The sequence below is a fragment of the Sciurus vulgaris genome (assembly GCF_902686455.1).
Source record: "Sciurus vulgaris genome assembly, chromosome: 12".
Classification (NCBI taxonomy): domain Eukaryota; kingdom Metazoa; phylum Chordata; class Mammalia; order Rodentia; family Sciuridae; genus Sciurus; species Sciurus vulgaris.
Window position 1 is genome coordinate 15,454,166 of NC_136473.1, and position 72,089 is coordinate 15,526,254.

At 38.7% G+C, this 72,089-nt stretch overlaps 2 long non-coding RNA genes across 3 annotated transcripts; one reads left to right on the plus strand and one right to left on the minus strand.

The window, feature by feature from the left end:
- Positions 1-11,243: 11,243 nt before the first annotated feature.
- LOC306642081 lies at positions 11,244-25,922 on the minus strand. 2 transcript variants are annotated; one of them, XR_013758371.1, is made up of 3 exons: positions 25,426-25,922; positions 14,219-14,360; positions 11,244-12,049 (listed from the first exon to the last, which is right to left on the minus strand). It is a non-coding gene; the product is annotated as an uncharacterized lncRNA (long non-coding RNA). The 2 variants fall into 2 exon arrangements; XR_013758370.1 differs by lacking the exon at positions 14,219-14,360.
- Positions 25,923-33,456: 7,534 nt separating this feature from the next.
- Positions 33,457-42,591, plus strand: LOC306641103. The gene is made up of 3 exons (XR_013758027.1): positions 33,457-33,647; positions 36,002-36,048; positions 42,155-42,591. It is a non-coding gene; the product is annotated as an uncharacterized lncRNA (long non-coding RNA).
- The last annotated feature ends 29,498 nt before the right edge of the window (positions 42,592-72,089 follow it).

The window sequence follows — 72,089 nt, forward strand, 5'->3', positions numbered from 1 at the left end:
GGGAAAACAAACACACACAAATTTAGCACTTCTCACTTGCTTAGCTCTTTATTTCAAGGACCAGAGGTTTTAGGATCTGAATTATTGATGTGGATTATCTCAGCATTTCCTTTCGATTTCTATATGAAGATAACTCAAATTATGATCAACAGTCATTTTTGGCTTCAAGATAATAAACATCCCTTAACAACTTAAAAAAAAATTGAAGATGCCCTTTTCACTTTGACCATATAGATGGAGAAATTGTAAATAACAGATCCTTGACACTCTTCAGAAATAAAATGTGATGAAGAGTTCAGTTGTCTGATTAAATTCTCCCAATAAAATCTCACCTCGTCTCTTCTTACCCCTGGGAGAAGGGCCGCATGCACAATGGACATTATTTTTCTTTTGAACATACTCGTATCTTGTCAAGATGTCATCAATACAAATACTTTGACGTTTTTAGTGCAACGATTGGGAAGCAGGTTGAATTTTTCAATCCTCCCAGCCAATATAAGTCAGTCTGTGATACTTAATTTCTATTTGAGATCCTTCGTTTCTATTATAAACAGATCCCACGGTGGGAGATAAATTTCATGGTAACAGTTTGGACTTTTTTATGAACCACCTGCAAGTTTTCTGCAAACAACATGTTTTATGGGAGCTCAAGGCAATGTTCACCCATCAAGACCTGACAGTAAGGGGAGGATGGATGAGGCCTTATCTCAGGCACACACGTAACCTTTCCTGTCCCCTGGCCTGACCTCCCTCTGCACTCATTTATGAAAATGATTCATCTTTAAAGAGCTTCCTCGCTCTGCCTGCAGGCTGTAGATCTTTTTGCACTGGACTTGTGTAGGCTGAGGTTATAAACTTCGGTGTGTGAGCCATTTGGAGGGGCTTAATTTCGAATATTGGAAAAAGAAAAGTGCACAATAGGTGTTCTTCTTTAAAGGAACAGTCTCATCCTGGGACTTCCATCTACAGAAGGGTGTTCCTGTGGGGTTTCATTGACAAGCGTCATTGAGATTCATCTTGTATTCATTTTGCTAAAGCCGTGCTGTATTTAGCACACTTCAGTAGAGGCCAGCAGGTAGTGCTAGCACTGGGCTGGGGTCATCACACCTGGGTCTGCCTAGGTGGAGAAAGAGACTGTGCGGTGCATGTTTCTTGTCCATACAGGACACAGCAAAAGGCATGAGGTGTGACTGGACTGTGGGAATCATGAGGTTCCTTTGGAACAGGTCTTTGAACAGAAATGCCATCAAAGGTAAGGAGTAGGAACTAGAACTGGAGAGAATACAGTTCTCAACTAGAGTAGAAAGTTGAGGAAAGAGAGGAGAAAACATGAATCGGTTCATTTGTTTGGGCTGAGTTCCAGCAATACCAAAGCAAGCTTTCAATCCAAAGGTCTTAGGGATTTCATATCCTGTGGGGCATACCAAGGAAGTGTTTGTGTGTGAGATTTGGAGTTAAGAAAGAGAAAGGATTAGAGAAAATCTTGATAGAATGGTTTTTGAAATTCAAATATTTGTGCCAAACAATTTAAATAGGAATGAGATATTCTAGGTAGGCAGGCATTTTTTTTTTTTTTTTGTAAAAGGTCAGAGATTAATTTTTCACCTACAGTCTCTCTTGACTATCAATGTTGCTACTGCAGCATCAAAGCAGATGTGATCAACTTGTGAATAATTGGGCACAACTGTGTTTCGATAAAACTTTATTTATAATGACATGAGGGGGCCTGGATTAGGCCCACAGGTGGGACTTTAACAACTGCTTGTTCAAATGGCTGTTCTAACATCAAACCTCAAATAAGCTTGGACCTGTTTCCATGTTCCTAGATTGAGACAGCAATAATTTGAGTCACACTTTGTAGCAAAAGAGTAGTAAAAATGAGTTCAATGAAAGCTAATGTCCTGAAAGATGTTAATTAATTGGGATTCATTGGAAACCCTGAGAAAGCTTTCCATGGTTAAATAAATTTGGTAAATATGGACAGGGCTTCGTGGAACTTTTTGTTTTTTAAAATGTATTGAGAATCTCAAAGGGAAGATATAGAAGGCAATATTTACAAGCCTGTTTGTTCCTACTACCTATTTTGTACTGTACCCTCTTTGGGACATTCTGATTCCTTGGAAGAATATGTGACAATCCTCCAGGTGGATTCTCCAAAAGCCACTAGAATAAAATTTTTCCTGTCTCCATTAGTCAGTTTTCTGTCACTATAATGAAATAACTGAGACAATTAATTTATAAAGATAAAAGACTCAGTGTTTGGAGGTTCTAGTCCAAGATCAGGTGAACCTATTGCTTTGGGCCTCTGGTAGTTGTGCTGAATTCTAATAATGGAGAGCACAAGGTAGAGGAAACTGCTCACCTTGGAGTCAGGAAGCAAAAGAGAGGAGGAAGAGGAAGAGACTGGGGTTCCAGAATCCCCTTTAGGACAGCCCTGCAGTGATCTAAGAACCTCCCACAAGGAGGACCACCCAGTGGTCCACAGCACTTCTGCACAGTTGCACCTTGGAGACTAAGTCCTCAGCACAAGAACCTCTGGGGGACACTTATCCAAACTATGGTAGCCTCCTATTCTGGTAAAGATTTTCCTATGCCATTGCCCCCCCTTCCCCAATAGGTGTTTAGTGACATGCTCCATTGATTCTTTAAATAACTGATAACTGCAAAATGGCAGCTGGAGAAATTACTTTACTCCATATTAGCTCTTTAAAAATTTTGCTTATTAGAGGTAATCACAAAAATCCCTTTAGAGACAGACTTGCCTTCTTGAATCCCTGAAACTATCAATCCTATTTCTAGTAAGTATGTCCTAAAGTCATACCTTAAAGTGAATTTGCTTATGCTCATGGATAGCAGCCATCAAATCTGGTGGCTTTGGCAATTCACAAAAGATGACAGTTGTTCTCTGGAGTGTTGAGTAATTTAGTTTGTCTCTATTGAGTACCCTCCATGTTCAAGGCACAGAGTCATAAAATGAATGTAATGAATAAGGTACTGCTCTGTCTTGGAGGAGATTAAAATCATATAGGGCTTAAAGGAGTAGAGCAGTGTAGTGGTTTTCAAACTGGGCACTCTCGGGAGTCTCCTAAGGAGTGAGAGATGGTCGTCTGTGAGGTCTCTAGATCTCCCTTCCCTGTTTCAATCAGAACAGCTCTGATGTTATCTATTTTATCTAGAAAAATAATAGGCACTGGCGTCAGAATGACACATCTCTTCTATCTGCTATGGTGCTGCTTAATCTTTCTGAGCCTGTTTCCTTATCTATGGAAGATAGATAACACCTATGCTTCACAGATTTGCTCTGAAGGTGTAATGAATGAATGCATATGAAGTACCCAGACCAGTTCCTGGCACATAGCAATACCTCAATAAAGGACAGTAATGACATGGAGCATAACATGATACCACTCACAAGAAAACTACAAAGTACCTTGTGTTTCATCTTATAGTAGATGGACTGAAAATATTTGCTGAAAAAAAATTAAGTCATGCAAAATAAAAGAGTGAGAGAAGGGATTGGTGACATCTGAGTGGGGGCGGGGGACTCAAAAAGCCTTGTAAGAACGGGAACATTTGAGCTGCCCTTTTACTCCAGATCCTAAGGACAGCCAGGAGTCTCTCACAACCAGGTGACTTGAGTGTAAGGATGACAGAAGAAGCCTGGACCACTCAGATCCTCCAAATCTTTGGGAGGTCATCCTTAGACCATTAGAGTGGTCAGGTTCTGTTACGGAAAGATCTTCTTTTTGGTAGGGATCCAGAAAGAAGGAAGGGGAAGGAAGGGGGAGAAGAAGACTGGAAAGAGAAAAAGAAGTCGTAGTTCTAATACATATCACCAGCTCTATGGAAGACCTTTCTAATTCCACCGAAATTTTCTTTCTAAGCAAGAGCAGCTATTTTCTCAGATTCTCTACTCCATTAACATAAGTAGATCTATAATTATATTTTATAGCCATCAAACCTCTTCTTGATAAGTTTGGCTAAAATGTAAATTATGACTTGAAATAATTTTGAAGTAGGGACTAAGTTAATCCCAAATCCTCAATGCCCTTGTGGATGACTGTTTGAATGGACTGATTGTGCTCATCATAGGCATGGGAATAAATTTCTGGGTGCAACTGCATCTGAAGGGGCAGGTGGACAAAGGCAAAGCTAGTGAATGAAGGGTGATGTCAGTCTGTAGGTTCAGAGTAGAGGCGCAGCAATCCCTAGCATCTGTTGTTGTTTCTTTAACTGAGAAATACAGAAGGTGTTTTGAGATGTTTTTCTTTCTAATATTTACTCACATGAAGTATACTTTCTGGTCTCCAATACTGACACAGTGGATTTGATGAATCATTATTGCTCTTTTCCTATGATTTCCTCTATGAAAATAATAGTATTATTGCAATATTGTGAATTAAAAAAAAATCACAATTTCAACTGGAATTTTGTGGGGTTGTACTTCTATTTCCTTTTTAATCTCCTGGACCAATGACCTCCCATCTTTTCCCTGTTATGACTGGAAGCTTCTAAGGCTATTTCATGTGTATACACAAAATAGTCCTTTTGTATCCTGTCCTTGGAGCCAGAAAAATTTATAAGAAGTTTCCATTCAGCTTCCGTCTGTCCTGGGACTGGGCGCCTCTTGTTTGCTGGGTCTCCATCCAGTTCTACTGTGGTGTTCTGTGGCTGGGTTCCGCCATGTTGTGGGTTACATGGAAATGGCTTCACCAAGGCCATCCAGGAAATGATGCCATTTCTTTGCCAGCACAGATCTACTGTGTCCTGGAAGCTTCAGGCTATTATAGAAAGCCTGTTTCCTCTTGGGGTGTTACATTCCATAGGTTGACTCTGAGCATCCCAGGAATGAGGCTTATAGACACACACAAGTACCACCCCTGAGCTGTGTCAGACTCTTGCTTTTGCAACTGGGCTTGGAGTGTTTCTTCATGGTGATTCTGCTCTCTCCAAGAAAAAAAATATCCTTCAGCAGAATTTTCTATTTTTTCCATTTATTAATTCCCTTGTTGCACCCAGGCATGTGATTGAATGATAGGTTTAGCTTTAGCCCAATCTATGCGTTCACTCTATATAAAGATGAAGGAACTAATAATCGCAACATCACTAGTGGTCTTGCTTTCTGTTAGATTTCTTTATAAATTAGGGAATGGAAAGGCAAATATTAGTTATTTCTAGGTTCAAAAATAGCTATTTTAGTCTTAAGTGAGAGATAGCAAAAGACTTTCCAGTAAATCTCTATGCCTTCTGTCAGGAAATGAGAATTGCATGTCAATTATCTGTCATTTCCTTGAAAGATTTCTGAAAGCTTTATTAATAGCAACCACTGATGTCTCCTACAACACCCTCAAAATCAGGTAATGGACTGTGAACCAAATCATGTAGTTAGAGGAAGTCCGCAGGCATCGGTACGAAGCGAGGGATCCTTGGAAGGATTTTATCTCACTGTCTTGTTACGAATATGTGAGCTGCTGCTATTAGACAGGAATTGCTGAGTGTTAAATATTATTAATTTTGAAGAAAACATCAGACTGAGTGTACACTCTAGCATTATCTTATCTGTGTTAACTAGGAACAATCTGGAAGCATGGGGGCATTCCCAGGCAAGCAGTAATGAGGAGGGGGAGAGAGAAGCAGGCAATGCTCCGTGGCCTGAGAGGTCCGGGTGTGTCAAAAGTGACTTCTGTCCACTTCACCTTTTGGTCTACGATCCATCTCCTGCAAAGCCAATGAGAGAGAGAGAGAGAGAGAGAGAGAGAGAGAGAGAGAGAAAGAGAGAATATGAATGTGAATTCTGGGTTTAATGGTCTCTCCATTCATTCTTTAGGATGCTCAATTTATTTTTTCTTGGTATCAGAGATTGAACCCGGGGGTGCTTAACCACTGAGTCATATCCACAGCCCCCCTTTTATTTTATTTTGAGAAAGGGTCTCACTAAGTTACTTAGGGCCTTGCTAAGTTGCTGAGGCTGGCTTCGAATGTAAATTACGATCCTCCTGCCTCAGCCTCCTGAGCTGCTGGGGTTACAGATGTTTTCCACTGTGCCTGGCAGAATGCTTTACTTTTTAACCAAATCAAGATATTAGCTAGGCCACTAACATTATCACCAGTCTTTATTTCATTGAATAATTTGTAATTCAAGGAAAAAAATAAAATATTTCATAGCAGAGTTGTCCTATATCTACTAACTGGTTTGGGTAGAAGAAAAGGTTCTTACCTAAAGAATCAATAAGTACAATTTTAGAGATGTTTGAAATGTTAAGATCAACCCTGGTAAGGAGGGTTTTGTCTGCTGACCTATCCAGAATCATCTGAACATGCTCCAAACATCTCCTGTTGAGATAGTTAATTGTTAAGGTGATCTGAACCAGGATGATTTCATTTTGTATTGACACACTTTCAAAATTACAAAACCTATTTCTGTCTCAAAAAAGAATTCCTCTTGCTAGTCAAGATCACCAAAGTCGACTTTTGGTTCCCATGACGTGGAAGCTCAGGGGGACAAGGCAGGCAGCTGCTGGGAACCATCACTCACTCTCTTTCCTGGTGAACTGTCGTGCCGTTCTGAGAACATGACCCATCGGTCCCTGCAACAGAGGGCCAGATAACCAAGTCATGCTCAGCTGATTGGCTTGCAGATAATTGATGAACTTTACAACACTACCAGCCCACAGGTCTTCTGAGACTAAAACAGTCAGAGTTTGAGATAATAAGATGACTTGATGACGTGCAACATGGTCATGGTTTTCCTTGGCCCACACAGGGACAGAGGTGATTTCCCTGTCGTCATTGGCATCCTCTCTGGGTGTCTCCTCTTAGTAGCATATGCTACTACCACAGAAATGATTAGAGAGCTTCGCCATGCCAGAGACACAGTCAGTGTCCAATGAATGTCAGGGAAGGAGGCCAGAGTGATCACCAGGGTTCAACAGCACCTTGCTATCAACCCGAAGACATGTCCTGATTACGTAAGATGAAAAATGTGGTCATTACAGAGGATTCATCTTGAAGGTTTTGTACTCCTTGTTGTGACCCATGAACATTGCCAATAAGCACCTCCAAAAGCTAAGGATGTGAGTGACTTGTTGGCGACTGTTGCAGATTAGCATGTAGCTGGCTGTTGAAGGAAAGAACAGGCTGGGGACAAAGGGTTAGGTGATGTGCATCCATTTGTTTTTCCAGAATGGGGGAGAATACAGAATTAGGTGACAATTTTTTTTTTTTTTTTCCTTCAGGGCTATGTTCAGATAGAGAGATAGTATAATGGGGATCATGGGAAGGAGACTTTTCAATTCATCCTCTAGTTAGAGAAACTGTCAATAGAATATTGCAGAAGTGAGCTTCAAGGGATGTGCTGTTCGGATTTCCTTATCTTGGGCAATGATGATGTTGATAATGGTAGTCATAATAATATTAGTATAAGAGTTAATATTTATTGAGCATTTACAATGTGCTTGGGAGCTGTGATAATTGCTTGAGGTGTATCATTTAATTTAATGCCTACAACAGTCAACCTGTCAGGTAACTACTTTATTACAGTGACAAAGCTGTGGCTTAGAGTTAAGTAAACTGCCCAAGGCCACGCAGCCTGTAAAATGTGGAGATTTGAACTAGATTTGAGAGTTAAGCTGTGTGGCATTAGGTGATCAAGAGGAAGGATGGACAGTCATTTTCAGATTGAAATAAATACAATGTGAAAATGGCAGAATAATAACATTGTGGTTTATATTTCTCCTCAAGTGTCCTTGTTTTAATTTCCTTCAAACCTTTAGATCAAGGGTCAGCAAACTAGTCTGTGGACCAGATCTGGCCTGCCATTTGTCTTCATATGCACTGTGAGCTAAGATGGGTTTGTATGTTTTTAAATGGTTGGAAAAAAAAAATCAAAAGAATATTTTTGTAGATAGGTGAAAAGAGGACATAGATCTGAAATTTGAACTCCAGTGTTTATAAATAAAGTTTTATTGGAACACAGAAAAGTCCACTCATTTAAGTATTGTCTACAGGTGCTTTTGATGTACAATGGCAGAGTGGAGTAGTTGTGACAGGAACCACATGCTGTGCTAAGCCTGAAACATTTGCATGTGACTCCTTATGGAGGAATCTTACCAATCCCTGTTCCCCATTTTTGACAGGAAGTAGCCAAGAGAAAAAGCTTTGAGGTCAGATTTCCGGGTGTGTTTTCTGTCTCCTTCACTTGCTATTAAGTGTGGGTAGAGTTGTTAACTTTCTACAATTCTGTTTCCACATCTGTAAAATGGTGATAACAACATCAAACTCCAAGAATTGTAGTAAAGATACCGAATGAGGTAATCCAGGTAAGGAGTCTGGAACGATGCCTGGCACACGCTGTTAACTACAATTGCTCTTATCGTGCAGAGTTTTGCCTCTAGTGAACATCTTGCACCTCCATCACTGATTAGTTCAATGAAGGAAGGGGGCTCTCTTCTTCACCTACATTGCCTCTTCCCTTATTAGAACTGGAACAATTTCTTTGGGTCCTCTTGCCTCAGGTGAGGAGCAGGCAAGGCACAGGTAACAAATGCACACGCCCTTCTCCTCTGTCCTCATTATCGTTGGCCTTGGGCTCCTGTGGATGGGGTTAACTACTTGGGTGGGTGTGGGAAAATGCCGTGAACTTGGAGACTGAAGCAAGATCTGGGAAATGGGTTCATGACCCCTAAAGGCTGGATTGCTTAGGACACTTGCCTTGGGTGTACACATAGTACTGAAGGAAATGGGTATCTTGTGAGTGAGTAGAATAAGGCAGTTGTTTCCATGAGGTGACTTTATGGGGCTCTGTCACCAGCGAGACCATGACAATTCTACTGACTGTCATTCCACCTCCAAGGATTCATTACTGCACCAATATGAAGGGGGCAGAGGTGGAGTGGGGGAATTGGACACCAGGAAAAGACACCAAAATCCAGCTTCGCCTAGTTGGGTGTGTTGCAGGGGACAACTCCAATTATGATGTCAGCCCAGCATGAGTAGAGTGTGACCTGCGATGGCAGCAATAAAGCTGATTTCTTCCTTCTTAGAGTCACTGAGACAGGATCCTTCTAGAATTTTGTGGCTCTGACCCAAATGCAAGGTAAAATCCTGGTGCAACTATTTCAATACCAATGAACCAGCCACAGTAATAGGACCTACTTGTGATCACAAAGCAATAAAGAATCATTCTAACTGGTTCCTCAAAACTCGCTGACACGTGTCCCATGCTTTACTCCATCTTCTCTTCTGTTTTTCTTTGTTTTGCTTCTTGGGGAAACTTCATGGGAATGGAATCGCCAGGGTTAGGTTTACAGGTTGTAACTTCCAATGCAGTCACCGACCTTCAACATGACTTGGGATTTCCGAGTTGTTCAGTTCATCTCCCCTTAAACTTTAAGGAGAAAAGGGATGTATTCAGAGGCACTGTGGTTAAAGGCATGGATTCCAGGTTCAAATCCAGTTTACTCAATCCATATCTTCATGATCTTAAATCAATACATAACCCTTTCTGTGTCTCTGTGAAACAGACATGTTGGTAGTATCAATCTTGTAAAGTTGTTGAGAGGATGAAATGAGCTAGCTACTTTAGATGGAAAGTTTGGAATGGGAAATCTTATCAGGTTGTTTACTAGGGTTGCTACTATTACCTCCAAGGAGGTAATTCTGCTTAGTATTGAATATATTATAATGAATCCCACAGCTGTCCTCTAAGAGAGGAATCAGTTCGATAGATGAAATCATGGCTCCATGACCTTGAATGACTTGCTTAACGTCACACCACTGATAAGCAAGAGGGCAGGGATGCAAACCCAGTCTCCTTCACTGCCCAGCCCTTGACTTTCTGTGAGTTCCCCGTTCTCAGAATCATTGACTCTCGACTTGGACTTGGTCCAACCGTGCAGGTTATGTTAATTTTTTGAATCATTTTTAAGGTATCCCTCTCCCCCTTGACTGTTTTCATGTAAAGTATTTGCCTTACATTCTTCTTATTAAGAAGTCAAAGGACATAGGTGGTTTAAGATCAAGCCACATGGCTAGGACCAGGTGTGAGCGCTCTTCTACCACCAGGCACTTGATAAAAGGGCGGTGGCCATTTTCCTCCTTATCTGTCCTGTGAGTGCCAAGCAAATGAACCTTATATAAGCTTGTAACCCAGGGAGAGTGTGTGGCCGTGTGGAACATGTGACAGTGTGTTGGCAGAGGTGGGAGTGGAAAAGGGGAGCATATTTAATTGTTACCAGAGGGAAAGTTGGGCTGGGTGGAGGTGGAGGATGAATCACCTGGATCTTTGACTCAAGTGGCTTAATGAGTTTCTACAACGCCTTCTGATAAAGTTTGGCCAAGGAGACTGTATCTTGCCCAGGGTGTGACTACCCCAAGTCTCCATGGCTGTGCAGAAGCAGCGACTATCCTTTTGCAAAATGATGATTCAAGGATTGAAGAGTAAAGGAGAAAGGCTCACCTTGACTGGATTTCTGTTCAGGATTCCACATGGCACAGGCTTTGGAGGATTAACCAATCAAGAAAAGAATATTGAAGGCTAAACTATGTTCAAAGAGTGGGACAACATGGCCAGACCCAAAGGGTCAGAAAATGAATCCAAATAGGGGAACCAAACCTTCATAGAAAATTATTGAAACCAAGCAATAAAACAGGGGTGTGGGCAGTAAGAGAACTGCCTTTCTGTGAAAACGACGGAGTTGACAAACGTCTGTGAGTTCCCAGCAAGACATTTTAAATCACTGTGTGTCCTGCTGTCCTTGTGACCACCTCTTTAGAATCTTGAGCTTGGGAGGTTTAACCTTTCTTCCATGTTTGGGAGTCAACATCTTTTTTTCTCTTAAAAATATATTGTATCCCAGCGGCTTTGGAGGCTGAGGCAGGAGGATGATGAGTTCAAAGCCAGCCTCAGCAATGGCGAGACACTAACCAACTCAGTGAGACCCTGTCTCTAAATAAAATACAAAATAGGACTGGGGATGTGGCTCCGTGGTTGAGTGCCCCTGAGTTCAATCCCCAGTGCCATCCCCCACCCCAAATATATTGTAATCATGACCCTCTGAGCTTTAGGACACATTTTTAAAAGTAAAGTGACTGGATTAAAGTTTCAGTACTTTCATGCCCCTGGTACATACACAAGTTGCTTTCTACAAGGGGTGACCATGTTCACCAGTAGCACATAATGACCAGAGTGCTTGTTTAAGATAAATCTGTCTCAATTCCAGGTGTCGTTTTTATAAAAATAAGAATAAAAGAAAGAAAAAATTTATTTTGCAAAACAAAGCGTTTTTCACATTTAGTATTTGTTTTTCTGAGTAGCAGTTAAGCCCAAGTTATCCTTCTGTGACTGATGGGTATTTGTATTCTTTCATTTATGATTTGGTTTTTCTGGCCATTTGCCTGTTTTCCATTACACGTTGTACACTGTTCTATTGTAGCACTGGAAGAAAAAGATCTATAGAGCTCTTCTTCTATGCTAGAGGCTCCGTACTGATTCTCTCTCCTAATAATGCCATAAGTAGGCACTGTTGCCTGCACCATTTTAGAGATCATGAGGGAGAAGAAGGAAAATAATTGTGTAGGGTCAATAATACGTAAAGGATGTGGACAAGATGCAAATTCCAGCACCTTGGTTCTTTGTGTTTCATCTACCACTTGTTAAGGTCAGGTGTGTTGAGGTACATTAATAGTTCAATCACTTTTTAGGTGTGCAGATCTGTGCACTTTAACAATGTACTGTAATCAAGATATAGAAGATTTCCATCACCCACCCATATTTATCAGCTTCACTATTACTAACATATTACTAAAGTTAGATTAAAAGGCATTTTTGAGGGGCTAGGGATATAGCTCAGTGGGAGAGTATTTGCCTAGCATGTGTGAGGTCCCAAGTTCAATCCTTAGTACTGAAAAGAAAAAAAAAAAAAAGAAATTTCTTCATGGCAGTTGTAGTTAATCAAGTAATGCTGATATTATGTAGATAGTGATGCTGGACCAAAGGGACAATTGGAACGCATGCCACATCAGATGATACTGTGATCGGGGACCCAGTAATCTGTAGAAAATCAAAAGAAAATGGAAGCAATTTAAAAATTTCAGTTTGATCATACAGATACACCCCCCCCCCCACATACACATATATACAACTTTCAATATTTTGTTTATACATTTCCCTTTCAATAGCTGGACATTTTTATAAGTTGTTTAAATGAATTAAATAAATATGGATTTTTTTTAATCCAAAAAATAAACACAGAAGACAATAGGGATAAAGGGAGTCTACTTTCTTTGAAAGATTTCATGCTTGGCTCGAGATTCCAGCTTCTGGATTCTGTTGGATTCCAGCTCTCCCCTGCGCTTGGAAGACTGTGCTAGTTTGGCAAGTGTCTGCCCACTCAGATTTCTGCTGTTGGGAAGTACAGGGATGATATCACCTCGGAAAATCTGTGCTAAGGGCACAGGCTGTGTGAAAGGGAAACTGAAATATTTGGAGCTCTGACTCCGTCCCCTCTGTCCCTTTTTTAAATGTGTTAGAGAGATTGTCCTCTGATGGTAAGTCAATTTTTATTCTCCTGGGAGGACAGGAGATGAATCACTTGTCTTGGTTATGAGTACACCCTGAATAAAGCAGGTAGAACTCATGCGGTCCTTCAGCTGACAGATGAAAAAAGCCGTGTTGAAGTAACTGTCCCGTAAAAAAGAAAGAGCCTGAAAGCAGGAAGAAAGTACAGCTGAAGACCTTGGTTGGCACATTCAGCTTAGCACATTCCACCCCGGCTCCCTGCTGGATGGACATGTAAGCAAGAGGGCCCTGGGTATGTGAGAGTGAAGAGGCACAGGGGCAGAGGAACCGTGATTCACAGGAGTTGTGACAACTGGGTGGGATGATGGCACAGCACCCCCCACACAGCCTTTAGTAAGCACCACCTGCCTGCTGGCGAGGTAGAAGTCCAGGGTGATGGGAGGGTCAAGAGTGGACTGCCCACCCGTGGAGTTCAGAGTTGACATTAGGAGACACCATGCACCTTATTTATCTATGACATTTTTAAAAATGCTAAATGATACACATTCATTTTATAAATACATCCAAAATGAGTACAGAGAAAAGATGGGCCATCCCAGTCTCATTTAGGAAGATTTCCTGAAGTGGACATGATACATGATATCTGACACAGCAGAAGAGGCAGAATATTCTAGGATGAGGAAGTTCATGTATGGAGCAAAGAAAGGTAGATTTGTATTTCCTGAGAGTGTGTTATGTGCTAGGCACCTTGGAGCCAGGGCAACTGAGACAAGCTGGTTTTAAAAAAAAAAGTTGCTGTTTTGAAGGATGTTTCAAGCTAACAGGTGCATAGATCAGTAGAAGGCAATTACTATTTTTTAAAAATGTCATGTGTTCTTTTTAGTAGAATGTATTTTAGTATATTATACATACATGGAGTATAACTTATTCTAATTAGGAGCCTATTCTTGGGGTTGTACATGATGTGGAGTTACCCTGGGTGCCTGTTCAAATACAAGGCTAGGAAAGTTATGTCTAATTAATTCTACCATTCTTCCTATCCCCCTCCCCCTCCCTTCCCTTCGTTTCCCTTTGTCTAATCCAATGGGCTTTTATTCTTCCCCTCCCTACCCTCTCTTGTTGTAGGTTAGCATCCACAAATCTGAAGAAACATGTTTTGGCCTTTGTTTTGTGGGGATTGGCTCATTTCACTTAGCATGGTATTCTCCAGTTCCATCTATTTACCTGCAAATGTCATAATTCCATTCTTCTTTATGGCCAAGTAATATTTCATTGTGTATATATACCACATTTTCTTTATCCATTCATCTACTGAAAGACATCTAGCTTGGTTCCATAGCATGGCTATTGAGAATTGAGCTGCTATAAATGTTGATGTGTACGTGTCACTGTAGTATGCATATTTTAGTCCTTTGGGAATATGCTGAGGAGTAGAAGGAAATTGTAAGAGCGTGGGAGAATGTTCATCTGGATGGGAGTTTGGATGTATGGTTGACTTCACATCTCCCTTGTAGGGGAAATGGAGCATCAATGAAAGATTCTAAGCCAGGGACCAGTAGGATTAAATTTGCACCCTACAGGGATTTCTCCACTTTACAGAATGGACAGTGAATTGGAGGAAGAAGAACACAAAGTGGGGAGTATAGTTGGAAGATTGTTGGAGAAATCCAAGCAACTGAGTGCCAAATTGGATCACTTTACTAGGAGATACAGGGATAATGCATGCACTGGTGAGAGGGAAAGGGGGCAGAATTCTCAGGAAGTAGTAAGGCTTGAGGAAGAGCGAGATTGGGAATGATTGCCCGGTTTCCTTCTGGCAATTGGATGGATGGTCAGGTGCGTCCTGAGAGATGGAAAGAATGGCAGGTTTCAGGATGGGATGGAAGTGGGGAGAGGAAACAAGGTCAGTTCTGTTTTTTCATACCTTGAGAATCTTATGGGACATTCAGATACAGATATTTCATCTGAGGTTAGCAACACAGAAATGGTGAAGATTTGAGTTTATGAACACATGGCACAGGTGTGAAAAATCTTTGAAGAGATCTGAGCCAAAGGATGGATTCAGGGATGTTCTTTATGCTAATACAGGAAGTCGGAACCAAGACTGATGGATGCTTTTGGTATGATGTGTTCTATGTGTCCACAAGAATCAGAACTTCAATGGTGCTTGAATTAAAGTTCAGAAAGGAGATCATGGCAGAGTGCAACGGAGCTCTCTAGAGCTAGAACAGGGTAGGCATTGCAATTTGGTACTCTCACCAATTTTACTTGTAACTGTTTGTTTTTAGGGAATATCAAACTTTCATTGTAAGGTGAGGCTAATAATCTGATCTGTACTATTACTTAAAATTAATTATAATATATCTTACAACTATCACCAATCTTGATCATTTTAGAAGTCGTTAGAATTTCTTATTTTTTTGGTACTGGGGGATTGAACCCAGGGGTGCTTTATCACTAGGCCACATCCCCAGTACTTTTTATTTTTTATTTTGAGACAGGGTCTCCCTAAATTGCTGAGGCTGGGCTTGAAGCTGCAATCCTCCTGCCTCAGCCTCCTGAGCTGCTGGGATTACAGGCATGCAGCACTGCACTGGGCTATGTATAGGATTTCTAAGAGCAATGTTTCTTTTGCCTAATTATGATCCTTCATACTTTTTAGATAGTAACCTTTGTACAAACACTTTCAAAGACATTACATCATTGAACTCTCATGGTAATCTAGTGAAGTGGGTAGGAGAGTCATTGTTTTTCTTTCCATTTTACAGATGCAAAACTGAAGGTGAAATGACTTGTCCAAGTCACTGTCTAGTAAGTGGCAGATTCACAAATCCATTCAAGTATCCGGGCATGGATATGATTATAATTTTTACAACCTTTCCATAGCAGTCCATTATTTTATCCTTGGGTTAAGGCTAAAGAATTTAACTAGATCAGTTAAACTATGCAAATAAGCTAACATATTAGATGTCAGCCACATGTCAGGCCTTGTGTGAGGTATGGGAGTGACATAAATATACCACACCTTTGGGACCTGAAAGTCTCCAGGAGGTGTATAAAATAGAAATGCATGGTCAAGTAAAAAAATAGTCATAGAGAGACAAAGTGATAGCAATAATCCAAGAATATCATATAATGTGTACAATGGAAACCAGTACTCTAGGGATTCAGAAAAGAAGTCCCATGCAAAATCTTCATAGAATAGGTACAACTTGAATTTAGTCTAGGAAATGGCCAGTACATGGAGGGACAAAGACAGAAGAGAAGGCCAACATATGCTCAGCATACACTGCTTGCCGAGTTGGCAGGAAGGGATTGTGCATGCAATGTTATAATGTCAAAAATTCTGTACAGGCAGAGTAGGAAGATTTTGTAGAGCTAGTAAAGTATTTTTAAATCTAAATTATTTTTATCAGATTAGTTAAAAAAAATCAGAGATGGTTAATTCAGTGAAAATTTTCTGAAACTTCACTTCTCTGATTAATTTGTTAAAAATCAGATCCCTTTTGGTTCACTCTCCTGATCATAGTTTTAGAAGACACCTGGCAGAGATCAACTGTATTTAAGTAATACATATTTAAATGGAATTTGCATCTTATTTTCTACTGAATTATTATGGTTCTCGAAAAGCAATTTCCTGGGATCCTTTGGACAATTTTTTCTCTGCTGATGGAGACACAATCTTCAGACTACTCTTGGGACTTCCTTGAGAATTTCCTTGAGGTTAGGGCTCATCACATTTAAGATCCAGGGCAAACATATTGAAAAGGCAACTTTCTCCAACAAAGGAAAGCAAATGTCAAAAGTCAACAAAGTCAGACAGCATGGCAGGTTTTGGCTTGCCATTCAGGAAGATCATAACATGCGACTTATAGAGCAACTTGTTTCAATTGCATATACATACGCACACACCTATAGTTAAGGAAGTTGAACTTGAGGCTACTTTAAATCTTATCAAAACCACTATCAGGAAAAGATGACAAAAAATACTGTATGTTTACCGATAGCTCTAGTCTCTAATGTCTGACAAATTATATAACCAGTAGACAACTTTGGATTATCTCTTGGAGATATCAGTGATGTTACAACACTGGAGATGGCTTAGCCTGAGCAGTGACAGGAAGCGAAAAGCCTCTGTACTTACAGATGATTACCTAATGCTCAAGGTGCGCCAGAACCTTCTAATCGGGATGAGAGTTCTGAGCAGCAAGAAAGGAAACGAATCATCCACACTCACACATTTCTGAGCATCAGGAAGAGTTTTGTGGGGCTCCTAAGAGACAGCTCTGTGACTCTCAGAGAGAAAAGCTTTTCCCAGCTTAACAAAGTTTTTATTATCACCTCGTGAAATGGAGTCAGGTGCAATTTTGCAAATAAGCCAAAAGAGACAACCCTGTGCTGATCTTTCTGATTTCATGGAAAAGATAATTTCCACTTCTCTTCAGAAGGACAGATTTCATTCTGCTCCAGCATGAGGTGAAATTCAATCCTGTAGAGTAGCTAAATTGGGGGTTTGGGCCTTTATAACATTACCCCCATTCTTTCCTTTGATTAGAAAAATCGTTTTTCAAAAACAGATTTGTGTCCTATGATACAGGGTGCTAAAAAGGTTTTGACTTGGTTTCTATAAATAATCTTTTGACTGTAACTGACAAGCAGTAATTATGAATGAAAACAGTTATTTTTTGATATCTCGATAACATAGTGGATCTTTACTGGCTTTGGGGATAGCTTTTAGCATATTTTCATCATATATAACACTGTACCTTTGGAATCTAGGCTCTAGAATTTTGGTAGTTGGCTCTGTTTGCTCTCAGAAGTCAGTCACTACACCTCCAAAGGTACAGTTAGCTCAGATACAACAAGACTTTGGTGCCAGGCAAAAACAATAAAGCAAAGACACACATCCTGGGCTTGTTTGCAACCCATGAACTAGTTTTATTCATTTAAACATAATTCATTAGTGGCAGAGGTGTTCAAAAGCAGGTTCATCTGTTTTTAGCCTTATCTTTCACCAGTATACCTTGCTTTTAATTTTATTTGATATAGTTCTTCTGTATCAAGTGGGTCTGTCCATCTGTTTTTGCTTTTTAGGAAAATTAAATCTGTCCACATTCCAAATTGATTTCTCTTAATAAAAGTTGATTTTTAAAGAATGCTCATCTCTTTTTTTATATATTTTGTATAAAAATTCAGGTTAAGAAAAATTCAGGACATTAAAAATGCCAATGCCTCTTAAATTACTCAGTAGTGAGTTTTAGCTTCTCAGCACCTCTTCTCCTGTGCTCTTTCATAAAGAACATAGTCCTGTAGGCATTTACCTCTCTGTCAGATGACTAAGGTGCATATCCTTCATTCCCCACTACAGGAATAGATAATGCTTCATCTAAAGCAATAGGTGCAGGCATTTCTGTCTCTTCTGGTTGGGCTAGGGATGGGTGGATGATATGAATTGACCCAACAGATAAATGAGGGACTCTCTGCAGGTGTGTGTGAGGGAAGAACAGAGAACTTGTATCTCCCACTGCCATTGACAGACATCTGGTGACCACTTCGAAAACTGACCTTAAGATGAAATTGATGCTTGAAGAGACATAGAGGAAAAAAGTCTTGGTTGACATTATTGTGCTGTCGACCATGTTGAGCCTAGACTCCTCCTTCCACATTCTGGACTTGAGTTATATGAGAGAGTAAATTTCCTTGTTATTTAAGCCAAATTGTGATGGACTTTCTAATACCTGCTGCTGAAAACAGGATCGCAGGTGTTCTAATAGTGCTAGAAGGCAGTGAGGAAGGGTGTGTTCCTTCCTTGTCTCTTGTCTGTCTCTTGTCCAGGGGAACTGTGCAGCACAGTTGAGTGGCCCCACAGACAGAGCCTGGATTTCAGTCCTAGCTTGATGAATTTACAGGCTGTGTGACACTAGAAAATCCACTTGCTACAACCAGCTTTCTTCTTTCTGTTTTGAATGGACACAACAATACCTTCAGGCAACCTTACAATGTTTCTCTAAGAATGAAAAAAGATAAGTGGGTGAAACTGCTTTAGAGACTACATGCCTAATATAAGGTATTTTAAGTGTTAATTACTCACTTCTAGAGTCAGGTTCTTTAAATATATTCCTGCATACATCCTTCCAAAAAATCTTGCCATGAATGGTGGTCTGTCTAACCTACAAATGGAGGAACTGGGCCTCAGAAAGCTTACAAAATGCGCCCAAGGTCACACAGAGGGTAAATGATAGAAGGGGAATTCTCATTTGTACCTATCTTACTCCACATCTATACTTCACCCATGATGGATTCAATGTGTGCGATGAGCTATGTTTGAGAAGACATGTCAAAATCCTACATGCAATTAAAACAGGCACCAGGAATTGCTAATGCAACTTCAGCTCCTCCTCTGAACTGGCACTCTGCTTGGCTCCCATGATCTCATTTACTCTCCTCGACAGCTCAGGGAGTGAGGTGCAATTATTCACACTTTATAGATGGGAGAATGATGTGCAGAGAAGCTACAGTGTTTTATCCAAAGTTGCTTAGCTGGCAAGTGGCTGAGGCAGGATCCAACCTTATTCTAGGTCCACTTACATCCTAATTCCTGAGCACATCAACTTTGAGTTGGAAAAGAAGCCAGGTGATGCAAAGGCCAAGAAAAGAGGTCGCTAGTGTTGAGACATAAACATGCAGGCGCTTGAGGTCCAGCTTATCCAGGTAGGCAATGCTGTAGAGTCTGTGCGGGCTACCTGGCTTGATTTTCTCTAGCCCCATGTCCATCTCTCTGTTGGGAGACAAGAACCATTCTTGAGAGCTCTACATTCTGCATGGTGCCCAGGGGATCAGGCCAGGAGAGACCTAGGTAGACCAGCACAGCTGGACAGTCTTGAATAATAGTCAGTGTGGTTTTGTAATAAGGAAACTGATCAGAAAACCGATAGTTAAATGCTTATATGATTTTATAGAAATTGTCTTCCTATTGGTCCACTGCCTTGAGCCATTTACTAAATGTAATTAAACATTTTTAATGACTTGGAGTCATGGCCATGCACATGGACTTTATACTGTGATAACAATTATTTACTGTCTCTTTCCCTAATCTCAGACTGTTGGCAATCACTCTTGCTCACCAAGTGTTTTCCTTCCAACATGCTTTTTCTTTTTTAATTCGGGCATTTAATTTGCTGTAGTCCAAGAAATCAGATAAACATGGTAGTTAGAACTGCATGTAAAATAGGAATCAATAAGGCCTCAGTGTGGTGGATGAGCTTTTGCAAGTAGGAGCTGACCAGGGCTCTTTCTGGCTGCAGAGGTTTCAGGATCTTGGGGTATTAGCCACATTGCACAGGATGGAGTTTTCCTGAAGAGAAAATTTATTAGGTCACAAAGTCTAACCCTCTCATCCTCTCAGTGAGGAAACTGTGACTCAGAGCTAATAACAAGGGCTAATATTTATTGAGTACTTATTATGGTTCAAACAATACTGTATGCAGATCATCTCATTATCTCATTCCCCCTCACCACAGCTCTGTGGATGAGAAAGTATTATTATCCTCGTTTTACAGATGAAGACACTGAGGTGCAAGAAGGTTAAGTCGCCCAAAGTTACACGGTTATTAAGTGGTGGAGAAATCATTCAAATAGCACGGGCTGACTGAGAAGGGCCCTCGCAAGCATGGTGGATGTTGATGAGAAGTGACTTGCCTGAGTCTGATCAGGAAACCAGTGGAGGTTAAAGATGTGAATTCAGGACATCTGATTACCAGCTCAGGCTTTGTCAACTATGCCTTCATGGGTATATCCTCTGTAACTTCTTTCTCTTTCTTTCTCATCTGGTTTACAAACTTTTCCAAAGTTATCCTTCAAATCCCCCATTCTTTCCTCTCTCATCACACTGGCTTATAATAATTTTTAATACTGGAGGATAGAAGGAAGGTATGGGAATTTGGACTGTTTAGGATTCCTCTGTTTTGCAGAATTATCTCAAGGGTAATGATTAGTGAACAGTTAAGAAGACAAAGATCTGGAAGGAACATGCTGAGTCCTAGTTTCCTAAGGAGAGATCAAAATCATGCAGTTTTTCATTAAACTGCTAAATTCAAATATTTTGAAGAGGCTATTCCTATTCAAAAGTCTATGGGCATCTAATTTAAGACATTTCAGTCTTTTCCAAAACTTTGTGATTAGAGGCCTCTGAAGGTATCATTTTATTCCATCATATTTCAAAAAGTCAAGGTAGTGTTGGTACCACAAACAAAGGTGGTTTGCAGGAGTTATCCTAAGTACCTGCTGGCTTGCTGTGTCAAGTTAAATCCGATTTGTAAAGTAAGAGGCATGGGCCAAAGATCTCAACTAACACCTCGCCAAAGAAGATATACAGATGGCACATAAGCATATGAAAGGATGTTCCACATCACATGTTATCAAGGAAATGCAAATCGAAACACCAGTGAGAAACTGCTACACAACTATTAGAGTGGATAAAACTTCAAACACTGACAGTATGAAATGCTGAGGGTGATGTGAAGCCACGGGAACTCTCACTTACTGGAATGCAAAATGGTGCAGGTACTTTGGAAGACAATTTGGCAGTTTCCTCCAAAATTAAACACACTCTTACCATAGGGTCCAGCATTCATGCTTCTTGAGTTTACCCAAAGAAATGGAGAACTTATGTCCACATGAAAACTTGTACAAGGATGCTAATAGCTGTTTGATTCATAAGTGCCATGACTTAAAAGCAACCAAGATGTCATTCAGTAGGTGAATGTATAAGTTGTGGCACATCCAGAGATTATAATATTATTCAAGGCTGAAAAAATGAACTATCAAGTTATGAAAAGACATAGAACCTTAAATGCATATTACTGAGTATACGAAGGCAGTCTAAAGAAGCTATATATGATGTGATTTCTACCATACGACAGTCTAGAAAAGACAAAACTGTGGAGATAGAAAAAAGATCAATGGAGGCCAGTGGTGGAGGAGAGAGGGAGATGAGCAGAGAAGTCACAAGGAAATTTTATGGCAGTGAAAATATTTTACATGAAACTGCAATGGTGGATACATGTTGTTGTACATCTGTCCAAATCTATAGAATGTACACTATCAAGGGTAAACCTCAATATAAACTGTGGACTCTGGATAATAGTGATGTGTCAATGGTGGTTCATCATTGCTCTAGTGGAGGATATTTCAATGGGACAGACTGTGTATTTGTGGAGCAGGGAAATGTGGGAAATCTCTTTACTCTGCTCAATTTTGCTGTGACCAACAAGTGCCCTGAAAAATAAATTCTATTTTTTTAAAAAAAGTAAATTGCTGTTAACCACTGTTTACATCTTTTTCAGTAATTTTTTGTTTTTATTTTTTATTTTTGGGGTACCAGGGATTACACTCAGAGGCACTCAACAACTGAGCCCCATTCCCAGTCCTATTTTGCATTTTATTTAGTGACAGGGTCTCAGTGAGTTGCATAGCACCTTGTTGTCGCTGAGGCTGGCTTTGAACTTGAGATCCTCCTGCCTCAGCCTCCTAAGCCACTGGGATTACAGGCATGCACCCCTGCACCCAGCTAGTTGTTTGTGATTTTTAGGTATACGAGACAGTAGAATGTATTTTGACATGTTGTATACACATGGAATAAAACTTCCCATTCTTGTGGTTGAACATGAAGTGGAGTTACATTGGTCATGTTTTCATATATGAACAGAGGAAAGTGATGTCCGATTCACCCTACTGACTTTCCCAACCCCATCCCTCCTCTCTTCCACTCATTCCCCTTTGTCTAATCCAGTGAATATCTCTTCTTATTTCCCCACCTAGTAGCTTTTATTAATAGCTCAGAAAGTTTCTACTCCACAGGATAATTGCTGCTCTTGATAAAAATTCCATTTAAATTTGTAAATCTTCAGGACTTTATTTTGTCAACTCAATATTTTGCATTAGTAGCATGCATATCTCCTCATCCTTCAATGACTGGAGTTATAATTTTACAAAGATTTCTGGTAAAATATTTATTTGGCTAACTTTAACTTAGAAAGTAGAAAGGAATCATGTGTTTGGTATTTCTCACCTCAAATATTATTGTTTATATTAGAAAATTAATTAAAGAATGAATGTCTGCTTTGGAAAAACAGGGCCAGTGAAACTTCTAATTAAATCATCTTGAAAATTAAAGAACACAGCGTTTCTGCTGGGCTTTCCTATGGGATGTGTTGTGGGAGTTGGGTAGAATCCTTTCCTCTGATTTCATCAAGCAGTATCTTTTTCAGGTGAGAACTTCCATGGCTCCCAAGAAGATACTTTCATACATCAGTTGAAATGTGTGCAATGAAGTACATGCTTTTGGCATGAAGTACAAGCTTTTGGCATGGCCATGAGTTGCTTAGATGAGACAGCAGCGAACCCGACAAAACTAGGTCCTGAGCTCTTTCAGGCAAGGCTTATCTGTTCCTCTTTCCTCCTTTGCTCTTTCTCTACCTTGCTCAGGCCAATGTTAACATCCCCATATAATCCAGATGTCATAGGGTCTGGTCCTTTAAAAGGAACTTTGTGCTCTAGAATGCATTTGCATTTATTTCTGCATAACTAAGTAGCCACATGTACATGCATGTATGGACACATGTGGGGCATAAAAACACAACACACATGTAGCTCCACAAAGGACAGACTCACACAAACAAGCAGGATGCAACTGACAAAGAGATACACACAAGTGCACAGACAGGATCACCTGACCCCACACTAAACACACAGATGAGCATATATATATGCATACACACATAAATACACACTTAAGACAAAGGCATACGTATGCATACACCTGATTTACACAACTGTGATGATCACAGACTAAATACAAATTGGTCTGTCTCATTTATGGGAAATGATGGTAGCAGACAGAAATCAGGATGTATGCATTAGGTAATTGAATAGTAATTTTATATCCCATATATCAATGGTATGTGAATCACTCTGTCTCTGGAACCCCAAGCCTGTGACCAGTGACGGTCTCCAACTCCAGTTCAGAAGCAGAGGCAGAGATGGAAACTTGGATAGAAAGTTATAGCCATGCAGTTATAATTAGATAATTCTCATCCAAGTAAAGGTCTGATCGTGGCCAGAGCATTGGGATATGAGCAGCTGACTCAGACCTGGCATCTTCCTGTACACATCTGGGAACCTCATGCCTTCACTTGTCTTGACTACCTACTTTCCTTTTCTGAAGGTGAGAGAGAGAATCAGGCTACAGGAGAAGAATACCTGGTCAAAGTACGCTCCCATGATTTCTCAAACATGGAGTTCAGTTACTGAATCAGACCTTTACTTGGATGAGACTTATCTAATTATAACTACAGGGCTGCAACTTTCTTCTTTCAGTCAATGTGTCTATCCAAGTTTCCATCTCTGTATCTGCTCTAACAGATCTTTCTCAAGTAACTTTCACCATCATATGTAAGTGCTTCCTTTGAAACCTGATTATTAAGTCCAGGGAGTACTTGCTTATGTATTTCTATTTCCCAATTGGAGTTCTGCTCAAGATATCAATTCACAGTATTGCGGTTTGTTTTGATGGGTGAATTGGAACACTTATTTACTTTCTGAAGTGAGAGGAAACACCTAAATGCAAGATGGATCTGATAATGATGAGCACAGGGGAAAAAATCCAATAATCGTTATAAATAGTAGCTACCCTTTGTGGATCACCTACTGCACATTAAACCCCATGCCACAGGCTTGGCATATGTTATCTTAATCCTCTCAAGAGCTTTCTGCAGTAGGGTGGTTTTATTGCCATCCTATGGATGAGGAAACTGGGAATGAATCCTTCTTAGATATGAAACAAATGTTTTTCAAATGAGGTTTTAGACATAGAAAATTCCATACATGGATTTAGATTCTCAGAATTTAATATGGACTTTGAGAAATCACTCCTCAACCCTATTTTTTCCCATGAATTTGGTATTTAGATTTCTTACTTGATCGGGCTTTACAGATGTGCCAAATGCTACAGAACATCACCAAGTAGTGTTCCTTTTTTTTTTTTTTCCAGAGGAGCACAGGGTTTAAGAGTGTAGATCTGGATCTCAATTCTGATTATACCATTTACCAGCTATGTGACCTTGGGCAAATCAATTAACTTTTCTGTGCCTTAATGTTCTGCTCTGTAAAATGGGGTAATTAGAGCACCTACCTCATTGACCTGTAATGAGGATTAAATGAGTCAACATGGGCAACATTCTCAGAGCTGTGTTTGACACATGGTAAGCAACATATTAGGTCAGTTATTATTTTAATTTTCATTTGCAGCTTTGATTTCACAAGTTGGGTTCCTTACCATTTACCCTACTGTCCATTTTTTCCCACACGGACAAGGAAAAACACATTCTTTCACACATGTCTCAGAGGACTGAGCCCAAAATTACCATTGAGAACTTTTCCTTTTATGATAAAAGGAAGGACTAAAGAAAAAAGAGCTTGTGGTCCTAGGGCCCCTGAATCCCAGACATAGCTGATGAACTAGCTCATCTGGAAGAGCCTGTGAGAGTGGTAGTAACAGGGCCATTTCATTACCTCTGTTAAATAGGAGGAAAGTTGACCAACTAGTTGCCTATGGCAATAGTTAGTCAAACTGAGACTTGACTAAGAGGCCGATCATAACAAGGTAACGAGAAAAGCGAGCAAGGCCTTTGAATGGCAGGGTGAGTGGGTGGCAGGCTTGTCGTTGGGGTAACTGATGTTATAACTTTATTGCGCTGTTAGCTCAGTCAAGTGAAATATCTCTGCAACAAGCCAAGACAGAGCTCTGTAACAATACCTGCGTACTGTTCTTCTTCTCTCTCTCTCCTTTCTCAGTCTCCCTCCGCCCTTTCCAAGCTCCCCTTCCCAAGCTCCCCTTCCCTCTCCCCTACCTCCTTGTTTTCCTGTGGAAGGTCAGGTCTTCCCCTTGCTGACAGTCACCAATGACCTTGGTGACCCACGGTGGTAGGCAGCTAGGAGCTGTAGGCTTCCATCTGCCACAGGGCTGGAAGAGAAGCCCCCGTCAGCACTGAATTGTGAAAAACATGTGGTGGATAAATCGTCTGAGCACATTGAATCCATGGAAGTAACAAGTATAGAACTGTAAGAGGGAGTTTGGGTTAAGATGGCTGCCCATAACAAAGGAACTTAAAAAAAAATGACAAGTGAATTTAGTCTTCGCTTCTTCATTAACTCTGTTTTTATGAATCTGTGCTGACTTGTCAGAACGACCATGATTATAGTATTGGAACGGTATACAAAGAAAAACAGCATAATTATTCGGTGTGTGCAGAGAACTCTGAAACCCCACCATCCTTCTCAGGGCAGTGGGTGAATTCAGCACCAAACATTTTGACAGGGATGGAATAAATCAAAGCAGACAAAATAAAAAAAAAAAAAAATACTTTTTCATGTTTATTTCTATTGCCCCATCCTCTGTGACAATTGATCTCGCCTCTCAGTTTTTTCTTCCGTTAGAGAGTATTTTAAATGAATTAAGGAGAGTCAGCAACAAAGTGTTGGAGCAAATTCTTACATGAGAAATAATTGTTGTGCCACTTCCAAACTCCCTCAGATCCTGAGCTGCTTGAAATCTATGATTTATTTCTATCCCAGGCATCTCTGGGGACTGTTATCTTACCTGTCTCCAAAATCCTATAGGATGTATTTATTGCTGTATTATTACTTGAGTTGTATACACCCTTGTGGCTTTTTTTTTTTTTTTTTTTTTTTTTTGCAAAGATTTCTCATGTTTAAATCTCATTTACTCATGGAGATTATAAACTCCTTGAAGGCTGGACTCTATCTTATGCTGATATTTATCCGGTGACAGTCTCCTATCTGTAATAATATATTCTCAATAAGTGCTCGTCGCCTGATTGACAGCTTGCTTTGACCCTTTTTCTCCGTGGGTTTGTGCCCAGCACAGCAGGGTGGAGTTCTCTTTTACAGGATCTGTGTGGTTGCCAGCAACTGGACTTTTCATCTGTAAACAAAAAGAGGAGGAGATGCTGAGCACCTTTTAAAATCCAGCCTTCCCTGCGTCCTGGTGACGTGAGGTGCCAGTAAGTGAAACCATCCACAAATGAAGCGCTTCCAGGTTTGTCCCATTTGTGAGTCCAGGAGAAACTACTCTCCTGTCTATCAGCTCTCACTGGATTTCAGCTTTGCCTTAGTCACACTGGGGCATGGGGGGGAGGTGAGCATAGAAAGGTGAGACGGGAAGGGGAATCAGCACCTTGGATTGTTGGCTGGTGTTGCTTCTCCTTCTCTTGCACCCAAATCCAGGGAAGTGAGAAAGACATAGCTTGAGGGTGAAACTGTAGAATGAAGAGGCAGGCTCCCTGGAGGTCCCCAGATGTTCTCCCTGTCTAGCGGAGAGAAAAAAAAAAAAAAAAAAATGGAGAGCCTGCAAGTCTCCTTGGAAGTCTCCACCTGGAAGTGCAGTTAAGATGCTCCTGTTGATTTCAGCCTGTGAATATCACCTGAGGATTTTTCCGGGCTCACACTTTTAATTTTAAGACCCATCTTTGAGTGGGAATGTTCCGTCATGACATGCAGGTGACAAATAAGCAAACAGGCAAGGCTGAACGTATTGCTGGATTTTCAGGTCATCTGCTTGCTAACCGTTCCAGGCATCTGATTCCAAAGCAAACATATCACATATCTATTAGGATCCCCGGAGGCACTTAAGCGAAGTAAAAGAGCAAGCAAGGATCTGTCGCAGGGCTTGCCACTGCAGTACAAGTCACCGAAGTCGTTGGAGGTGAAAATGTCATTTTGTTACTTTTGCCTTAAATTATCCAGAATAGCTTTTCCCTTGTGAAGTTGGATGGAAAGGACAACTTTTTAATTTTAATGATTAAAAACTAATGATTGTGGTAATTACTGTTCTCTCCATAATTGTCACTGGGTCTTTCTGAGATATCGGCCAGCTTCAGTGATCTGAAAAGAGCTTAAAACTCCATTGATCAGGATCACCTTCTGTGGCCTCCCTCAGATTCTTCATTTGGAATGGGGCAATGTGCAGTTATTAACTTATTAAGTATCACTATTTGGATCCATAAAAACAGAACATTACTATAATAAGTGGCAGGATTTTTTTCAGGAGAATTATCTAGGTAAAAAATCTAGAATATTAATTCCATGTTGATCTAAATTCTTGTTCATCCATATATCAGTACTTCCACTTAAGTGTATTTGGTGGAGAGTAAGAAGGGGACATTGACTTATAAAGAGGTATTAGCTGGTATTATATATTTTCTGTACAAATAGACCTACCTAAACTGATGCTTTTTAAGACTTGCTTGTTGTGCAAATGAATGCTTAGGAGGCCTGGATGATTTCATAGTCTCTATAAAATATCAGAGTTACTAATCACTGTGTGTGTAGTGGAGTTGGTTGGGTGCAGTTTCATTAATCAGAAGGTAAAACAAAAATAATTTCATATGCTACATTTATTGGCATTTCCTGGCTTTATAAGGAATATTATTTTTACACAGAAGTAACAATCCTGAAACAAAGCACTATATTTATGTGACATGTTATTCCACTCACTCAAAGTACCATACCATGTTATGAGCTTTTATCTTCAGAGGCTGCATTCTTGGAAGGCTATTCTATACAGATAAAATTTGCTTAGGCTCAAATCTATGTGACATATTAAATTCTTTATTCTGGGATGGATTCTAATGAAATGCCAAGTGGCTCTTGGAAAACAGGTGACTGAATAATTTTTCTGTTAAATTTAACATCATTTAACAATCGCTTCACTATGTTTAGGCTGTGTCTGAGGTTCTTTAGTTATTGTTTTTGACCTATATATCTCGCCTAAAACTTTTGAGACAACTTTGAAAGATGTTTATGTACGTGTGTGCGTTTGCGTTCAAGTTGGACACCAGCTACTAATTTTTATGCTATCTCTAAATCTACATAGCAGATCTCAGGAAGCCTCTGAGATAAACGATCACGGTTTTGTTTCTTGAAGCTGCTTTTACTCTGCTAGGGCTTGTGCGCACGTGTGCACGCTACAAACACAACCTGGCTTTGTGCATACTAAGCATGCATTCTACCACTGAGCTGCACTCCAGTCCCGGAATTTTCTTTATTCAATATTGAATATGTTCAAATTAAACTGGAATTCTCAATCTTAAATTGGATTTCTCAAACTTCCTTCATTATAAGTATTATCTTGGGTGCCTAAAAAAAAGGGGGGGGGGGGGAGTGTTTAAAAATTTTGTATGTTCAGGATCTTCTTTAGAGATTTTGATTCCTTTGGTCTAGGACATTACTCAGGAGATACTTAAGATTAAGCAAATTTGAGAACAGTGCTTCTTAGTCTAGATCAGAGTCCGAGAAGCATTCTCATACAGAATTAACCAATTAATTGAGTTAACCTAAAATAATTTTAAAAGAAGATATTAAATATTCCACACGTATTTCATAAAACTGGGAATTTATTTTTCCTCTCTTTGGTCTTTGTCAAACCATAAGTGTCTAGAAGCATATTTATCCACAGTATCAGGAACCATTAAGCCCTGCAACTTTGATTCTCTTTGTAGTTGCTATTGACGAAACAGCCCAAGGCCGGTTGTTGAAATGGCCACATTCACCTTTTCATTTCCTCACGGGCCAGATGTCAGGCAGACATAGACCCATTGAACATGCAACTTCTTTTGAAGACGCTTATCCTTAGCTTATTGTTGAAAATATGAACGGTGCCTGGGAGATAGGTTAGCAGAATTTACAACCACTTGTGAAATTCGGGATTGCAGAGGGTAAGGGGAGAGATGACTGTGCCTTCCCAGGTGACATAGTGGCGATGGGGCTACTGTTTTCGACTCTCCTTAGCAATCCATTATGAAATAATGGCTAAGCTTGTTTTTCTTGCCTGAGTTTACCACAGCCAAGCCCACGTGGCTAGAGACTAAACCAACTTCCTTAAAGCACACAAAAAAGTTTACTGTGGGCTTTCTCCTCAATTTTCGCAATTTTATTAGTCTTTAATAAGCATTTTCTCAGAGCTTGGCAGTTTCCAAATGCTTTAAAATCATTTTTTACTGGCGGCTTCCACAACACACCTGTGCAATAGGTCTGTGCTTTTAGCCATGTTTTTTTTATGGGATATATGTGAGCAAAAATGCAAAGAGGAGAGACAGAATTTCACTTTTAAGCTTTGTTCCTTCCTCTGAACCACAGGGAGGAAAGGTAGGACCTGCCTGCTGATTCCTGTTTGGTGTTCTCTCGACAGTGCAAGTGATGTGGTTCCAATCAGCAGGTGCTTTTGTTTCATTTTGTTTTCATAAAGAAAGCTCCCCAGAAGGAAGATTTATGGGAGGTTCGGGAAAGCAAATTCTCCAACTAATAACAATGACTGTATCGCTTAAAGCCAAAATTAAACAACAGCAACACAACTTTAAAAAACTACCCTATAACTCTAGTTTGGATTGAATCCCATGACAGGATTTTTCAGCTCGATCACACGACAGATTAGTGTGATGATATAATGACTTGTGTGCATCTTTTCACGGAGGGCTTTTAATTTACCAAAATATAAGCTTATAATTAGGTTGGAGAATTTTCATTAATATCTTTCTGATTCGTTTCACTAGAAGAAATCCTTTACATGTAGTCAATAGGAGCTCTCAGAAAATATCTAAATTCCAAATGAGTTCTGAATATTTCATTTCTTAACCCTTCTCTAACTCAAAGACCTCCTTTAATCACTTAATTGTGTCATCTATTGGTCATTTGAAAATTTGAGTTTAAAGACCTAATAACTCCCTTACTTACTTCTGTCTTTAACAATGTGTTGGATGCATGACTGTTAGGAAATGGAGCCATTAACAGTGAATTAAAAAGAATGTACCCACATAAAGTAGCTTCTCTAGTGAAATGTATATACTTATGAAAAGCATAGATGTTCTCTCTGCTCTAAACAACATTTAAATTAATTAGTAGTCGTTCCTTGCTTGTAAAAAAAATATTTTCCATAAGACACAATGTTTTGATAAGTGTAGGGGAAGATTCAAATTACATACAGATTTAAAAATTATTTTCATTACCATATATATTACCATATATATTTACTTTATTTATATGTGTATGACTTTCTGAAAAATTGTGTTATTTTAGTGATGTTAAATATTGAATTTATTTCTACCTTAGTGGACTGTATTTAAAGCTGCTTCTTATAATTTACTTGCTATGTATTAGGTTAGAAAACATACAGTCCAGCAAATGGGAGCCCAGAGTTAATTAAAAATCTTCCATACATATAATTAATGAAAATGGAAATTTGTATTTATAGCTAATAACTTTTTAATTGAGGAAACTAATTTCCTTATCAATACCAAAATAAAAAATTATATTTAGAAATAGTTAGTTTCTCTTTTCCTACTCATTGAGTCCACAGATCAGAAGAAAGCAAGACATGTATTTTTGGGAAATGTAAAACTATATGCCTGTATTTGTATTTTTATATAAAAGGTAAATTACATGATAAAATAGACTAAAGGAATTTTTAAATTTTTCAATGCAACTACAAGAATTATGTTTAATTTTTTTTTAGTTTGTGCTGAAAATTTTCTTATTTACTTCATGCATTATAAAAATGTTTCATGTTCATCTCAAATTTTGGATTTCAGAGTGATGAAATTAAAGGCCAATCTACAACTGGTGGTGATATATGATGTGATAGCTCTGAAGAAATACGAATGAACTAAAATGTCTTAGGTCGAACTGAGTGAGACATATAAATTCAACACAGGCAAGATGGTTCCACATTAACTTTTACAACAAGTACATTGCACTCAGATTAATTGTTCTTAACTTTTGTCTGTCTCTCCCTTTCAATTAATATTAATCATCACTATTATTCAAAAAATGACATTCCTAATGCACAGTCTTTTCCAGAACTTTCCTGTACATCAGTGGATGAGTCTCAGGTGCTGGTGACCTATTTTATTGCTACGATCTCTTTGTACACAGAGAGTCCTGGACTCTCACGGGTTTGACTCATGGTTAAAACCTGCTACCCTGCATTTTCTTACCTGGTTGAACTTTTGAACTTATGTTTTAATAGTAAATACCCAAATAAGAGGTGATATTTCTTTCTGTCCAATCGAATGGGGAAAGAATGAGAGAAGGCAAAAATGTAAGCAAAGTCTACCTTGTTGAAAATTGATAAGTTCCCTGGAACTTCATTGGCTTTCAGAGTCTGCTTCAGAGTCCTTCATTCCTTGGGGAAGGAAAGGATTTTAGCTTTAGGTTAGAGCTCTCTCCCGCTATCATAGGCTCCAATGGTTTAAAGTATCACTCAAGAACAACAATGATAAAAATACAGTTAGTCCTCATTGTAGTGAAGGTGACTATACTTCGTAGCAGTAAATGTATTTATGTTTTTAAATGCCTTTGAAACTCAGTTCAGTCTGGGAGAGGCGTTTGCAACAGATCTTTAGAATGAATGATCATTTCCTAAGGTGAAGGGGTCGGACTCGTGAGTTAATTTACCTGCAGTAATAAGCCTGATGGGGCAAATCCAAAGTGTCAACCACATTTCCAAGGAGCCCAGAATGGAAAGTGTAACCGAGACTGATCTGGTAGCAGCGACTCACACATCAACAGCACTACCCCAGAGAGAAACACCTTGAACCCTTCCACAAATTCACTCTCAAAGCATGCACATACAAACAAACAGAACCCCGAGACTCACAGTTCATTTGAATTCACAAGGGAAAATTTTCGGGATGAATGTTGCTTTGACGTTGTCTTACTGATGCAGAGGGAAGCCAAACCTGTTTTTAATTGCAAAACCAAATGGTTTATGCATGGGCTTTGCCATGCTTGTGTGAACATGTTGCTTTTATACCCCCCCCCCCCCCACGAACACGAGACAAGGCTTGCCAACATTGTGTTTGAGCGTGGTCACATTTAAAATGAGAAGCCTTGCAGGGATTTTTTGAAGGTGGGGGGTGGTGATATCAATCTGTCAGAGATGTCGCATAAGTGGATCTATCTACCTATCTGTTACCACTTGCTAATTATGGATCGGGGTGATAATTGTCATAAACTTTGCCACAAAATGTGCAATAAAATATATTTTCTCGGGGCAGAGGGTGATGTATAGAGAGGATTGGGCTGGATAGTGAGATCGCAAACCTGTGCTGTAGAATTGTCTCACTGTTCGAGGTTCCAGTGAATACACATATTGTTGCATGTGTTGGGTGGCTGCAGGCAACATTGCTGGCATTCCATTATAGGGACGGTGAGTGTACACAGAACTGTCTGTAGAGAGGTCGCTCTTCATATGGTCAAAACATGCCTTTAGGAATATTCTGCCCGTACTAGATCTGCACTGGACAAAACTAAGAAAAAACACTGAACAAATGAAAAAGAGAAGGAGCTTCTTTGTGATTGTAAGAAACAGACTAATCTCAGCAAATTCAGATCCTAGAAACATTTTGAGATGAGTCTTAAATACCTGTGGTTCCAAAGATTACTTAAAGATAAAGAACAGAAGAGGAGGACTTCCATCTCTGCTCTTCCACAAAGAGTTGGTGATAAAAGGTTAACCTAAACACAGTTTCTGTTTCTGTGTCCAGTCCTGAAGTCATTGCCACCACCAGCTGCTGGTCACTGTCACCTCAACTCCATTGGTTCTCACCTACACACACACACACACACACACACACACACACACACACAGCCCTTAGCCTTAAATATTAATTTCACACACTTTGGAAATATGAGTCCAAATGTCAAGTTTAAGAAGTCCATTGTCTCTTCAGTGAATCAAAGTGGTATCTTGTTCTGCCATTCCATGACGGAATGTGAGTTTTCTTATGGGCAGGAAAGTCGACTTACCTATCTAGATGTCTTCCCTCAAAGTAAGGATGCACTAAATATTGCAGAAAAAAGGATTCCTTCAAAAAATGGCTCCCGCTGAGAACTAGAATTTTCACCTGGGAGAAGCTGAGTACCTGGCCACCAGGAGAGCAGGACACTAGGATTGCAGATGGACACTGAGGCTCACCAGCCTCTGATGCAGCCAAGCAGGAAACTCTTGGCCTGTTTGAGGAAGGGGAACGTGCGACAGAGGAATTGGTGTCTACCTGTAAGTAAACGAGGCTCAGGTTCAGACCACAGAGTCTACCATATGCAAAATTCTCTATCAACATGTGCAAGATTCATTGGCTGTGGCTTAGAAGTGACTGGTCCATCCAAGTCCTGAAGGGTCCAAGCCTAGAGTATTCAGACCAGACCTCGGTACAAAATATTTCTCAGTTACTCATCGTTTGCCCACTGCCCACACCTGTACATAGATTGGCACGACCAGAAACATGAAAATAGTCACATGCACGATTGCTTATATTTTCTGCCCGACATGGAATTCCTACCCCTTACTTCTTATTATAAACCAGTGCTGTCTATTTCAGGATCCAGATCATACCTTGAATCTTGTCAATAGGGAATTGGGTGCACAGTAATACTGCTTGCACCTGAAGCAGATGCTTGACAGTCTTCTCTGGTCTTGCCAGTTTCCTCAAAACTACATATTCGGATAATTCAGTAGCAATGTAGAACCTAAACTATAGTGGGAACTGCTTCCAGGTAGGAGCAACCTTTTTAAAATCAGTTATGCAGTTTGCATCAACAAAGCGTATGGCAGATATAGCTGAATTCGCATCCATATATAATGATTACATTAGCAAGGATACTAAGATCAGACCTATTTAAGAAATCAGGAAATCGAGTCTCAAATCACTTGAGTGGTTTAACTAGAGGTATTTGGTAGACATTAAGCTGGAAATCACATTCTGGGTTCCAGGACATGTTTATTAGGTAGAATCAGAGTCATAGGACAATTAAGACAACGAAAGAGTTCTTTCCTCTACAACTAGGGGATAGAGGAGAAGGGATTTTATTTTATGTAACTGCCATCTGCATGGCCCCATGTTCAAGGGTTGGACAAAGTAAGATAAATGACAGAGGATCCTTGTCTTCACCAACCAGGAGCTATGTAACAGTCCAGTGAGGAAGAGAAAATGTAGGAATAAAGCCAAAGGGTAGTAAGAAACACTCTAGGGAGGCTCATGAAAGACTGGGGGAACACAGAGGGGAGAGTTAGTCCCCTGGAGGTGAGGGAGGTGTAGAGAATGAGGGAGCAGGTATGGCGGATCCAGTGGCTCCCTGGCAGTGGAGTAGAACGGCTCTTGTCTTTGCAAACACACCAGAAGTTCCCTGGGCTAAATAGTGACTCAGGACATGTGGGAATGAACTCAGACAAGAAACACCCTTGCTCTCAGGCACATGGGGCCTGTCAACCAGGGCTGGCTACATAATTAGCAGACCCAATGCAAAGAACAAAAAACAAACAAACAAAAACCTAACAAAACAAAACGAATACCAAAATCACAACTTTTTTTTTTGGCTTAAAAATTAGGAAAGAGATGTTGAAAGTACTAAATATAAAGCTTTTTCTTTTCTTTGTGGACTGGCTCTCTCTTGAATGGTCTCAGTGCTTTAAATGTTTTTAAATTTAATATCATTCTAGGTAAAGAAAACAAATTTCAACAACGAACATGGATTTTATCATTTATCTTTATATGGTGCAATTCCAGTTTTCAATAAAAATTGAAGTATTTAAATATTTAAATACTGAATGCTTAAAATTATTTTTTTGCATGCAAAATGACCAAAATCATGTGATGTATTGTTCATGGCTTATATAGGCTTATGTAATTTATTCTTACCAGAACATTGGAAGTGCTGCCCAAAACTAATTTTTTTTCCCCTTTGGCAGTGCTGGGGATTGAACCCAGGGCCTTGAGCATGCTAAGCGTGTGCTCTATCTCTGCACCACAGCCTTGGCTCTGAAGCAACTGTTTTTATTTCATTTCATGATACATGCACATTCTCCCAACACCGCATGATTATCTTGTGTTCTCCTTGCATCTCTGAGACCCTCCCTCTGCTGGGTCATGGGGTCTCACAAGCACCGTAAGTGAATTGGGCAAGAAGGGGGGCAGGAGACAAAGCCTGTGTGCATTTTCTCTGCTCATTCATACTGTCCATCACTTCATTGGATGTCACTTACAAAACAGCAGATCAAAGATAAATTTGTTAAGAATTTCAGGACAGCCACAGCAGAGCGCTAAATCAAGGGCAGGTCCTTCTGAGCATGAAGTCTGGTGTGACTAGCTTGCAAGCCCATGAAGCTGACCTTCCTGTCAACACAACTCCATCTTTGACAACAAAGTAAGGGCAAAAGATCAAACAGGAATTCTCTGCTCTGTGACACTCGGGCTGAGAGATCAACCATTCCTCATCTTGCAAAAGTGCAGACCGGGAATTCCAAACTGATGATTCAAAGGGAGGATAAATCATTGCCCAGTGTGTATGAGGGTGACCTGAAGTGGGCTTGCTGGGCGCGCACACCCTGAACTGATGATTCTGTCTGTCCTTCAGGTTCTCCTCAGTGGAAGGCTTGACCTTTCCTCCCCGTGAGCAATAGGGTAAGGAGACAACGAGGGCCTTTGATGGCCTCCTTCTTTTCTGGAATTCAGAGGACAAGATGAGAGTAATGAGTGGGTGATAACAAGAGGGACCTAGCAATACACGACATTGCTTTGCTTTGTGCATGCATGCGCAGGTTAGGTTGGTTTTTCTGTTGGACTAGACTTCTAACCACTCACTTTGTCCCAGGCAACCTTTCATTTAGTCTCCTCCCGGTCAATCTTCCTTTTAATTTCATGCATCAAGATCATATATACATTTCACATGAGTATTACAACACTTAGGGGTTCAAATATAATTTGAGTTATTTTTTGAAAATTTCCCATTTTAATAGTCGTTCTATTTTAACAAAATTTTTCTAGAACAGTGGTGATTCTGGTTTTATTTTTCACTGGCTTCATCTTCCAAGTTTTAAGAGGCAAAATGTATATTATTATTATTAATAACACAGTGGATAATATTTATTAAATGTTTGTTATAAGTATTGTGTATCAACTCATTTTGATGTTCACAATAACTCTGGAAGGTCAGTCCTATTGTTAAACCTATTTTAAGGGCCTTGGTTCTTTAGACAGAGTTTGGATCCTGCGTTCACCAGCTAGGAGGTTGTGGACCACTCAACTGTTCTGTGCCTCAGTTTCTTCCTCGATGAAACAGTGGTTTGCTCATAGAGCTGACTGGGCATTCAAGGAGGTGACACAGGTATAGGTTTAGAACAATGATGGCCACATAGTAGCATTCAATAGACATGAGCTATTATTACTGTTTTACTCCCTCCCATGTAGGGCTTTCTGTTCAGTTGCTGTGTGTCCTGGAGATGGCTATTTGATCTCTCTGAGCCTCCTTTTGCTCATTACCAAAGCTGTGCCAACTTGAGATTTGTGTGGAGAGTCAATGAGGTAGCCTAGCCCATGAAAAGGACTGAGCAAAAGTGTTGGACACAGTCCATTTTTGTCTGTGATTTTGAGTGTTTCATTAAGGAATTTCTGCCTTATCCTGACAACTTTATTGATTCTCGATGAAACATTTTGTTTATTCCTCTTTCATCTGTAAAATACCAGTAGCATTCTGCTCGACACTCCTTTCTCCTTTCTGACTGACCTTTGCCCCATTTCTTGTTTCTCTGTTGCTGATTCTTCTCTCCTTGCAGTAAACTATACTTGTGTTTTTATAGCATCTTTTTCTGGTATCTCTCACAACTCTGATTCTCTGTGCCACTGTTTCTACTTGGGCCCAGCCAGTCACCCATGTTTGCAATCAAGAGGGGCTTCTGGGCTTTGAGAGTATAGCTACCACTTCAAGAAATCACTAGAATCACTAGGGAGCATGCTATGGAAGCTGCACCTGAAGAAAAATACCAAAATACTAAAGTGCAGCTATTATCATACTGTTTCAACTTTTTGGCTTTAACAGATTTTCTGCTCACATTTGGATATAAAAATACAATGGAAGCTACTAGCATCTGTATGCTGCCTCCTTCTTTCATTTTATTGGTTATTTCCTTTCTTTTTTCCTCCAAGTAAAGTTTTTTCCACGTTTTCAATAAGTGAAGAAATATAAACCTCATTAGGGAGTTTCCTTGACATATCTTTGTGTACTAAACAGATGTTTATTTCTGTCCCTGAATACTACCGCTAATCAATAACCCATATTCAATAAATTTAAAATTGTAACCCTTTGCAGTCTGCTTTAGGCAATCTGCCCCTTTAAACTCAGTTTTCCTTAGAGTAAAAGGGCATAAGAACACTTTGTAACTGAATCTGACTGAAGTGAATTGAATCTGGTTGAAAAAGTGAATTGAATTCAAGTGGACTACTTGAAAGCTACTTTGAATGAAACTCTTGCTGTGTTTTACAACTTGAAATAGAGCTCTCCCACCACAGCCAGCTGATTCTGCGCTAATAATTTCAAGCTCTGGCCTTTGTTCTACACCTCTTCAGCCTCCACCCTGACTCATCCCTTCACCATCTCAAGACCTCATGTGCTCAGGCTGCACCAGAAAGGGCTTGTTGAGTCATCTAATTAAATGGCAGAAATCACTTTTTCCACACCCTCAAATTTATATTACTAAGAGCACATAAATATCCAATTCATTACAAATGAACTTTTGGACTTTACAAGAAGCCTCCTGAGAGATACTTGCAACCTTTACTGAGAACCTCCATTCAAGACAGACTTAGAAGTGTAAACAAATATTATGGGAAAGAAGGGTCCTGTCCTAGAAATCAGGGGTTTTGGTTTAGGTACCAGGTCGATCAATAACACTATTATGTGACCTCATATGGATGACCTTGTTTTCCTGTCTGTGAACTGGGAATTGCCTCTATATATTTTTTTCCGAGACAGTGGGAATCCAAGAAGATAGAGTATGTGGGGGAAATTCTGAATTCGCAAATCACAATCCTATGATCAGTGCTGTTCTGATCACCTGCTGTTATAAATAGATACAAAGCAAATGGAAGACATGGAGGAATTAGTCCTGTTTTCCTGCCATCTGAAATATTGAACTATCAGAAACATCAGATGTCTAGGACTAAGGGCTTTACAAAGACTTTTGGCCTGTGCTTCTCTGTCCTCCCTCTCCCCCTCCTCTGTCTGGCACTACCTGAGAGATTAGCTGTGGGAGTCTAGTTCAACAGTTTTCACCAAGAAAACAAACCACAAATGAATCCTAAAGTTATCTTCAACAAAATCTAACTCGCTGGGTGGTTATTTATTTATTTTTAAACAAAATGCAAATTCTATTTAGTTGTTAGTTTGTTCTTTCCAGAAGGGACACTTAATCTAATTGGCCAGTTTAGAGTTAAGAGTTATTCCCCAGAGAGCGGAACAGACTGCTCTTTATCTATAGACCATAAAAATCACAGCAGAACACCTGCTGTGAGGCCTCTCATGGACTGAAGGACACTCATCTTTAAGTAATAATAATAATAATATCATTTAACTGTTGTGTGCTGCTTTATAATTTTATGGGTTTTATATATATTATTTCATTTTATTCCAATAACCACCTAAAACCAAATGGTTTGGTTAAGGAAAATGCAGGTACATTAACAATGCAAGCGCTTAGTTAGGTAATAACCTATTTTACAGTTGACAAATCAGATGCTGAATATTTAAATGACTTTCCTAAAATCAAAGAACAATTATATGGTGGATTTTATAACTTCAAATTAAGTGCCTCTTCCATCACCCAGCTAGTCTGACCCCTTGTACTTTGGGCCATTATCCTGATGGATGATTCTCACCCGAATTCCCAAATTCAATGGTCACACTATGCTATTTTCTGCTCATCTTCTTCAATGACCCACTGCAATAAGCCCGCTCTGTTTTCCAGCATGTTCCAGGACCCATCTCCAAACACACTGAACTGTTTACATAAAATCCTAGTGACCCTGATGATCGCCGATCTGTCTCATCTCTAAATTTTATTTCCTAACTTCTTTATTATTTTGAGTTTCCATCCACTCTATCTCATCTAGCTCCGGATATTGAGCAGGAGAAGAGAACATGGACAAGAACATGTGCTCGGTGCTACAAGTGAAGTTTGATGCAATGAGAGCACACAGGAAGAGAAGGTGGGGCTAGGGCTGCAGGGGTCATTTGGGACGTTGAGAAACAGACGGTAGAAGATGGAATAGACAGTCCACATGACACAGCATTAACAGAAGGTAGAAGCAGATGTCCGAGTCCCGAGGAGCAGAGATTTCACTCAGAAAAATAGTAATGGGCAGCAGTGGTATTTGTGGTGTTAGGACAATTCTAAGGGAACTCTTGATAGACTTAGGACTAAATTTGTAGGTAAAACCTTATTCTCAGTATGAAAACAAGTCATTCACTACGTATTTATTTCTTTACTGATCCACTTGTTTTATACCAAGTAATTCTGTGATGAAACACTTCTCTGATTCCAAATGTATCTGCAGCTATTCCTGTGTAAACATGACTTTTTATTGCATGTGTGCCTATACTTCTACATTAAAAAAAAATTTTTTTAGTTGTAGATGGACACAAAACCCTTATTTTATTTATTTATGTGGTGCTGAGGATTGAACCCAGTGCCTCACGCATGTGAGGCAAGCGCTCTACCACTGAGTGGCAATACTCATAATTTCATCTTCCATTTGACTATAAAATATATGCTCCTAGGCCCCTCCACAAAACTATCACCAGTAATGTTCTCCTGAGTTAATGCTAAGCCATTGACAACTGCTCTCTGGCTGCCTCTGTCCAGTGGGCTGTGCATTCTCTGAGTAGCTGTGTGGTTTAGATTAGATCTCCCCAGTTTGTTGATGAGAATGTCAGGTAGAACAGAATCAAAGGCTTACAGAAGTCTAGAGAGATTACATCTATTGCATCCCTTTTATCTACAAGGCCTGTCACTCCATCATAGAAGGAAATTAAATTGGTCTGGCATGATTTGTTCCTCTAAAAGCCATGTTGGTTGCTACCCAGGCTGTGACACTCTTCTAGGTGATTGCAAATTGATCATTTTGATGATTTATCTTAGTAACTTCTCTGGCACTGTGTTTTAGGCTGACCAATATTTCTTTTCCTTCTTTTAAAAATGGACATTGTATTGACCTTTTCTTCTGCTGTAAGGATTTTCCCTGATGTGCATGATTGTGATTATTTTTTTTTTTAGTTTAACTAATTGAAGTCTGATAATAGATTCCCAATCATTTCCTATCATATGATTTCAGCTTGTCTTTTTAATAATTTTCAAAATTTGACTTATTTCAGCCTACTTTTCTCCATTCCCTCTATCCTTTTATTTTGCCACGTATTCAACACTTATTGAAAGCCTAGGTGCGATGAAAACAATAAATAGGTAAGCAATGAATTAATAAATCTCTTGAGAGACTAATAGTTAAGTGCAGGAAACATGCAAATAAAGAGACAATTATGAGAGGGTGCTGAAGCATCGGGGTGAGTCAGATGCACACCTTGAACAAGTATTTACATCAATCCCAGGTACTCAGGAAGGCTTCCCAGACAAGGTGGTGTCTAAACTGAGTACTCATGGTGGAGGATGAGTTAGCAGGTGTCAAATAGGAAAAGTGATGGGGAGGGAAAGAGTAGGAGAGAGGAGAAAGCATTCAAGGCAGTGGGAAAAGAATTTATGGGTGTAGAGTCCTGAGAGTGAGAGGGAAGTGGATTAGGGGACACCACTGCATACTAGTGGGAGTTGAGCAGAGATTTTCTGTGGGACCCAGGGCAGTCATTGTAATACACAGAGCTGGAGAGATGGCAGAGGCAGACCAGGAAGATCTTGTATGTCAAAACAATAAAATTTTGCCTCTTCTTGGGTGCCAAGGGAGTGTTCAAACCTCATTGAATTAATTTTTTTTTTATTGAGTCCCTATCATTTCAATGACCGTAAGTATAATAGGAAGATAAAAACAATTTAGGTCTTAATCACATTGGAAAAGTCCCTTGCACACTACTCAAGGAGTGAGAATTCACAAACACCAAACAATTAAATGGCAGTCTGAGTAGTTTAGGTAAGGGTCAAGTAAGTTTCTCAGAGAAGAGTTACTGGCAGTTCAGAGACAGCAATTTTTGAAGCTGGGTTTATATATTTTATTTAAATTAAGGATAAAGAAAGAAGCATCTCTGGTTGCAGTTCATTGGGAAGATTCCAAACAACATATGCTTAGATTATAAATGGTCCTTATATTCCCACATCGGTCAATACTGGTCACACAGTTTCCCAATGCTGTAAGTTCCTACCATCATTGAAATGATTGTTAAATACGTAAGCAAGTGGGGAAAAGGTTATTTCCTTTTTCTGGTAATGACAGATTAAATAACCAAACTAATCATTGAACTGAGAAAAATTAGACTAACTAGAAAAATATTTTTAAAAGGCTGCTTGAATATTCTGGAGAGATGAAAAATTAGAGATAAATTACTTGGCCAAGATCTAAGGGGAGGATGGAATTTTCAGGTCACGACTCTAATATTTGGACTGATTTTCCCTCTTCCTCCCAAATGTGGAGAGATCGTGTTGCACTTTTGACAACCTCAGAGGGCTACGAAACAGGTACTCAGGAGCAGCACTCGCTCACGCCCTGGTCACCTAGGACCACTTATATCCTACAGGGACCCTGAGGGCTGCATACCAGGCGTGTGGATGAACCAGGAGCAGACCTTCTCTACAACCAGAGCAGCTGAGCTTGGCACCTTTTCAATCCATAATGTCAGCCCAAGAATTTCCTGGAGTATTAGTGCCTCCGGGCACCTTGGAGGCAAATATTCTGATCATTTCTGGAGGAAGATAACCCCAACTTTGGTCTTAAGTTACTTCTAGAATAATCTGAACAGGAGGGGGTAAGACAAGAAGGAAAGCCTGCAGAAAAGTCAGATTACTGAAGCAGAAGCGTAGGCATTCCAGTTACTGAAGTGTTCAAACTGACATCGAAGGAGCTGTGCTTCCTATGTTCAAAGAGATAGATGTGAATCGAAAACTTCTTTAAGAGAACTGAACAGCATAATAAGAACCCAAATAAAAATCGCAGTATTGAAATAAAACACCTGAAAATGCATATGGATCATTGAAATAACAAATTGGCTTTACATTCAATAGTGGGTAAAAAAGATACAACTGAGAAAAAAGAATTATGATTCAATAAGCCCTAGGAACTATAAACAGGATAACTGAACAGAAAACCATACTTAGTTATACCACAAAACCTTTTAGCCAACAGCCAGAGGAGGATAAAAAAGACATAAAAATAACAATGAGAATGAAAACTGAGTTCTCAGGAGAAAAAAAAAAAAAAAGAAGACAGTAGAAAGGTATTGTTAAAGTATTGGAAGAAATATAACCTCCCTAATTTCCCTATGTAGTGAAAATGCCCTTTAGGAATAAGGCACATTTCAGGCAAAAATTGAAATAATTTAATATCAGTTTAACATTACTAATGGAAATACTAAATATTATTTTTTAAATGGAGAATGATTCTAGAGTTAGGGTCAGTAATAAAGGGACAAAGGAAGCAAATGTGATTAAAATAATAAGGTCAGCATCAAAATATAGATAGAAATAAAATATTTGACAGCAATATCATGTAAGTAGGGGGTGTAAATTATAAAATGTCTTAAGGTCATTACATTGTCCAGAAAGAACTTTCAAAAGGCCAATTAGGCCTGGGTAAGTCAATCATGAAGAGTAGAATCTCTAACCACCAGAAGATGTGAAAAACAGAATATAACTAGGTAAACTTGAAAGCATACCAAGAGAATTGTCAAGTATAAAATACAGAGAGTAAGGTCTGAAAAAAATGAATAGAGGGGTGCTGGGGAGATAGCTCAGTTGGTAGAGTGTTTGCCTTGTAAGCACAAGGCCCTGGTTTGATACCCAGCACCCAAAAAAAGAAAAAAAAAAAAAAATGAATAGAGGGCCAACAATCAGTGGGAAAAGTCAAAAGAGACACATATACATGGAATTAGAGTCTCCTAGGTAGGAGAAGGAAGAGAAGGGGAAGAAAAACACTTGAAAAATAATGGTTAACTTTTTTTTTCTAATTCAATAAAAAATTATAAACCCAGAACTCCAAGAGTGTAAGAACCCTAATTTTAAGAAACTTGAGGAAAACAAGTCACATCATATTTAGTTTGCTCAAAAGCAGTGATAAAAATAAAATCTTTCTAGGTGCCCATCAATGGATGAATGAGGTATATATCCACAATGAAGTTTTATTCAGCCATAAGGAAGAACAAAATGATGTCATTTGCAGGAAAATGGATGGAAATTGAGGGCATTATGTTAAATGAAACAAGTGAAACTCAGAAGGTCAAAGGTTGTGTGTTTTCTCTCATATGTGAAAGCTGGGAAGGAGATCTCATGGAAACAGAAAGATCAGTAGAGGAAGGAGGTGGGGGAAGGAAAGGAGAAGCACTGGGGAATAGAAATGACCAAGTTACATTGTTATATTGTATGCACGTATGAGTATGTAACAGTGATTTCCACTATTATGTATTATTATAATGCACCACTTAAAAAAATAAGAAAAGAACTGGGGAGGGAGAGGATCTCTTTCTCTGCCACAGGAGGAAATAGAAGAAACCATACTTCTACACACCAGGACGTGAGCCCTCCCCAGAACCAAAATAGCCAGCACTCTGGTCCCGGAATCTCTAGAAGAGGGAGAAATAAATATCTGCTGTTTAAAAAAAATAATAATAAAATAAAATAAAATCTTAAAAGCAACAGCAGGAAAAAATGTACATTAATTATTTGCAGAGGAATAAGCATAAGAATGATGGCAAATTTCTTGTTAGAAACAACCCGGGTAAGAAGATTGTAAAGCATCATCTTCAATTAATGAAAGAAAATAAATTTCATCAACTTGCAATTCTATGCCCAGAAAAAAAAAAAAAATTTAAAAACAAAGACAGAATGAAGTTTTTGTTTGTTTGTTTGTTTTTTCCTACACATAGGACATCTGTAAGACTTCAGTACTGTCACATCTGTGCTATAGTGAAGGCTAAAAGTTACCCTTCTGACAAAGGAAAAGTGATACCTGCTGAAAATCTAGGTCTGTATGCCCCTCCCAGATACATACACACCAGGGAAGAGCACCCCAACTGTCAGCTCTGGGATAAATATAAATAGGGTGTTATTTTTAATCATCTCTAAGAGATCATTGAGTGTTTGAAGAAAATGTCATGTGTTGTAGGATTTGTAACATATGTAGAAGTAAATAACAACAAAAAAAGCCAGAAATGAAAGGACACTAGTAATATTCCTGTATTTTAAATATTCCTTGAATTTAGACTGTGGTAAGATAAAGAGTTATTCTATAAACTGTAGGGCAATCACTAAAATAAAACATTGAAGAACTTTGCTAATAAGTCAACAAAGGCAAAGAGATGGAATAATATAGAAGTATTTGATTACTCAAAAGGGCGGCAAAAAGAAAAAAATAACAAAGAATAAATGGCACAAAGAGAAAATAAGTAGAACAGCAGACTCAATCTTACCATAACAATAACCACATGAAATGTGATATAAATACTACAATTAATAGGCAGAGATTGCCAAACCGGATTAAAAACAACTCACAAATACATTGTGTTTGCAAGAAGTTGATTTTAAATGTAACAGGCTAAAGTAAAACAATGAAAAAAAAGATTTTTAATGCTAACATTCTAACGATGATCAAAAAATATGGAATGACTATATTTATATCAGGAAAAGCAATTCCCAGAGGAAAGAATAAAGATTTAAAATCTTCACAAAGACAAAGGGGTCAGTTATCAAGAAGATATAATGTTTTAAATATTTTTGCACCTATTGATAGATCTTCGAGTTCTGTAAAGTAAAAACAGACGTATAAAGAGAAATAGATAATTTCTTATGGTCAGGGTTTTATCATTGATAGACTAAGTAGACAGAAAATCAGTGAAATTATAGAGGACTTTTACAATGCTACCAACCAATCTATATTTACAGAAATAATTTGAATCCAACTAGTAGGATTTGCAGAAAACTACCAAAGAGCAAAAAACATATATTCTTTTCCAGGGACCATGAGGCATTTATCAGAGAGACCATGCTCTGGGAATTAAACAGATTTTAAAAAGTGTAAAAGGATTATAGTTACTCAAATGTGTTATTTAACTGCAATGAAATTAAATTAGGAATCAACAGAAAGATCTTTACAAAATTCTCTATTGTTTGGAAACCAAAGAACACATTTGCTATTAAACTTTGGATCAAATAAGAAATCAAAAAGGATGACATTTTGAATTAAATTAAATTGAAAACACATTTATAAAAATTTGTGGGATGCTACCAAAATAGAACTTTGAAGAGGGCCTGGGCTGTAGCCTGGTAAATCCAGGTTCGATTCCCAGCATTGAAACAAAAACAGAAACAAACTTAGAGGAATGTATGTAGCATTGAACAACAAATTAGGAAAGAGGAAATAAGAAGGGAGAGATGTCAAATCAATGACTACAGTTTAGAAATTAAGAAAATAGTAAAGGGAATGAAAATTAAAGTAAGCTCAAGATACAAAATAAATTAATACACCAAAAAAGAAAAACTATAGAGAAAAAGCAATAAAACCAAAACTCATCCTTTGAGAAGATTAATAATATTTATACAAACTTCTTTCCATACTGATTAGGTAATACAGACAGATACCAACATCAGGAATGAGAAAAAGGACATCTCTGTAGGTTGTACACATATTAAAAAATAAGGGAACCCTACATACTATATCTTAAAATATTAAATTTAACAATTAGACAAAGGGACAAATTTTTGCAAGACAAACTGCTGAAGTTCACCAAAGGAGAAATAAATAATACCCACACACCTTTATCTACTAACAAAACTGAGTTTGTAGTTTAAAAAACTTTATCTTTAAAATCCTATAGACAGCATCAGGCTTAATGGTAAGTTGATTGCTTTTTCTCGAAGATAAAGAACAAGGCAAAACTTTCCACTCTTACCATGTTGATTCATAGGGTACAAGTTCTAGACAATGCAGTAAGGCAAGAAAAGGCAAAATAATTCAGATTAGAAGGGAAGAATAAAAGTTGTGTTTATTTGCAAACAACATTGTCATTTGTGTGGAAATGTTTATCTATGAGAACTTATTAGGGATAATTGGTAAGTTTAGCAAGGTTGTGGAGTATAAGATCAGTACCCAAAGAGAATAGTCACAAGTAGACAGGCTGGTGGGACACAAAGCAGTGGGCACTCTTAGGCACTACTTGGGATTACAAAATGCCACAAGAATGGTTTGATGAGTTTTTAAAAAGTTAAGCATATACCTACCGTATAACTTGATCATTTCACTTATAGATATTTTTGCATGAAAATGAAAGCCTATGTCCATGGAAAGACCATACACAGAAATGTCCATTGTAGCTATATTTATAACACCCCCCACTGCAAACGACTCAAATGCCTATCAATAGATGAATGAATAAAGAAATTGTGAAATGTCATTACAATACCCCAGTAAAACAAAATGAATGATCTTGAATATGTACAATAGTTTGGATAAACTTCAAAATAAAGATGGTGAGGGAAAGGAGCCAGGCCAAAAAAAATCAGAAAGTACATATGTCTGCCTCCCCTCTTAACGGAATTCTAGAAAATGCAACTAATATACAGTTCAAAATGAAGTTAGTGCTTGGCTAGAGAGGCAAAAGGTCATGGGGAAGGGTTAGCAGGGTTATAAAAAGGCATAAGGAAGCTTTGGGGAGTGATGGATATGTTCACTATCTTGATTTTGCGATGGTCTCTTGGGTGTATACTTATGTCAATTCTTATCAAATCACGCATTTAAACACAAGCAGTTTATTGTATGTGAATTATATTTTAATAAAGCTGTTAAATCAGTTTGCATTTATTTTTTGTCAGATTTGCAATATCTATTTTTAAAACAGCACTGTGAAAGCATAATTGATATACAGTAAACTGCATATAGTTAAAATATACAATTTGATGAGTTTGGACATATGCATACACTCATGAAACCATTGCTGTATTAAAAATAATGGACATGATTACTATCTCCAGAAGTTTTCTTGTGTAGTTTTATTTTTCTACTTATCTCTTTTTTTGTTTATGGGTAGTAACACAATATGAAATCTATCTACCCTCTTGAAAATTTTCAAGTGTATAATATGATATTATTGATTCAGATTCACTGAAATGACTGGTGAGAGGAACTTTCATTTCTCTATGTAAGAAACTGTAAAAAATTTTAAAATATACATTTTGTAATCACATGAGTAGCATTATATATACCCAAAGAAATTTGATAAAATATATGAAAGTTCTTCCTAGGAACTCAAACAATTTTTGAGAAAAACTGAAGACCTACATACATTCAGGGACATACCATCAGAACACTCAATAGTATCAACAATTCTCACCGGTTCCAATTCAATCAAACCACATACTATGTGTGTGTGTGTGTGTGTGTGTGTGTGTGTGTGAGAGAGAGAGAGAGAGAGAGAGAGAGAGAGAGAGAGAAAGAGAGAGGGATTTTAAATGATTTACAAAAATAAAAGAAAGATCATTAACACAAGACACTATTTGAAGAAACAGCAGTAGGTCTTGCTGTAATGCATGTGAGAGTTGTTGATAAAGTCACAATGTTTAAGAGTCTGGTATTGTTATAGTAATATAGACTAGAATAGAATCCAGAGCTCAGAATTAGATACATGAATATCTCGCAATGTTGAACTGTACAGTAATGGGGAACCTATACTGGGTCAATTGGTTAACCATATAAACAGCAACAAAAAAAGTCACATTTAATCCCTGTCTTTCACAGGGATTAAAAAGATATTATGTAAAAAGATATTACACATAGATAGTATTAAGCTATAAATTCTTGAAGATCACATAGGAATGCATTAAAATTATGTAAAAATTACTACCCATAAAGGAAAAGTTTGAGAATTTAGACTACATTAAATTTAAGGGTTTCTATTCATTGAAAGATACTAGAAGGAAAAAAAAATTCAAATCACAGAAAAGAACTAGATTTTGCAGAACATGCAACAAATATCCAATATATAATGAACTCCACCAAATCAAATACATAAGGGCAGATAACCCAATAGCCAAGTAGTCAAAAGACCTCAGCATTTTTTAAACAAGCATATCCAGCTGTGTGGGAAACTTAAAATGTGTTCGACCTCATCAGTAATCCTGGAACTGCTGATTAAAACCACAGCGATAAAACACTACCCACCCATCAGAATGGCTAAAAATGAAAACCAAATCCCAAGTATGATAGCCAAAGATAGAGGTCCTGGACCTCCAGCACAGGGCTGTGGGAGTGAAACTGGATCAACCACTTTGGAAAACATTTTGGCAGCATCTATTAAAATTAAGTATTTACATTTATGGTGATCTAAAATTGCATTTTTTGGTAAAGACCCTCTGAAAATGTGTAACTGTCTACAATCAACATTGTTCATGTCAGGGTCATTATTCCATGTTAGAGTAAACTTGATCCCCAAGCCCTTGACCCTATAATAAATGAACTCATCCCATGTAGTTTATATTGCAATGAAAGCAGGTGAATTAATGCTTTGCTCAGAAATATAGCTGAATGTCACAGACATAATATTTAGCAAAAAGGAGCTAGCCTTAAAAAATGCTTAATGTGTGCTCCTATTTTTGTATAGTTTAATAAATAGACAAGACTTTCGTTTTCTGAGGAATCTCCATACTGCTTTCCAGAGTGACTGCACCAATTTGCAACTCCAAACTTGGAATGGACCCACCTTTTGACACAGTTATCTCACTCCTCGGTTTACACTGAAAGGACTTAAAATCAGGATACTACAGCAACACAGCCACATCAATGTTTATAGCAGCTCAATTCACAGTAGCTAGATTGTGGAACCAACCTAGATGCCCTTCAATAGATGAATGGATAAAGAAACTGTGGTACATATACGCAATGGAATATTATTCAGCCATAAAGAAGACTAAAATTATGGCATTTGCAGGTAAATGGATGGAATTGGAGAATAACATGCTAAGTGAAATAAGCCAATCCCAAAAAACCAAAGACTGAATGTTTTCTCTGATAAGTGGATGATGATATATAACGGGGGTGGGGGCTGATGAGGGATAAGAGAAGAATGGAGGATCTTTGGATTATGTAGAGGGAAATGAGAGGGAGGAGGGGGCAGGGGTATGAAAGATGATGGAATGAGACAGACATCATGACCCTGTGTACATGTGTGATTACACGAATGGTGTGAATCTACATCGTGCACAACCACAGAAACAAAAAGATGTACCCTATTTGTGTACAATGAATCAAAATGCAGTCTGTAAAAATAAAAAAAAATAAAAGAAGAGAATTTGGTGATGTAGGCATAAATAGTAAAGACGAAAAGAAGAGTAAGGAAGTGATCACTATAAACGGAGGCAAAAAACACCTCCTTTGGGGGGTCACAGGGGGTTTAGGTGAGAGGTGGCAGAAGGGGGCACTAGGAGGACACTTCAAAGGTTGGCAAAGTTTTGTTTCCTGAACACTGAGGCATTTACCCTGGCTTTCAACACGGTCATTAGTTGACTTGCATATTTATTTGTCAAGTAGTTTGCTATCTATGTGCTCTGCTTTCCTATAATTTTTTTTTTTTTTTCAAGTAGAGGAAGAAAATAAGCTATGAAAAATCAGGAGTGTCTTAGGTACTGGTGGGTTTCTGGGAAGGCAGATTTGTCGCCTAAACTCTCTTCTCCAGGCCGGCTGTTTGTTTTCTACGGCTTTCTTAAATAGTACACGCGTTTTCACCAATTACAACTTCATTCTGGTATACTAAGCCCCTTTTGTAAAAATGCAAACACCTCTGGTAGTTTGAAGGGCTGTCATCGCACGTCTCTTGTTTCCAGAGCCCAAAATCCTGTCTAGCAGATCCGATGTGGCTCCTTTACAGTATGGGCTGAACTGTCTTTCCTGAGGCAGGCAGGAATTTGACCGCCATTTATAACATTGTTTCTACAGGGATTAAATTCAGATTTCAAAACACAGCATAGGAATACGATCTATTTGTCATTTGGGGAATGCCTGTACAGGGACTAGCACGACGTAAGGGAAAGTTGACAGGAGTTACATTCTGACCAGCGGGGCTCAAGTTTTGGTCTACAGATCATTCCTTACTTTGCTGGAAGAAAATCATTATGCCTTTGTATAGACTCAGTTTCCTAATTCATAAACGTGGGCAAAAGAACCTACCCCCAAAAGATGTTATAGGGCTTGAATAAGACAAAATGCTATAGAAATATTGGAAATAACGACTTCAAATTCATAATAGAATAAAATTGGTTATAGAAGATAAAACACACTAATGAGAATATCATATTGGGGGCTGGGGCTGCAGCTCAGTGGCAGAGTGCTTGCCTAGCATGTGTGAGGCACTGGGTTCCATCCTTAGCACCACATAAAAATAAATACATAAAGCCATTCTGTCCATCTAGAATTATAAAAATAAAAAAATAAAAAAGAATATCACATGGGACAAAATCATTGTTGCATTAAGGGGCATTTCATTTCTCACAGTGTCTGGGTTTTGAGCAACTCCCTTTATAATCAAAACTCTCTCTATCATTTCCACAGCCTCAGAAAATATCCATAGAGTACTTCTTACTTGAGTTTTATAAACCCTTATGAATTACATCCATATTTTCATCTGAATTCTTCATCTATAATTTCCACAAGTATAGAGGTGGGTGTCTGGTGTATAGTCACCAACAAAATATTTGTTCGTTTATATTTGTTCAAACTCTTCTTGAATCTTTATGGTCTAAATCGCATCCCTAGCTGGAATGTTCTTATGTAGCCTATCTGTTATCTTATGTGTGTATTATCTAATGTATCTTTGTCCTATGACTATCTTGTATAGAATTTTGAGTGTTTTCCCTAGTGTTAGACTATAAGGAAAATGACCGCCCAAATTTGAAATTGCACTGGACCTTAGGAAAGATTCTGAGATGTTTCCTTTAAAATTCTCAAGCATGAGGCAACCTGTGAGCTATCTAGTCAGCTATTTACGTAGACCATTAGGTATTTTTTTCTAGAAAAGAGATACTATTGGCCTATCATGATCTTTTCATAGAGCCTCTATGGAATCATAAAAAGTCATGCCAGTTTTCCATTGCATTTGCCCATCTTTGGGACGCTGAGTGACTCCTTGCCATGATTTTGGGGGTGCGCTGTGTGGATGATCATTTCATAGAGTCAGAGCTGTCAGACGAACATGGCGTGTACTTACAACGTTGTCCTTGTTAGCTGGGTACCAGCCAAACCTACCAGTCCTGCAGAAGAGATTTAGTAGCAGGAGAAAAGCTATACACAGGCTCTATTTGTCACAATGAAACCTTCTTTCTTACAAGAGCAGTGGTTCTACGACCACATGTTACTAAATTGGAAAAAAAAAAAAAAAAAAAAAAAAAAGAAAAAGGCGAGCCTTTTCCATTTCTTGATAACTTTGATTTCAAAGTTTCTAATGCAAATCACCTAAACCTGTACATACAGGTCACTGAGATGGCTCAGGTCACTCTTCTTGGAACCACTGGGTGGAAGAATGGTGTCAATCCACTGTGGCCCAGGATCTTTGCAGGTGAGATAACATCAGAGATTGAATTAGCTGCTGCATAGGCTCCTGGGCTTTAGTCTGGTGAACCATTTGGACACAAAGAAAATAGAACATTCCAAGTGGCCTACCCTCCTGGGAATCGCACAGCCGCCTCTGTGAAGCTTTTTGTGAGAGCCTTCAAGAAGCTATTTAATTGATTATTTAAATTTGAATCGAAGGGAGATATTGGCTCTGACTACCCAATTAATCCAAAGTAAAGAAATGTTGTATTGTGTGGCTCTCTTACATTTACAAATGTTTATCTTTTATCATCCAATTTTAGGAAAAAGTTTTAAATTGATTTATTACTCTCCCAACTGTGCATGACCTTGTAGCTGAGGAATAAGGATCTGAGAATAGGGAAAAAGCGTTGCTTCTTGGGGGTCATGGTTTTTGCATCTTTCCTGGAGATTTTATTTCCCATTATTGTTTTTGCTGACAGATCACCTCGTTGTGGTTCTGTTGTTTGTGGGTCCACAGGGTCAGGGGAGCTCAGAGACAGAAGCATGGCTGGTTACATGGTGACCCAAACTTAGCCTGGACTTCAAAGAACTTCCCCTTCGCTCTGCATGAAGAGCTCTTTAAAGAAGTCCTTTTTCCTTTTACAAGGTGAACGCTTCAAAGCTGGTGGGAGAAGTACTTCCTGTTCTCTGTTTACCTTCCCAAGGTGAGGAGTTCACAGACATTTCTCTGTTTGTACAGTAGAATCGAGGCGCTGGCTTTGAGGCGAGGGCTCTCCTCCATCCTCCTCTGTCACGAGCTTCTCCGGCTCATTTTTCACTTACTGATGCACTAAAGAAACTGTGCCAGGAACCAAAAAAAGCTGCATTAAATTCCTCTGGAGTATATTTCTGTCAACATTGTGTATCACTAAAAAAAGAACTCGATCCTGTTTTCAAAGCCGCCTTTTCTTTCGCAGGTTACAAAAATGTTCAGAGTAGCCAGAAACGACAGGCAAAGCAGAGGAGCGGAAAAGGGCATCTTTTCTCCTCCTCCAGGAGGAAAGATGATCAAACAAGGTGACAGATTTTTAACCTACCAGTTTGGAGCTGTACATCAATTTGAGTATCAGCTCTCAGTTCAGATAACTTCGGGATGATCCATAAGGTATCTGACTATGTGCAAGATGATGTAAACCTGGCTCTGGAAACATCTCGAACCTGTTCAGATCGGGCGGTGCCCCATTTTATACCATTTGTAACCATATTTTATCTGCCCTAGGAAGTCTGGGAGGCTGCAGGCAGGGACTGTACCTTGGTAGTCTGGAAACCCCCTTTGAGGAATAGAACAGTGACTGATCATTCAGACTAATTAAAAAAAAGCAGCTTATGCATTAATAGGGGAACGCTTTTAAGTGAAACTTGACATTTGGAAAGAGCTAAAACCCATTTGGAGTTGCATTGAGAAAGTTAAGACACTTTCTCAATCTTTAGAATATTATTTAGCCAAATCCACAGATAAATAAATTAATGGAGAGATTTACATATATACTATGATCAGTAGTAACACAAGAACATCACACCCATTGGAAGCCAAATGAAAGCAAACACACCAGAATGCCAATGGTAGTGTTTGAATCATGAATGCTTTTTGCACATTAAGAGTAGTAAAAGTAAATTCATGTTTTAAAATGTAACAAAGCAGAATTTCTTTGCAATGTATACAAAGTCTATGCCAGAGAAAAATTACAATTGAGATCAAAAATATTTTAAACAGCGCAACCATGACGAATACATTGTAAGATAAAGATAGCTGCCTTTTATTGACAGGTTACTTTATGCTAAGTGCAGTGTTCCATGCCTCATGCAAAAGATCTCTAATTGACAAAATTCTTTGAAAGGTGAATGTTTTAATTCTAATGTCAAGTTTGCAGGAATAGAGGTGTACTGGGATTAGGTCATTTTCTGCAGATCATCCTTGATGAATGGGTTTAAGTGCTGGCTTTTTGGACCCTGAAACCATTGCTCTTCAATGATATTGAAGGTCTCTTTGGGTGTCTGCTCAGTCCTCCCATTGGCTTAAGGCCAATGTTGTGGCATTATTGATCTTTCACAATGCCACCTGGACAACCTGTGACCCTCTGCACTCCTCAGCAATGGATCAGGTGCACTCACCTCCCAGGCTGTCCATGCACAGTCCCCACGCTCTCTATCTGCCCCTGACGCAATTTTTCACCCATGTGGGCAATCCCAGGTCCTCAATGCCTTCAAGACCCCAGGACCTCTCCAGACGTGAAGTCCTGTGCCCCATTTTTGACTTCACTATCTATCTGATACCTGTCTTTTGGCAACTTGCAGTTTTCATGTCATGATTTGGTATTTTCTGTATATGTGGTTTTCTCTCCAAAATTAGAATCATCTTTTATCATGGTCAAGAATGTATACCTTATTTACCTTTGCACTGGCATAGCACAGTCGATAAGGGAACAGAACACAGAGTTCATGAGTCAATGGCTCTGCTACTTTTGAACTTTGTGACCATTTATAGGTTATTTACTTTCCTTACCTTGTAGTTTCCTCATCTGTAATCTGATTACAAAAATTAAAAAAAGAACTCACCCTACAAATCTTTTCACTTCTAGATCTTTTCACGTTCATAGGTATCGATTTTCATTTAAAAATAATTTGCATTTACTTGCTACATGCATGAAACTTTTTAGAGGGCTAAATGTTCAAAAAAGAATTGATATATATTCACAAAATGCATAAGAAGAATGAATGTGGCCACCCTTCAATAGCAGCCAACGTGAGAAGAAAAAGCAAAATATCCAACAAAAGGAAACAAAAAACTAGAGGAGAACTTTCAAAATAGTATTAGAGTTGGTGCAGGACACAGATGGGTTTAAGGATTTAGGTGAACTGTGCAAATAAACCTGATTGGTGGGGGAATGTTGAGTGCTGTGGTCTTTGCATACTAGTGGTTACTTCACCCTGGAATGATTCACAAGGAAACAGGTGAGACTCACAATTGACTCCCCTGCTTCTGTCAGCCGTGGTCAGTGACTCACACACCGATCAGAGCATTTGTCCCTCGTAGCATGATTATTAATAAAATATGACTAATCCCTCTGAGTTAAATGGTGATTCTAAAACATTTTCCAAAGAACCAAATGCTCAGTTATGCAAGTCCCTGTCTTCGGAACCTTATCAGACAAAATAAATGACCTCATCACACTTCTCTCCCATGTGCTCTAAAGCAGCGTCCTTGGAGTTAGGATTCAATTTCAGCCTCAGAATTTTCCAGTCACAGCTAAACCTGCTTCTTTCTTATTGACATTAGGGCAAAGCTGTCTAGCATTACTAGAAGACAAGAAAATAGCTGTGGAATTTCTAGGCCTTGGGCTTCCACCTGGAGTTTGTCCTGGGTGGGTTGGCTCTGCTTGGGGTTTATGCCTCAGGTTTTACTCCTGTGAATGGCAGAAGGAAGGTGACAAGTTTAGGTCCCAACAGTGAATAATGAAGGCCATCAATCAACTGTCCTCTTCATTACTGGAAACAGTCGAGTATTTAAAATATCAATCTGAAGTGCAGGGGTTCTTCCAGTGATAGACTTACAAGGCACCAGAATCCACTGTGCCTTAAAACCTGAGTGTGTTTAGAGCAATATCGATATCCCACAATGTCCTTTATATGTGAAATTATTTTTCAAAACTGTTCCCACTATTCCTGCTGATGAGCAGGACACCATTAACCTAATTTATGACATGTTCCTTCGGCAAGGAAGCACTCAGTGGGAAAGCTCCCCCCATCTGCCCACTGACACCCCACCCTCGGACCACCTCTTCTCCACTCAGCTGACTTCCTGGAAATCTCCAAAACACCATGTTCTGGCTTCCCTCCCAGAACCCACCCTTCATGTCCGTCAGTAATAGCTAGTCCTCCGGCCCCATCCCCAGTCTCTAATGCCAATGTCCTCAGGTGCCACCTGGGATGTCATCACCTCTGCAAAGCCTTTCCTGAACATTCTTTCCTCCCAAGAATAATTTAGATTTTGCTTTCAGATGTTCCTGCAGCTCACAGTTCACCCCAGCTCCCATGAGAACCCCTAAAGCACAGTAATACATCTACCTGATTGCTTGTGGGTCTTCCTCCAAGACTTGACGTTGCCTCAGGGGGTGTCTGTGTGTTGCTAGCGTCTCGTACATAGCAGAGTTCAACAATTAAATCTTAGATATTATCATCTTTATTCTGTGGATGAGGAAACTTGAGCATAGTAAAGCTAAATAATTTATTCCAAATGATGCATTGATATGGTGGCAGAGCTTGAACAAGTTTTCAATAAGATTTACTAAGATTTCTTTGAATCCCAAGCCCACTGAATGTTAGCCTATAATTAAAGTTTTTAGTGACATCTAAGTTAAGGGAGAAAACAGGTCTTTTCTTTACCACCAGAACCCCCAAATGATCACTACTGGTTTCTCTTGGATTCTCTGGCTACCTCTTTATTTTGAATCACCCAAGAATTGGACAAGTTTTCAATAAGATTTACTAAGATTTCTTTGAATCCCAAGCCCACTGAATGTTAGTCTATCACTAAAGTTTTTAGTGACATCTAAGTTAAGGGAGAAAACAGGTCTTTTCTTTACCACCAGAACCCCCAAATGATCACTACTGGTTTCTCTTGGATTCTCTGGCTACCTCTTTATTTTGAATCACCCAAGAATTGAACTTCTTATTTTCCTTTTAGTAATGATATCCTGTTGTTTCCAAATAATCTCTTTACTTGGAATCTAATTAAAGTTCCATCTTAATGAAACAAAAAAAATTTTTTTTTAAAAGTTCATTTCTACAATCCTCCCTGTTCTCTTATTTTTCTTATTAGATAAAGTAGGTGGAAGCTAGATTCATGAAAGACAGATGGTTGGGTCTTTGGAGATACAAAGACAGAAGTGACATGCCTTTTATTTCAGTGTAACCATGCATTTCAGCTTGGGGGACAAGCTAGGACTCTGCAGGGGAGAAATGGGAGCTAGTAGGGACTGAAGGGAGAGGGCATCTCCTTAAGCAGAAGCAGCCAGAGGAAAGAAGTGCACACAGGGAATCCGCAGGTATCTTTCTCCCCTTCTTCTCCCCTGATCCTACAGAGAGGATTCTGGGCTGTCAGTGGGCTATAGAATGGATATTGTGGGAGTTTCCAAACAGTAAAAGAGTTTTTAGTGATGAGGAGGAAAGAGAATGAGTTTAAGAGGAAAAAAATTCTTTCTACAGCAGGGGAGAAGGTAGGGGCTTTTCTCTGTAGAGTCACTTCCTTGTGAAGGCATTTTTAGGCGTCTTCTAGGTGAGGATACTAATGAATGGGTTATCATGGTCTATCTATCTATCTCCCTTGACTGCTAGGAGGTAGTTAAAATGAATATTCCCAGAAATTAACCTTAAAGTTAATTCAACAGATCAGCATGACCTAAGAATCTGAATTTTAAAATCACCCTAAGTAATTTAGAAATAGATGTTTGTTTGCCAGACTTTAAAACTCATTGCCTTTCATGTTTGTTGAGATTCAGAACTTACTTTGTGACCTAAAATAGTCATATGACCTTATGCTTTTCTGTAATGCATAGAGTCACAGTCTATTAATTAAACAATGACATTTAATTTAAAGTATATACTGAGGACAAAAGCCCTCGTTTTGTACATCTAAAGCAGATATCATTTATCTTATTGTTGAAAGTTCTATGGTAATGTTGTGCTTTTTCTCCAAATAATTGGCATTGTGACATTCTTCTATCTTCATTTTTTAATGGTTTAATATGATTTTCCTCCCTGTTTCAGCTTCCTATTTAATCTGCTACTGCCTGTTAAATCAGCTTCCGTTCACAGCAAAGACTGAGGCTGCTTTTGTTAGATTAAACATTCTTCTTCTTCTTCTTTTTTTTATCTGACCCAGCTTTCAGCTTCATCTACTTAGTTATATCATTGCTTGGGTAGCAGAAATTGCCAGGATGTCACCCAGGGGGGAAATCAATTCAGGAAAGCAGGCCTAGGCTGTGCATTTGACTACAGAGCATCTCTTTTCTTTTCCCAAGCATATCTGTCTCAGCACACCTGGGTATTCCTCCCCAGGGCGAAGAAGAAGTTTGAATTGCCCTGCTCTTAATTAGCAACATCCCTTGCCCCTTATATTACAGGTGAACATGATTCATTCTCTTGTATATATTCCTAGGAGAGAGACTCACTGAAAAGGGACACATCATTGTAAAATAAAGATGAGGCCAGTGTTGAAGTGCTTGAAAGATAATTCCCCTCTATTGTTCTAGAAAGCTGTTAAAGAAAATGTTTCTCACGATATAATCCAAAGTCCAAGGATGAGCTAGGACTGCTCTTCTTCCTCAAATTTACGTGTTTCAAAGTACATCCCCCACCCCACCTCTGTTATGTAGCATTCCTCAGCTTTTGACTTGAACTTGATTGTTCTTAATCCGGGTGTACAATCTCTTACGGAGAGCACAGGATGTGTAGGTTTCGTTGGAGCTGCTGGATGAGAATTTGTGTGTGCCTGTGTATGTTTCTCTGAGGATATTTTTCTTAGATTTAGCTCCTTTATGAAGCATGATGTTGAAAAGATTAAGAACCACTGAAGTAATGATCCAACATGCTAGAGTATAAAAAAATTAACTTGGCATTGCAATAGTAGTATTTTTCCAGGGGACTTGGAGTTGTTTTCCATAGGAAGTTAAATTTATAAGGCAAGGTTCTTCCTCTTCAGGAGAACTCTTGTTTTAGAAGGAACTGCAAGATGACCCCCAACCCCACCCCTGGAGTCTTAGGGGCCATCTATCTCTGAGTTAGCTTTTGTGATCATCCATATGGACCCAGGGCAGGGCATTTAGTTTTAATTAACTCTCACACTCCGTTCTAAAGTATCCATCCTGACTACAGATCTGTTTTTAAGGATGGGGAAAGAGACGGTGGATAGCTGGAAGACACAACACGTAAAAATATCCCCTCCCCTTTCCTATGCTATGAAGGCTTTTGAGACAAAGATTCTTTATTTTAAAAATAATGCTGTGGTCAAAAGGGCAGATCAATGGCTCTTTTGTAAAGGGATCAAGTTCCAGATGGGCGTTGAAAAGAGATGGGGGATCTTAATGATCCCTTAAAATGTTTTCATTATTATTAACTACCTGAGAGTGTAGTAAGTTTCACTCTAAGAAAGTCACATAGTATATGCTACAGAATTTAGGTTTTGGTAAAATCAAGTGCTTTTGTTTTCTCATCTTCAAAATAGAAACAATGAGGCTAATTTTGCATAGAATTATATGAGCATTCAGTGTAATAATACAAGCAAAATGTTTACTTAGAATAGAACCAGACACATATACATTCAAAATATACTTGCCAGCATTATTTTTATAATATTGGTTGGATAAAAATTAGGAAATGCAAAAATAGGATGCTTCTATCCATAGTTATTATTATTATTTTTTGTTTAATATTATTGGGTCTGAGTTTTTAACATTTTGCTGGGCTAACTAGACAACAGGGCCATATCTTTTGTTAAATTTGCCTGTTTTATTTATTATTTATTTCTTTTTTGATATCCTCATGTTGATACCATATCTCTCTGAATCTCTTCATCTAATCTAAGAAATTTATCTATCCTGTATTCAATTTTCTCAGGATTCTTTACCTTCTAACTGAGGACTTTTCTTTTTTTTTTTTTTTTTAAAGCTGCTAAATATTTTGTGCTACAATGAAATCTAAAATAAGTTTTATACCTTCATGATAGTATTTAATTGAGGCTTCCTTAGAAATTGGGTCTTAGAAGGAGGGACCCTCCTAATAGAAATGTGGGACACATTGAAGAAGATATTTTAAAGAATAATATGATTTTCAACTTGAGAACTTTGTGGAAATACTGTTCTGCCCCTCCACGGGCATGACAACCCTATATTACAGTCAGTCTAAGAATCAGCTTCTGATTCCATTTGTCTGGGATTTTGAATCTGAGCTGCAAACTAAAAGCTAGATGATCTCAAACAAGTTATTTAACTCCACTGTGCCTGTGTTTTCTAGTCTATAAAAGTACAAGAACAAGTGTATATATCAGAGGGTTGTAAAAATTAAAGCTAATATAATGTAAAGCACTTAGAATAATAGAAAGTGCTAGATGTGTTTTTGTAAGTATTTGCTATTATTAAACAATTCTAATTTCAGTTCTGTTTTCATAAAATACATTTTTAATTAGAAACTAATTGGCAAACTAGGTGTCTTGACTTGGGGTTCAGGTTCATCAAGACATTTTTCGATATGAAAGTTGATTTCATTTTCATCTCTTGTGTTACAATAAAAAGGACCAAAGACAGGCATAATTAAAGTCACCTAAATTTTTATTACATATTGTGCTTATTGTTCACGAATATATGGGAGTGTCATGATCACATTTTAATATTTAAAAAATTTCCCACTTCATCAAAATAGGCAACGAACAGGTGAACTGCCACTCTAAGAAACTGGCATTAGCTAAGTAACTGGTGGGCATCTATCTAAAGCACTATGAACATTAGGAACAAGAACAAACCCAATTCCATGGGTCATTTTATTAGATTTCAACACAAGGTAATTTCTTTAACCCCCGAGTTTCTCTTCCACTTCGTTTCTCCTTATTTGTCTTTCCCTTGTCTTTTTTGTACATTTAAAGAGATGAGTGAAGGCAAATTTCTTGTTCAACACATTAATTCAAGTCATATAAACCACCTACTTATATGAACACTGAACCGCATTCCAAATTTATGTCTTATCACAACCTCCAAACACCTCTATTCCTAAGCTCCCCATTATCTCCTCGTTAGGAGTACGGAACACCTTTTTTTCACATATCCATGAGCTAATGAACTAGGCTGTTTCGGTCTTGCCTTTTAGCAATTTGTAATTCACCTGTGGAACCCACAATGGGACAGTATTTTTCCTCTGGCTCACAGCATAGCATGTTTCTAACAGGGATTAAATATTTATATATGAAAAAGAAGAACATTTGTGGTTGCTCCACTTTGGGTAAAATTACAGGTCTATCAATCTTAATGCTGCTGGGCATGAAATCAGGAAGTATTTTTCCCTCCACAGAATATTGTATTGCATAGTTTGGTGTATTTTAGGAGCAATGCTTGTGTTGCAGAGGGAAAGGTGGAAAGCAAACAGACTAACTACAGTGAATCCAATATGCCTCCCAATTGAGATTGCCGTGTTAGCTCCTATCATGAGTTTTCCATCTCTGCCCTTGGGCGCTGGGCTTGATGAATCACATCTCACTCTTTCCCACTGCGCCTACGTGGCTATCCTTCAAGTTGTTGACAAGTATCTCTATGACGCTGCAGAGATATCCAGGCCACAACTGCAAGACAACTGGGAGAGGTTCTTGATGTTATTTGCTTGCTTGGGAGGGAAGAAAAGGATGGAAGGAGTGATTTGGTGACTATCCTTTGGCTAGTGCGGAAGATTAAACCTTATTACTAGAACTAAACTGAGAGAGTAGATTGTTTTTATTTGGTTGCATATTGAAGTTGCCAACTTATTGCTTTATGGCTGGCCATCTCTTGGTAATGGGAACTGTAGAAAATTAGGTACAATACCAGTCTTGCCTGTGAAAATGATTTTTGTGGTGCTACTCAGAAGGTGGTAAGATGTTTGTCTAATATGGGAGCCACTAGCCCCACGTGACTATTGGGCACTTGCATTGTGACTGGTTCAAAATGACGTGCTTAAGTATAAATTATGCATGAGAGTTCATGGACTTCATGTGAAAGATAGCTTAATAATTTTTGTTAATTACAACCTTGAAATGATTATAGTTTGGAAATACTGTCTTAAAAATATTATGAAAATCAAAGTCACTTATTTTGTTTTTTCTATTTAAAAGTGGAAATAAAAAATTTTTAAATCTTACATGTGGCTTGCATTATATTCCTATTGTATGGCACGGCTCTATACTGATTCATTTGATCTTGCAGATCAAAGTTCCAGGCTAATAATCTTAGAGCGTGAATCAAACCACACTGATCATCATAACTACAAGTCAAAACATTATTTGTATTCTTGGAGCTGGAAAGAAATGAAAAAACTCCAGTGTTTTTATTTCTCCCCCCACCCCCTTTTTTTTTTTTTTTTGATAAAAGTGCTTCACATTTTCCAAATGTCACCTGTTGAATATGCACATAATCACAAAGACTACTTTTAAAAACATTAAAATTCTGGAAGCAACATAGTTCTGTTTTGTGAAGATATGAAGTCTACCTAACAATCTGATACAATGCCATTAGTTCATGGGTAAGAGTCTTGCTTGGAGGCTTGAAGGCAGTCATTAGACCATGATGAACTGAGGGTGTGTGTGTGTGTGTGTGTGTGTGTGTGTGTGTGAGAGAGAGAGAGAGAGAGAGAGAGAGAGAGAGAGAGAGAGAGAGAGAGAGAAGAGAGAAACACACTTCTTGAAAATCTTCTACAGATGAAAACAGAGGATTTCTTCATTAGGTGAATTTCTTCATTAGGTCTTGGTGCTAAAAGGAGTTTTACAAAGTGACATAAAGAGGGATAATTAAAGACCTACTTAAAAGATGATCAGTACAAGTGGGAGGATGAGTGAGAATTGGGTATCAAGAATGATTCCCAGATTTCTATCTCGAGCGAGGTAAAAAGTACAAAGGAAGAAAATTTTTAGGAAGGGAGAGAGTCCTCTTTAGAACTTGATGAACTGAGGTGTTTGCAGAACAGCTGATCCAGTAGGAGTGAGTGCATGTGCCAAAGCACCTAAGAAATCATGTTAGGGCTCCACAGAGTGCGCTGCATTTTACCATAAAAAGAAAGGCCTGGGACCCTCATACATTGCATCATCATAAAATGATATTGCCATTTTGGATAATAGTTTGTCTATTCTTCAAAAAGGTAAATGTAGAATTAAGATATGATCCAGAAATTCCATTCTTATGTATATCCCCAAGAGAAATAAAATCATGTATTCACACAAAATCTTATCAATTAATGTTTGAAGTTGCATTACTCAGAATACTTTAAAATGTCCATTAACATTGGCTAACAGAATGTGATCTATGTGTGCAACGAAATCTTATGACTGCTATTTAGTAATAAAAAGGAATGATGTGCTGATATATGCTACAAAAAAGATAAACCTTGTACACAAGTGAATGAGGCTGTCAAAAAAGACCACGTATTGCACAATTCCCTTTATATAAAACAACCAGAATAGGCAAATCAAAGTAGATTAGTGGTTACTTTAGACTGGGGGTAGGAGAGAAAAGGGGAGTGAATGGTAGTGAGTTCTGGTTTTTATCTGTGTATGTGTGGTGATAAAGGTGTTCTGAAAATGACTTTGGTAATGATTCCACAACTATGCGAATATGCTAAACCTACTACACCCCATATGCTTTAAAGGTTGGAGTTTATGTCATACATGTGAAATGTTTCCCAGTGAACTTGTTGAAAACAAAAGTCTATTGGGTCTATAGGTCAGTGAGCTCTTCCATTCCACCATATTTTGTCCATGCAATAAGAATTCATGATTCAGACTAGGAGGCTTTGCTTTTGGCAAGATGATAGTCCGGACTAATAGAGAATTATTTCAATAACAATATGAGAGGTGCTGATAAAATATAGCAAAACATTTCTAAGATGCCACCTTCACCTTCAGGAAAGACAGGGATTCCCTGTTGCCAGAAGTGTTCTTGAAGTCGGTGAGTGACCTGGGGGGTCAAGGGATGGTTTCAGTCTTAGCCAAGGGACTGAGCTTACTGACCATGTTGGCAGGTAGGATCTTGTGAAGAGGAAGCTGAAATGGAGACTTTGGCTAAAGCCAGAATTCTGAAGGTCTATACAGTAAGCCAAAGGAGACTAGAATAAACCTGGCCACCAAAAAGAGGATGCAAAAAAAAAAAAAAAAAAAAAAAAAAAAAAAAAAAAAAAAAAAAAAAAAAAAAGGGAGAGAGAGAGAGAGAGAGAGAGAGAGAGAGAGAGAGAGAGAGAGAGAGACTCATGTCCTTCTGGTTTCCAGGCAGAGTCAATTTTTTTTTTTCTTAAATAAGAAATCAGAATCCTAGTCTTGTTCCTTAAATAGGTTTGGAATCTAAATTTCTTACTAAGAAATTAAATAAAATTGGTCCAAAGACTTTGATATTCTTGGGATATTTGGAAGACCCAAACCCAAAGTAACTCCAGAGGGCTTTCTCCCAACCTGGGCAGTTTGAAATTACCACCAAAAAAAGTGAAAGAGATCATCCTGAAGATGAGCTCACAATCAAACATTGAAAAAAAGACACAAAGAACAATAAAAAGAATCAAAAGTCTGCATATTTCAACATGTAACAATATTACCCTTTATCTCCAAAACTTAGCAAAATCAAATCTGGATGAGATTATAAAGTAAACATTTTATTAAGAGATGAATCATGAGACAGTTTGAAGCCATAAAGTAGATGCGTATTTATTAACGTGGATAGGACTTTTTAGAGTGTTGAATTAGAAAAATATGACTTCTCTCACAAAATAGAATTTATATGCAGAAAAAGAGAATAGGAATGTGAATTGAGATAAGAGATAAATAAAATAATATACTAATAAGGTCCTGTAAGGGCTAAAGAAGATAGCAAGTCGCCACCTAAGGATCTGTCCCTATGGCATAGCAGGGAGGTACAAACAGATTTAAATGACTTCTACCGAAATTCCAGAGCTGCCACCTCATCATCGGGCCACTCTGGGTAGGCAAGTTCCTCATCACTCTCTGTCTCAGTTTCCTCATTTCTTAATTACTGTTTACTATAGTACCTACCTCCTAGGCGTGTTGAGAAAATCCAGGGTGCTGGGTAGATACTTTGATCTTCTGCAGTGGCTCTGGCAATGGGCTACCTGGAGTCTCTTCAGGATGGAAGTAGCTACTCTGCCAGCTCCTAGAAGTGCTGAAGGCAGAGGGCTCCTGGCTGTCAGTCATTTTTTGAGAATTCCCTATTTGAAGACAACTGCCTCACCCACAGTTACTCTCCCTTTCTGGGGTGGTCAGCACCCACTAGGTGAGGTGACAGAGGCCTGACTTCTTGTCCCTGCTGAAGACACCTCCCAAAGAGCACTGTATCCCTGTTTCTTAAGGGACTTGTTACAGCTCGGCTTCTCTCTCTGTCCAGTCTTCCTTTTTATTTCTCTTCCCTTCCACAGATGTTGAACTCAGAACAATCCCTAATACAGTCCCAGCAGTCCAAACTCTGCCTCTGTCTGCTTTCCAACAGGTGACAGCTGCTATTGTTATTATATGAGACATACAGTTAATTCAATTTTGTGTACGGAGATTCCAAATTTAAAAAAAATATATAGTGATGGAAGAGAGATAAAGAAAAGAAAAAAGAGGGGAAAAACGAGTTACTAGGGAAATAAACACATTGGAAAAAGAACCAACCGGAACTTTTGCCCTGGAAAATAATCAGGGAAGGTCAAGCTCAAGAGATGAAATAAATAGTGACTTAGATGCAGCTGAAGAAAGAAATAACTGGAACAGAGATAAGAACAAATAACCTAGAATGAAGCCCTCAGAGAAAGGGAGAATTAGAAAATCTGAAGAAGTTTGAGACACATGGGAACAGAAAAAGTTTCACATGTGTCAACAGGAAAAGGAATTTCAAAGAAAGAACGGCGACTGGGAAAGCAGAAATAGGAAGCAAAATAATGACTGCTGATTTTTCCAAAGAGATGAAGAAGTGCAAAACTTCAGAAGGACGAAGCACATCAAGTCCCAGAGAGATATGTAAAATCCCCTTAGCCATCTATTAGGTAAGCTGCAGAACACCAAAAATGGATCCTAAGCCACCGGAGGAAAAGGACCAGCGAAAAAAGGAACAAATCAGACTGGCAGGGAGACACGGCAGAAGCAATGGTCTATAAAATAGCAGAACAACATCTTTAGTTGAGGGAAAGTCACTGTCAGTTGAAAGTTCTACATCCAGCCACTTTATTATTCAATAATGAAGAAGAAGAAAGAATTTTTCAGACTGAAAGGGTACTCAATACCCACCTGCAAGATCTCTTAGTGATGATTTTAGGAAGAAATGTAAGGCAGATGCTACTTATGGGCAGGCTTGCATGCAATAAGTCATTTTGGCCAAGGATGTTGGTATTTATGTGAGTAAGTTGAAATAAGTATGGATGGAGGAAACCAATAATAATAATAACAATATCATAAGACAGCAGGTGCTGCAATGATTAATTTCAGAAGGTTAAAATAATGAATAGGCAAATAAACCAATGCAATAAGAAGAGAGAAGATGGAACCAGTTTCTATGGATATATATGTAAATGAATGAGTATTTAGTATCTGACCTAGAGAGCAACACAAATCAGTGAGGGACAAGTGACTAGTTCTAGAATAACTAGTTCTAGAATGAGTATCGGTCCCATAGGGGAAAATCCGAAGACCTAAATAAGAAAAACGAAGTTTTTAGAAAACTTGGATAAGATTATGTTTATGAAATTAAGCAAGGGAACAATTTCCTTAATGAAATTTCTATAAAAATACTGAAACTTTTGAATCATTCTTTATGTTATAAACTTAAAGATACAGGCACAGTTGAAGGAAGAGGGAAATGAGCAACCAAAAGGCATATGAAAAGGTCTTTGACCTCTACACTAACCAGAAAAATTTAGAATGAAAGAAGGTGATGTTCTTTTGCACCTGCCACATTGGCCATGCAGAATAGAAGTCTGGCGATAGCAGGTGTCGCTGGGTAGTTGGTGAAATGGGCTTTCTTGTCATGTTGGAGAGGGCTGAGCGCTTGCAGAAACATTCTGCCAAGCAACTCTGCACAAATTCTACTAGCCAATTGGAAGATGAACATATATATATGTTTTACCTTAAATTCTACTGCTAGTGTCGCTAGTGTCTCAAAGAGGAGTTCTTGGAAATGTGCAGGAGATATGCAAAATTATGTACTTTGCATAATTATTAGCAATAGCAAAAAAAAAAAAAGTCTACACATCTAACTCTCCAACAGTGGTGGAAGTTTTGTTTTGCACTGTTATATGGTGTGGACTCTACTAAGTCCACATGAGGTACTATAGGTGAATGTCAAAAACATGACCTCAAGGGGAAAAAAACAAGTCTTGGAAAAGAATGTGTATGATAACCTGGGCTTATAAAATTTTAAGGTGGTTATATGGGTAAATTTAATTAGTAAGCTGTTCACTTGATCACTTATGAATGTATAATTTCCTAAAAAAATCAAAAGAATGAGATAATCCACTGTTCAGTTATGTCTACCTAGGAAGGGAGGAGAATGCATAGGTTTTGAGTAGGGGTCTTTTGATGTTTTCCATAGCCTTCTTTATTGAAGAAAAAGAGAGAGAAAGAAGAAAAAAAACATAAAAATAAGAAAGCCGAAGCAAACATGGCAAGATGCTAATATAATTTGATAGGTCAAAAGGGGTTCCTATTTTTAATTCATTCACATGTGTTTCAAGTGTCTCATGATTTAAAATAAGAGGCACGGCCTTCACGGGTCTGGGTTGCCTGTGTTACTCTACCACCTTGACAATGCTTTCATGATTTTTAATCCTTGCCTCAGGGGCCTTTCACTTTCAAGATGAGAGATCTCTGCATACACCTTCATACTGCACACCTGATCCTACTTTCCTTTCTAGTTGATATTTTTCCTTTAAACAGATAGTAGCATTTAGTTCCCCTTTGAACACATGAATCTCATATTCACTTTGCTTCCCATATTCTATGTGATAGCCACGCACCTTTCCTGACAGATGTGCTACCATCATTACTTCTTCAGAGAGGACTCTTCTGCTTTGCTGTCCTTCATCCATATCAGCCACATTGTCACAGAATCTGTTTTTAATTTTGTTTTTTATCTGAATTTCTTGCTCTTATTCCCCTTAAATTCACTTTAATACTATCTGCCATTCTCTAGAAAGGAATTTCCCACCTGTTATTGTAAAATAAATCTCTCTTGCCAGATAGTATGCTAGCTGCTAACTCATAATTTTACCTTGGGAAAAGACCCCCCAAACTACATAATCTTTTGTTTTTCTTCAAATATGTTACAACCACTTAATTTAGCAAATGAAATATTGATTATTCCTCTACCCTTGGCTCAACTAATTGTTAAATCCATCTTCTTTTCTGCAATCAGGCTTTCTGTTGAAAGAGGAACTCAGATACTACCCATGCCCTCAGGTCTCTGTTTCTTGACCCAAACTTCAAAGTCTCAGGAGATATGCTGTAGATATTTAATGACTACATCATTTGTTCCTACATGAATCAGCAGAAGTGGGTAGTGATCATTGATTATTTCTGGCAGGTCATTAGTCGTGACTTAAATACATACTTCAGGAAGATGGCACGCCTCCTAATTTGCTTCATCAAAACTATACATGTTCAACTCCCTCTGCACTCGGTAGGGTGTTACCACCTACAGATTCTCTTCTCCAGCCTGTGATACTAGATCCTTTTTCATAATTGCTAGTCTCCACGGAACTGAGTGTACAGTGGAGCATCGTGTGGCATGCCTTTAGAATGCAAAGTGATTCATAAGAAGAGGTGACATGATAAATTAGAAAGAACATTGGACAAAGAATCAGAAAACCAGGACTTGTTTCCATTCTTTTATTATGGAGAATAGGAAATCAATATCATTTTAAGATAAAATTCCAACTTTTAAAGGAGTTTTAATGTTTGTGTTAACTTTTCATTACTATGACAAAGACCTGGGAAAACCAACTTCAAGGAAAGATGTATTTTGACTTACGGTTTTAGAAGTTTCAGTCCATGGTCAGCAGGCTCCATGGCTCTGGGCCTGAGGTGAGGCTGAACATCATGGCAGAAGGACATGGTGTAGGAAAGCTTCTCAGCTCATGGCAGCCAGCAAGCAGGAAGAGAGAAGAGATGGGGGGAGGTGAGAGAGAGAGAGAGAGAGAAAGAGACAGAGAGAGAGACAAGGTATAGTCAGTCCCCAAGGGCATGCTCTCAGCGATCAACTTCCTCAAGCCACAACCCACCTGTCTACATTCCATTCAGCTATCCATGGATTAATCCACTGAAGAGATCAGAGCCCTCAAGATCCAATCACTTCCCCAAATCCCCACCTCTGAACATGGCTTCATTGGGGATCAGTCTCCAACACATGAATCTCTGAGGGACATTCATATTCAAACCATAATGACCTTCCTGGCATCTCATGTAGGCGACACCTCTTCATCCTCTCTTCCCGTGTGTTCCTGGCACATGTGCCCAGTCTCCTTTGCTCTAAGGAATACTTTGCTAGAGGGAGGGAGCACTATGTAAACTGTTCCATAAATTTGTAGAACTGCATGATATAAGTTAATATGAAGAGTCGAATCAAAAGTCTCCTTCCAAATAGAAACACATTTTCTCGTTTCTTTTTGCTGTGTTCCCACCCTCCAGCACACCCACAGATTGGCATCCTTCCTTCACTCCCTTGGAAACTTTCTTGTACTGGCTCTCTTCCTAGAATTCTCCCCCTTCTTGTCTAAGGATCCTTCATTGTAGTTCATAATCTGGGGTGATGAAAGGCATTATTTAAGTCCTGTTCCTCACTCTTTAGTAGAAGATGAGTTTGAACTTGTGACAGGTGGAGCGAGTTGCTCTTCACCTCAGGCAGAAGACATGGACACCCCCTGTTTTACAGGCCACTGCATCTGTGTCTCTTTTTGTCCCTAGGTGAACTAAGAATTTTTTAGATTCCGCATAGGCTCTCCTGCAAATCTATTTACCATTCTATACATAACGAGTTCTTACTCCTTGAGAATTAGAATCTAAGGACAAATTTCAGGTTGCCAGGAGAAAACACAGATTGAAGTCCAGAGGCTTCAGGATAGTTCATATAAACCAGACTGGTGAATCTGACTGCACTGATTCATAAAGTCATACTTGTTCTCATGACTGTATGAGGACCAGACAACTTTTACTTGAACGAGGTCACGATCACTTTCCATAAGATATCCCTTTATGTTTTATGTTATGATGATCAGGTACTGATCGAGTTGTTCATGATATTTAAAACAGAGAGAAAAAGGTTTCTGTCTGTTTTAAAAATAATTTCTACTGGGAGAAATTTTGGAATATACAGGAAAGTATAAGGATGAAAATTAAAGTCTTCTGCAAATCTGTTCTCTCTCCCACAAAAGCAACTGTACCTTTAACCATAAAATAATTGTTTTAGTCAGCTTTTTTGCTGCTGTGCCTGAAAGACCAAACAAGAACAATTTTAGGGGAGGAAAATTTTTTTGAGTGCTCACAGTATCAGAGGTCTCAGTCCATAGAAGGTCTCAGCTCCATTCTTCAGGGCCCGAGGTGAGGCAGAACATTATGGGAGAAGAGTGTGGTGGTCGAAAGCAGCTCATATGATGATCAGAGAGCAGGAGACAGACTCCACTCTCCAGATACAAAATATGTATCCCAAAGGTTTGCCTCCAGGGACCCACCTCCGCTAGCCACACCCTACCTGCCTTCAGTTACCACTCAGTCAATCCTGTCAGGGGATTGATTCACTGATTGGGTTAAGATAATCATAAACAATCATTCTTTAAACTTTCTTACATTGTCTCACACATGAACTTTTAGGGACACCTAATATCTAAACCATAACAAGAAGAATGAGAGGTAATAGGATTGTCAGCTTTATGTCAGTCATTTTATAGCCATCTCATGGGGTAAGTGACATGCCAACTCAGGTGGTCCAATCACACAGTCTCTACATGGCTCTCAACTGCTAATATTCTCTCATATAACTGCCCCAACAGTCCTTGAATAACATTAATGCTAATAGCAAAGATTCATTATCTTAATTAATTTCTATGTGGTAGATCCTATCAATTATTCCCATTTATTTATTTTTTTAGAGGAGAAAATTGGGTGTGATAGACTTGCTATGACCTAATTTATCCTAGTGAACAAACAGGGCAGCTGGGTTTTAAGATAGGTCTTTTGACCAAAATATTTACCCTTGGGTATGATCATGAACTTGGTTGCTTTCCTGAACTATTAGATTTGGAAGGGGCTTTAGCAGTCCTCTTTGCCAAATTGCTTACTTTATGGAAGTGATCATGGAGAACCAGAGACATGAAGAAATTTGCTGAAGGAAATAGAATCAGGAAATAGCCACGATTAGCATCCAGATCTCCTGGCTCCCAACACTACTCTTTCTATTGAGTTGGGCTACCCCAGGAGAAATGGGAAGGGGGTTTCTGATCCCAGAGCACATTTTTGTTCCAGGGGAACTTTCTTTCTTTCTTTAGAAAACTGCAACTTTATGAGCTACATGAAGATTATTTGAAGAGTTGAACTTACACTATTTTCGAGAATTTGTTTTTTTAATGACTGCATGCCTAGATAGATCCCTGCTTTCTTGAAACTCTTAAAACCTTTCAATTTTCTGTTTTGGACCTCTGCTATTACAAAATAAAATAAACCAAATAAAGATACTTCTCATTCTTCTGTTATCACTTCTTTTTTTTTCTTTCAAAAATTTAATCTTTATTTTTGATAGATATATAATAATTATACATATTTTTGAGGTACAGTATGCTAATTTGAAATGTGTACAATGTGTAATGATCAACTCATTGTAATTAGAATTTTCATGTCTTTAAATTTTTATCATTTCTTTGTTTTGGGAAACTTTGGATTTCTCTCTTCTAGTTCTTTATAAAATATGCAATATATTGCTGTAAATTATAGTCACCCTACTATGCTTTAGAGCAGAATGACTTATTCCTCCTATTTTAGTGCCTGTTATCCAACCTCCCTTTCTTATCCCTACCCTTTAGTGACCACTGTTCTCCTCTTCTATAAAATCAAATTTTTTGAGTTTCATGGGAATTATTTTAAATCATTCCCTAAACATCATTTCCTACCTCATTTCATTGGGTCATCCTCTATCACACACACACACACACACACA